General features: G+C 42.6%; 1 protein-coding gene across 1 annotated transcript; it reads right to left on the bottom strand.

Moving 5' to 3' along the window:
- Nucleotides 1-10,336: 10,336 nt before the first annotated feature.
- Nucleotides 10,337-33,881, bottom strand: LOC134586090 (serine/threonine-protein kinase N2-like). Its single transcript, XM_063441600.1, has 16 exons — nt 33,827-33,881; nt 33,484-33,593; nt 32,912-33,055; nt 32,316-32,391; nt 30,947-31,841; nt 30,188-30,311; nt 29,836-29,972; nt 29,644-29,719; nt 29,460-29,551; nt 29,175-29,357; nt 28,898-28,960; nt 28,556-28,632; nt 27,972-28,114; nt 27,226-27,336; nt 10,674-10,751; nt 10,337-10,531 (listed from the first exon to the last, which is right to left on the bottom strand). The coding sequence occupies exons 1-16, from the start codon at nt 33,879-33,881 to the stop codon at nt 10,337-10,339; spliced, it is 2,559 nt and encodes an 852-aa protein (XP_063297670.1).
- Nucleotides 33,882-72,089: the final 38,208 nt, after the last annotated feature.

Raw genomic sequence — 72,089 nt, forward strand, 5'->3', positions numbered from 1 at the left:
TGGAACATCAACCCTGTTACATATCTTAGTATCATCCGCAAAAAGACACACCTTACCATCAAGACCTTCTGCAATATCACTAATAAAAATATTAAAGAGAATGGGTCCAAGTACAGATCCCTGAGGTACCCCACTGGTGACAAGCCCAAGCTTCGAATATACTCCATTGACTACAACCCTCTGTTGCCTGTCACTCAGCCACTGCCTTACCCATTCAACAATATTGGAATCCAAACTCAAATATTGTAGTTTGTTGATAAGCCTTCTATGTGCAACAGTGTCAAAAGCCTTACTGAAATCGAGGTAAGCAATGTCTACTGCACCACCCTGATCTATAATTTTAGTTACCCAATCAAAAAAATCAATAAGATTAGTTCGGCATGATCTCCCTGAAGTAAACCCATGTTGTCTCTGATCTTGAAATCCATGTGTTTTTAGATGTTCAACAATCCTATCCTTTAACATGGTTTCCATCACTTTCCCCACTACTGAAGTTAGGCTTACTGGCCTATAGTTGCCCGACTCCTCCCTATTACCTTTCTTGTGAATGGGCACAACATTCGCTAACTTCCAATCTTCTGGGACTACTCCTGTTATCAATGATTGGTTAAATAAATCTGTTAATGGTTTTGCTAGTACACCACTAAGCTCTTTTAATAGCTTTGGGTGTATTCCATCAGGTCCCATTGACTTATTTGTCTTTACTTTTGACAGTTGAAATAGAACCTCTTCCTCTGTAAACTCACGTGTCATAAATGACTCATTTATCATTTTTCTTAACTGAGGTCCCTTTCCTTCATTTTCATCTGTAAATACCGAACAAAAATATTAATTGAGGCAGTCAGCTAGACCTTTATCCTCATCTACATACCTTCCTTCTAAACGTAGACTTCAAACGTAGACAACCCACGGTATTCAAAATGAGGCATGTTTTTATCCACTTAGTCTCTAACCCTGGTGTGTAAGCGCTTCACTAAATATTGTGGCAATTCAGTGCGTGGCTGAAATACTGTGTGCGAGGTGTAACAGGTATACTAGTGCTTCCCTTTTACACCAAACATCAACAACAAATCACAAAAAATATACCAGTGTTTACACCTCCCTAGTGTAACTCTAATAAATCAGGTAACATTACCAATGATGAACTTGGTTGGAATGTTATCTTGAATTTTAGAAAATACAAAACAACATAGTGTGAACTGTACAATGACATAAAGTGGTAAATAGATACTGAACTCCAACTCACATTCTCCAGAGCCATACCAGGCTCTGTATATCAGGTTCAAAGGTGTCAATATTGGCTAACGATCCCACTGACGCAGGCAGAAGATGCAGATGAGACTCCAGTATGAGTATTAAAAAAAGTATTTATTGTAAAAATATATATAATAAAAATGATATATATATTACACTGCAGGGTACTATGGGGGTGGAACCCAACATGCAAACACTTGTAATAAAACAAACTCAGAGTTCCACTTACCCCTATGTAAAGTAACCCAGAGTGAATGAATATAATTTTATAACATGACAGGAGGCTTCGTATTTGCTTAAGTCTCTCTTTACTAGAACTCCACAGCAGCACAGAAAAACAACCAATCAGAAAAAAGTTAGGTACTATAAAACTCCCCTCCCCATGCATCATTTCCTCTTTCTTTGCTGCTCTGCAGACAGTACAGGTCAGAGTACCACTGCCTCCTGCTTCTAGTGGGTGGCTTTGGGATTTATTTTGACTTATTTATGATTTATATTTATATTATTCAGTTATCATATTGTGTATTTATTTTTATATATTTTATATGTATATACTGTATTTAGTTATATATTATATTATTTTCCTTTTATATATTTTATGTTTATTTCTGTATTTAGTTATTTATTATATATTTTTATAATTATTTTCCTTTTATATATTTAAGGTTTTTAGATTTAGTCATATGTTTCTTGTTTATATATGTATATATACTGTATTTTTATATTTATTATTTATATATTTTACAGTTTGTTTTTTAGTGGCTTTGGGCTTCTGCCCGTTTTTTTCCTCATTGCTCCCCCTGTTTTTGGGGATGTTTCCTTTAGGGGGGTTTCCTGGGGATCCTTTTGGTTTTGCCCCTCTTCCCTTCCCCCCCCCACTCCCTAGCGCCCTCCTATCAGCCCCCGCGGGCTACGGGCGCTCTGCCCGGGGAGGCAGGAGACTAGCCGTTTGGCTGCCTTTTCTGTCTCCCCGAGCTCCAGTGTGAGCATGCCGGCGCCCGGGGTTACTCGCGGGGTTACACACGTGGCCGCCTCGCCGCGGCCGGCTTCTTTGGAGCCACGTGCAGCCGACCGGCGAGAGGGGGGTGCACCTACTCACATCCCCCCCTCCAGCCGGACCGCAGTGTTCTCCTCTCTGGCATTCTGGCTCTGTAACATTATGCATACAGAGCCAGTCTGCCAGTGAGCTCAAGGATAAGCAGAATTAGTTTTTCTGCTAACCAGTTGGTTTTTGTTTCTATTACAAATAGGGAATACCTGCTTATTGCCGAGTAACAAGTGTTATTTGGTGAATAGGCTTATAGTCAGTAGATAAGTGCCTATCCATCTCTGGAGTCAGAGAGGAGACTCCTCTAGCATGCTATGCTCTGTACATGGCATATCTACAAAGCTAAGCAGACCTGGCTATGGCTCAAACTGGTATCGGAGACCAGTCTATGCTGACACTGATTCAATTCCATCAGATTCTGTGACTTGTAGAATTGGACTATTATTTTTGCCCTATTCCTGATGTTATACCATGGGTAATATAACCTTCTGGCAGCATGCTGATGATGCATACTATGGATGTAGAAATCTGACTGGTCTGCATGCCCATGCGCATACCCTATTCCCAGTTACGTATTGCTCACTACGTCACGTTTCTATGGACGCAGTTTTCACTGGAACATTTTCAGTTTATACCTATTACAATTGTGATACCGCTATTGCCTGCTGGGCATTTAGGGACTACTAGTCCCAGTTATATGTTATTAACACAGTATTATGCTGTCTAAAGGGTTGGAGTCTGGGGGCCCTATGTCACAGGATGCTCTGAGGATCTACGATTTGTTGGGAACTCTACCCAACTCAGAGGTCCCCATTACTCATTCAATACCCATTGTAAAGCGCTGCGGAATTGGATTGCGCTATATAAATAACATATTAATAATAATGTCATAATAATAATACACAACCCAGGATTGGCCTGCTATGTCTGTGCCCCATTGATTGGCCTGCTATGTCTGTGCCCATTAGAACGGCCTGCTATGTCTGTGCCCATTAGAACGGCCTGCTGTGTCTGTGCCCATAAGAACGGCCTGCTATGTCTGTGCCCATAAGAACGGCCTGCTATGTCTGTGCCCATAAGAACGGCCTGCTATGTCTGTGCCCATAAGAACGGCCCCATTGATTGGCCTGCTATGTCTGTGCCCATTAGAACGGCCTGCTATGTCTGTGCCTATCAGAACGGCCTGCTGTGTCTGTGCCCATAAGAACGGCCTGCTATGTCTGTGCCCATAAGAACGGCCTGCTATGTCTGTGCCCATAAGAACGGCCTGCTATGTCTGTGCCCATAAGAACGGCCTGCTATGTCTGTGCCCATAAGAACGGCCTGCTGTGTCTGTGCCCATAAGAACGGCCTGCTATGTCTGTGCCCATAAGAACGGCCTGCTATGTCTGTGCCCATAAGAACGGCCTGCTATGTCTGTGCCCATAAGAACGGCCTGCTATGTCTGTGCCCATAAGAACGGCCTGCTGTGTCTGTGCCCATAAGAACGGCCTGCTATGTCTGTGCCCATAAGAACGGCCTGCTATGTCTGTGCCCATAAGAACGGCCTGCTATGTCTGTGCCCATAAGAACGGCCTGCTATGTCTGTGCTCATAAGAACGGCCTGCTATGTCTGTGCCCATAAGAACGGCCTGCTATGTCTGTGCCCATTTAAAGGCCTGCTGTGTCTGTGCCCATTTAAACGGCTTGCTATGTCGGTGCCTATCTGCATGGCCTGCTATGTCGGTGCCTATCTGCATGGCCTGCTATGTCGGTGCCTATCTGCATGGCCTGGTATGTCGGTGCCTATCTGCATGGCCTGCTATGTCGGTGCCTATCCGTATGGCCTGCTATGTCGGTGCCTATCCGTATGGCCTGCTATGTCGGTGCCTATCCGTATGGCCTGCTATGTCGGTGCCTATCCGTATGGCCTGCTATGTCGGTGCCTATCTGTATGGCCTGCTATGTCGGTGCTTATCTGTATGGCCTGCTATGTCGGTGCCTATCTGTATGGCCTGCTATGTCCGTGCCAATTTGCTTGGCCAACTATCCCGTGTCCATTCGTTTGGCCTGCTGGGCCTGTGCCCTTCTGACGGGCCTACTCTATTGGTGCCGAACCCCTTTTAGGCCGCAGACCTGGGGGAATGTCACTGAGGAAATGCCAGTGCCCACCAGTGACAGGGATATTGGCAGGTGTCCAGACAAGCACCTTCGCCATACTACCCAAGAGGACACCTGTGTACGGCCATCTGAATATGGTGGGTAGGGTGAAGGCCCTAAACCTCATGCCTGAAGGACCCGGTTTCTTATCAGGACCCGGTCATACATCTCCAAGGAGGACTTCGCACAGGCAAGGATCGATGCTCAGACACCTACAGGAGAACGCAGTGTTTTCCTTGTCTTTTACATCTACCTCCGTATCTGCTTCCCGGTATCCTTAGAGGTATCGGTAGTTTTTTCCTGCGTTAGGTTAGCTCCTGGCTCTGTTCAGTGGGGCTTACCTGTCTTACCTTCCGGCCTGCTATTTGCCTTCTATCTGAGATAGAATTTACGTATTTTTCTCTTATCTACGTTATTTTTTCGTTTTTCGGGACTTCTTTTTCCTTTCGCTCGGGTCGTCGAGAGGCCTGACTTGACCTCTTCCGACCTCCCGGGCGCTTGTGGATTGCGGAGAACGTCTCCAGCTTTCCTCAGGCTACCAACGGTCATCCTGGACCCCGCGCGCGCGCACGGGATCCGGGCGGTCAGTTGGTAGTTTTCTTTCTCATTGTTGTTTTTCCCTAGATTGCCATCAGCCTTATGCTGATATTAGTATTTTGGTGTACCCTACAATTGGTCACCCTGAGTCTCTTGGGACTCTAGTCTGGACCACAGGAGGGTGCGGCCCTCCGTCATCTCGATCCAGGGATACTTTATTTTCAGGTACAGAGAGCGAACCCCTCTCAGATACAGGACCGGACACTGATTTGTTATTAGAGGGCGCAGCCCTCCCTCAACCTCGGCCAGATATTGTGCTGGATACAGAGGACATGTTTGGAGGACACATTCTCATAGTGAGAACCGGTCACGGAGGTAGACTGGACCGTTTGGTTATTAATGGGCGCGGCCCGCTCAGGCTATCAGCCGGACGCTATCACGTTAATCGATCACATATGTAGAGAGCGCGGCTCTCTCATACACTCGACACTCTACAGTGCCGACCATTTGCTCATCACACAAGACATCGATGACTACATAGAGGGGCGTCCCTCCTGCATTCAATTAGATCTGACGTAGGTGCTACTGATTTCGTTATGGAGGACGGCCTGGTCATGCAAGATATACATATTTAGACTGGATCCCTCTATTTTATCTCCGGTAATGGATCGACTAGATCCGGACCTCTGTACCACACGCGAGAAATACCCACAGAGGTATACAGGGGGAGACTCCCACTTATTTACACACACTCCTGGAGATGGTATGGCTAATGGATGAGCCTCAGGTAGTACGAGAGTACAGGGTTTGGTATATTCTGTACCACATAAGACTGAGAAGTGCTTTCAGTTTTGGATACCCAGACCATTACGAACAAACTGCGCAGACAGTTTCTCTCATATCAAGATGACAGATACGGACACCTTCATGGAGCAGACGGGCGCTGCCTTGCTCGGGTAACAAGACTAGAGAAGGCCTACTACCCAGTCTGAAGGTAAACCGTATGCATGGTTCGCATGGCATGACCGGAAACCCCGGTTGTCTTGAGTTCCCCGGTCATTACGATCTTGGGATAAGATGGCAGTACTGCCCCATCTCCTCGGAGCACATACCTGGTGAACAGGGTTCGCAGATGGTGGGCCTTCCATCTATACTCTATATATTCCTCACGGGAGCCGTCTTGTTTTGGATTCGCACTAACCCACTTTTTCAACTACCGTCAAGGAGACCTACGAGTCTCTATGGAGGTACCTGGTGTGCCCCAACTCCTACACAGACACCAAAGTCGGGTCACGTCCTACCGCTGGAGTACGGCTCAGGATGGTAGCAGACTCAGACAGAGCTGCCGACATTCTCTAACAGGACGACACATGTTTCGGACGGCTGAAGCTGGACCCTTCTTCTTTTTTCACTATATCTGCTCTCTGGAGTCGCCTGTCATGAGCGAAGGGACTTTACGCCTTGCCTGCGCAGTGGAGAACGCGGGAATCCAAGCAAAGAAGGGAGGTACCTTCAATTTGACTTTGACTTCAATTTCAAACTCACATTCCTTGTCCTAGGGTCTACTCCATCCCTTTGAATATCTCTGGGATTCTCTATTCCCAGAATAGTCGACCACCGTTCATCCACACAAGTTCAGTTCGGAACCCTGAATGGACATCCTTTGGGAGTCTTTTCTCTACCGCAGCCGAGGATTACACAGTCCATTTGGAATATTGGAATCACTTAGGATACGGCTGGTTTGACCACACCCTTGCCTGCATACTAACTTATTCTCGGATGAAACATCTCACCGGGTAGGTCAGGAGGGAACGAAAGATCCTACTCGGTTCTATTGTGATATTGGTGGTGGACTTAGGCGCATTCCTTGAGATTGGAGATCTACCTGCAAGGCCACATTGCCGGATGACCCTGGCACGATCGGAGGAGCCACCTTACAGATCAAGAGTTGAGACGTGGTGGCAGTTTTGCTTCTTGCGACCCTAAGTCCGCAAATGACCTTCGACTTTTTACAACTACAGGAAAATGGCTGATAGGTCAGATTGCCAGCCCTTGGACCGACTGCTAGGAAACAGGTCGCAACACCACTTACAATGGATCTATCGGCGTAGGGTGTTTTTTTCCGCGTTTGAGATACTTCGTCGGCTGGCATCTTCATTGATCCGTCTTCTGTCGTTTATCGCAGTTGTTAAGTCCAATTGGGATTGCTCTGATATCTCCTGGAATAGGTACCAGCGACACAAACAGCGTTGGATTGGTGAATTGAGCGTTGAAACAGCAAATACGAAGCCTCCTGTCATGTTATAAAATTGTAGATTATGCTAGCTTTAGTGTACCTATAATCTTAATTTTATTAATGACAGGAGGCGAGTATTTCCCACCCATTCTTATCCCTCCCTTGTTCAATGTTAATAGTTTAGATTATCAGGTACGTATGCAACTCTGCTTGTTGTCTCTGCTACCTGTCACTTGTTTCTTATGTCTGTTTTTCATATGTAGGGTTGGGATATCTCATATTAAGGTAAATTTGGTTGTTACACTGGGTGCCTACATGTTTGGTTCGGAGTACATTTCATTGGCTAACCAACCCTTTCGATTCTGTTTTTCTCTCGTTTCAGTTTACAGTCCATCAACACTATCTGGTTTGACAGCTCTTCTCGGATGGCGGACATTGTCATATTCATTGTATCTAGGACTTCGTTTCTTCCCCATTATTTTTTCTGTTTTTTGTTCTGTTTTATCGCAGCTTGAAAGAGGAAATGATGCATGGGGAGGGGAGTTTTATAGTACCTAACTTTTTTCTGATTGGTTGTTTTTCTGTGCTGCTGTGGAGTTCTAGTAAAGAGAGACTTAAGCAAATACTCGCCTCCTGTCATTAATAAAATTAAGATTATAGGTACACTAAAGCTAGCATAATCTACAATTGAATCATAAAAGACAAATCATATAAATGAATAGCAGACGCGTTTCGGCTGATGGCCTTCTTCCAATGCTTGTCTCTGAGTCCCAATAGGTCTTATTTTATACATCCTATCCTTGCTGTTCACTTGTGTTGAATTTCGTATTCCGGTTTCTTGCGTGACGTCACTTCCACATCCGGCAGATTGGAACGCACGCTGGAACGCGGCTTTCTGGAGGTGGATTCATTGTTGGTTGCGGGTTATTAGTCCCCATAGCAACCGGCCTCCCCAAATGTATTTTTCTACATCTTATGAATTCCCTTATGGTTCTCTCCAAATTTGATTCTTATCTTCACACTGCAGGCTTCAGCAGGATATGAACATAGCAGGAGACACATTCTAAATTAAACAGACTGTGCAAAAAAAATAGGAAGGTTTCTTTTGGCCTTAAATGAACACTTTAGTAGGCGGGATCTAATGCACATGTGCACACATTAATCAATGCCCATATGAAAGCAATGCTTCAGTGCAAAGCATGAGGACAGCATGTTTTATGGAGTCAAACTTTGTGAAAATGCAGAAATAATAGAGGCAGTCTTAACACTGCAATGTAAATGTTGCGGTTTCTTTAAAACTGTTTTACATTGCAGAGGTAAGTGGGACGGGGACACTGCACCAAGACCACTGCATGAGATTGAGTGGTCTGGGTGCCTATAGTGTCCCTTTAAATGTGAAATCATCTTTGAATTCTCATGTTAGCTCTGTAACGGTAACTTGCTGTTAGTTTGTTTTTGAAACCAACCACCAACCTAACAGGATCTTATTTTATGTGAGTTTGGGATAGTTTTTTTTTTTTATTATTTCAAATTCAATTTGGTCTTAAAGGATTTTTTTTCATTTTTAAGGACGCCTATTTCAATGATGGTATCCAGGACATTGTTTGACAACACTGGATCATCTGAGAAATGAGAATGTATTTTTTAACAGCAATAGATAGCTAAACAGTAGGTTAACACAGCCTTAACATTCTTGAAAACAGAAACTAATTTAACTTGAAAACAACCAGAACCATTAAATGATGGAATCATAATCACACTCCTTAAACCATCCTCTGTCTCTTAAACTTAAAGAAAGATCCAATCCCAGAGGTGACATTTCACATGCAAGGGCTAGCTTTCTACAATTTTCATTAATAGAATTGTTATCATTAAAATCCCAATGCTTGTGCTGCATTGTTCCTATTTAATGATTGTATCATATTAGATAGGTATCAAAGAGCAGAATTAATATTATTTAACTTGCTAATACACTCAGCACTGCTGCATTTTGGGAATCCTTCTGCATAGCCAGCTTTACCCTTTCCTAAAGTCATTCATCCAGATCATCTGAAATTGATAAGCACAGATGGAAGTCATCATTGGCAGCATTATCCTTATTGTTGGTCCATGGGCCAAGGCAGGGAAGAGCTATCCACCAGCTTCCTCCTCTTCGACAGCATAGCCACCTACTGCTGTTTCTCTCTGCACATTACATTTTCCAGCCGATGCTGAGCTGTTTGCCAGTCTTCTTTAGCTCCTTTGACTTCTTATCCACATGGTGTAATAAAGTTTACACACACACAACGTCCTCCAGCCTATCATGATAATCAGCTCCTTCTAAATGGACCGCTCAACCTTTCGAACATTGTTTCATGGAGAAGGGGATAGAGCAGCAAGCGGGCATGTTCCAAACCAGTCCTGTCCTCTGACGTCGGCGCTCTCCATGCTGCCTCTTCCAAAAGCTGGTCCATATTCAGCCGAAGACCAAGAATGGACAGGCAGTGGTGATTATAGTGCATTGCTTAGCTCTGAGCGCTGACTCAGCTTCAAGCTCCGGTCACCAAAAGCAGGTCAAACTGTCAAACTGGTATCCAAACATTCTAAACTTATGCTAAATACACCGAGCCAATAAAAATGTAAGTTATCTGCAGAGTCACACACCTTGAACTAGAAAAAAACGTAATAATTTAACTCAATACGGACTGAACCTAGCAGGGCTGCGTGTGATGTTTGTGGGCATAAATCCCATAACAGTTCATACTTTATTTGAAAATGAACCCTAAAAAGACTCTTAGTCCTGGAAACTTGGAGATCTTTAAGACATATAATTACTCACCGAATGCACAATGCACAATGAATGAGGCACTTACAAACATCCTTTCCAAAAAGGTATGTTGCCTTTTACCATCTGCTGAATTTTTTCTATCCTTTCTTCTCTTTTCTATCCACCTCTTTTCTCTATTTAGTTCTTTAAAACAGTTGCTCTTCTGTTGGACACATTTTCCACACATATATACTACATCAATGAAAATAGTAATCAAGCTTTTATTAGAATAAATAATGACAGAATAAATAAAATAAAAAATGACAGATGTTAATATGTTTACTCCCGCCGAGTCCATCCTTTTCTGCCTCAATGTTCAAATCCAATTGGCCACCCAGTCGAAATCTTGGAACAGGTCTTGGTCTTCTAAAGGTGATTCTTCCGGTGGTGTTAGAATGGGGTCCAGTGTTGTAAAAGCTCTGTCGAAATGACTGACGTCCTCTGGTCCGGCAATGGATGGTACAAACGGATGTATGATGTTTTTAGAAAATAACGCACTCCAGTCTAGTCCCTGTTAAAAAATAAAAAAGATTGAAGAAAAATTAGAACAATAAATCAGGTGTGCCACGATATTAACCAGTAAACTAATCATTTAGAATAATGGCCATTATATCTACACATCCATAGATGGAATTTATACAACATGGACATACTTTGAAAAAAGGATGTTTCTTGACAGCACTGGCACCAATCCTGGCTCCTAGACGGGATCTGTAATTTTTATTCATAAGCTGCATAAGGGGGGAGGAGAAAGGAAAATTTATTTAATCTGAAAAATTAAAGAGTTAGAGAATTAAAGGCATTTTCTTCCAGGTCCTGTAAATCTGCCTTTATCAGCTCAGGCTGAATACTTTACTACAGAGCTCAATATACAGTAGGCACCATGTCACAATGGCATCGTGTTTGGTGCCCAGACATTGCTCTGCCCTGATCGATGGCACAAGTCATGCTTACTGCTTGTATTTATTTCATTCCCCAAATATAAGTTCAACTTCTTTTAATCTCTAACTAGATCCATGTGTTTGTGACTGCTTGTCCTATTTTGTTACAGCAAATCACACAGTATTTACAGAGGACCAGCTTTGTTTTCAGAGCCTTACCACTCAAACTGTCCGAGCCCACATTCACACACAGTGTTAGCAGCTACAACAGAGCGGAACAGGCAGGGGCACGCATCGATCGACCCACAGAATGAAACGTGTCTGTTCTATGGAGCAATGTGCATAATTGATAAGAGTAAAATTCTTCATATAAAAAAAAGAAACAATATGATTCACTTTTTTGTAAAATCCTTCCAAACCTCCCCCAATGCCTTGACCCTTTCCGTATACCTTATATGTCACTTTCTAACAACTGACAGAGTTCAAACAAGGTGATGGGTTGTATGATGTAAGACGCTGAGCTGTGATGTCATACATCATTAAAGCCATACGAGCTGTATTATTTAGAAACAGAGCTACATGCAGCATCTTTAATCCTGGAGCTTCCAAAAGCTATAAAGCTGTCACGATACTGGGGAACCCAACACGCTAACACACACTCAGACACACAAACAGAAAGTGTGCAGTACCGGTCCTTAGAGTGGCCAGGCTAAGCACACACAGAATAGTCAGGAGACAAGCCGAGTAAGGGGAACCAGAAAACAGAATAACGAGAAACAAGCCGAGGTCAAAGGGTAGGAGAAAGTCACAAAGTCAGTATAACAAGCCAGAGAGTACGTAACCAGAAAGCACACGTTCAGAATCAATACTATAAAGCAAAGACCACAACAGGGCACAGATAGACAGGAAAGGTAAGTATATAAATCCTTGCCTGAATCCTGATTGGCTAACCACCAGTCAGTATTAACAATCACACGTGGGGGATATCTATACCCCCCACTGTGTTTGTTGCACTGTAGCTTTAACGCCGGGTCACGTGAGTGACCCCGGCGCTTAGATAATAGTGCCGGCTCCCAGCGTGCAGCGTTAGACATGCTGCCGCTGAGAGGAGGAGAGGAGGACGCGAGCGGCGTGTCAAGAGAAGAGGACGCCGCTCGCTTATCGGTAAGGGGAGAGGGGACCGCGGGCGGCGACGGACCGAGGGTGAGTGCTGCGAGAGGATTGCAGCCTCCCCTCACCGCTGCCCGCGGAGCCCTGACATAACCCCCCCCTCGAAGACCGCCCAGAGGGCGGGAAGCCGAAGGCTTCAAAGGAAACCGCGCATGAAAGGAGCGGATCAAAGAGGGCGCGTCCAAGTCAGAGACAGAAACCCACGACCGCTCCTCCGGGCCGTAACCCTTCCAATCAACCAGATACTGCAACCGACCTCGAGAGAAACGAGAATCAAGGAGAGCAGCCACCTCATATACGTCACTAGAGACCGCGCGGGGGGCATCGGAACGCCTGAGAGACCCAGAGAACCGATTACAGAGCAAGGGCTTCAAAAGGGAGGTGTGAAAGGTGTTAGGTATGCGCATGGAAGGGGGCAAGGCCAGGGAGTAAGACACAGGATTCACCCTACGCAACACCTTATAGGGACCAAGGAACTTGGGCGCGAACTTCATCGAGGGAACCTTAAGGCGGAGATTCCTAGAGGACAACCAAACCCTATCACCCGGAGCATAAGAAGGAGCCGCACATCTGCGACGATCAGCAAATCTCTTTTGAGTAGCAGCAGCACGACAAAGAGCAGCATGGACCTGATCCCACATCTTCCGTAAGGAGGCGAGGTGCTCGTCCAAAGCGGGCATTCCCTTGTCGGAGAACACACCGGGAAGGACAGCGGGTTGGAACCCATAAGCCACCATAAAAGGACTTACGCCAGTAGAAGAATGAGACACAGTGTTCCTGGCAAACTCAGCCCAGGGAAGGAGATGGGACCAGTTGTCCTGGTGTGCATTCGTGAAACAGCGTAAATACAACTCCACAGACTGATTTGCTCGTTCGGCAGCTCCATTAGATTGCGAATGATAGGAGGAAGCAAACGATAAGGAGACCCCCAACTCAGCACAAAAGCCTCTCCAAAACCGAGAGACAAACTGAGGGCCCCTGTCAGATACGATATCTTGTGGTATACCATGCAAGCGGAACACTTCTTTGGCAAACACCTGAGCCAACTGAACCGCAGAAGGTAGCTTCTTAAGCGGAATGAAGTGCGCCATTTTGGAGAACCTATCCGTTACAGTCAAAATTACTGTCTGCCCATCAGATGAAGGAAGATCCACAATAAAGTCCATGGATAAGTGTGTCCACGGTTTCTTGGGTACAGATAGGGGCATAAGGAGTCCCAGGGGTTTTACATTAGGGGACTTACACTGTGTACAGACACGGCAAGCCTGCACGTAATCTACCACGTCTTTTTTGAGTGAGGGCCACCAAAACTGTTGGAAAAGACCCTTGTAAGTCTTGGTAACCCCTGGATGACCGGCCGTTTTGGCTGTGTGAAATAAAGTTAACAACTTCTTTCTGTCTTTAACTTTCACTTACAGCTTACCAGTAGGAGTCTCAGAGGGTGCTTGGGATTGGTATGACTTGATACCATCAAGAAAAAGAGACGAGATAACCAAACGGGTAGTAGCTATTATATTAGTTGTGGGTACAATGGGCTCAGGAGTGGAGGTAATAGAATCTACAGGTTCGTACTGGCGGGAGATGGCATCAGCCTTGACATTTCGATAACCAGGCCTGTATGTGATTATGCACTGAAAACGTGAGAGAAATAAAGACCATCTAGCCTGACGAGAGGATAACCTTTTAGCATCTGCGATATAGGATAGATTTTTATGATCAGTTATAACCAGAATCTTGTGTCTAGCCCCGGGTGCCATCAGGCAGGGGGGTGCCACCAGGGCTGGCCAGGCTTGCTATTCTGTGAGCTGTGTGGCTGCACCGGGTGCCGTAGCACCAGGGCGCCGGGCAGCCGACACAGCTCACACGCAGGGGCTGGAAGCAGGAAACCTGCACGGAGATTTGGGGGCGGAGCTAAAACGGCCATGGGGGCGGAGCCAAGCCGGATGCGGGGGCGGAGCTAAATGCAGCCTCATACTGCTGCACACAGAGAGAGGGGAAGCAGGAAGGAGTCCCTGCTTCCCCAACTACAGCACAGGAGGGACTGGATCCACTCCTCCTCCAGCCCAAGCTGACTGTAAGTGAGAGAGTGTGTGCTGTGTGTAACTGTGATTGTGACTGTCTGACTGTGTGTGAGTGTGTAACTGTGATTGTGACTGTCTGACTGTGTGTGAGTGTGTAACTGTGATTGTGACTGTCTTTGACTGTGTGTAACTGTGTGTAACTGTGATTGTGACTGTCTTTGACTGTGTGTGCTGTGTGTAACTGTGATTGTGACTGTCTGACTGTGTGTGAGTGTGTAACTGTGATTGTGACTGTCTTTGACTGTGTGTAACTGTGTGTAACTGTGATTGTGACTGTCTTTGACTGTGTGTGCTGTGTGTAACTGTGATTGTGACTGTCTTTGACTGTGTGTGCTGTGTGTAACTGTGATTGTGACTGTCTTTGACTGTGTGTGCTGTGTGTAACTGTGATTGTGACTGTCTTTGACTGTGTGTGCTGTGTGTAACTGTGATTGTGACTGTCTTTGACTGTGTGTGCTGTGTGTAACTGTGATTGTGACTGTCTTTGACTGTGTGTGAGTGTGTAACTGTGATTGTGACTGTCTTTGACTGTGTGTGAGTGTGTAACTGTGATTGTGACTGTCTTTGACTGTGTGTGCTGTGTGTAACTGTGATTGTGACTGTCTTTGACTGTGTGTGCTGTGTGTAACTGTGATTGTGACTGTCTTTGACTGTGTGTGCTGTGTGTAACTGTGATTGTGACTGTCTTTGACTGTGTGTGAGTGTGTAATTGTGATTGTGACTGTCTTTGACTGTGTGTGAGTGTGTAACTGTGATTGTGACTAGGGATCGACCGATTATCGGTTTTACCGATATAATCGGCCGATATTCGTTATTTTCGGAAATATCGGTATCGGCCAATATAGCTACCGATATTGCCGATAATACTTCCTAGGACCGCCAGGCTCATTACAAGCCCGGCGATCCTGGGGGGGCCGGCAGCAAGCGCTGACTTACCCTCCCAGCAGCTCCTGCAGCTCCATGTCTAAATCTCGCGAGACCCGCGGCTGCAGAGCGTTGCCACGGGTTACCATGGCAACGCTCCGCGCGGCACTAAGGGACGCGAGATTTACACTGGGGAGCTGGAGGAGCTGCTGGGAGGGTAAGTTAGCGCTTGCTGCCAGCCGCCCCACAGTACTTAACAAGCCACCGGACCACCAGGGAATACTATATCCCCCCCTCCCTGGTAAGAAGCAGGTGGGGGGGGGGGACTAAAAGAAACAAAAACAATACAATTTAAATATAAAAAAAAAATTATAATAAACATAAAAAATCCCCCCCTCCATTTTACACAAATTACACACACACACACACACACACACACTCACTGCATGACATACATACACACTACACAAACACACACACACACACTGCATTACATACATACACACTACACAAACACACACACACTGCATAACATACATACACACTACACAAACACACACAAACTGCATTACATACATACACACTACACAACACACACACTGCATTACATACACAAACTACACACACACACTGCATTACATACACAAACTACACACACACAAACTGCATTACATACTGTAACGGATCGCCTGGCACCCCGACTTGGTACCTCCGTTAATGGATGCTCCTAGTGCTTCCTGAGGACTCCAAGCACTCTGGCAGACACCACAATCACCGAATCCGAGAAACCTTTAAATTCTCCCAAGCATATGAATGCTGTAGACCATTGAATAGGAACCATACGAATAGGCTTGTACTCCTAGCAGTCAACTGGAACAGCATGCAATAAGTCCTTCCCCCAATAATGAGACGACACATCACTTTGAGGGTAAAACAGGAACTCTGGACTGGCTCATCCAGCCTGGCTTTTATTTCCAACTCACACATACAGGCCACACCCAGGGGGAGGCATAAAAGAACCAATGACATAGATGTTACCTCCCACACATCCCCTCCCCTTAGTGTGACACATAATCCCATTATGCATACAGTGTAAAATATACTTTTACACAACTTTCATAACTTTAAAACCATACATCACATTCACATAAAAATACATATCCACAATCAATCCATTCAGGGGAACAACATATTAAAAAATGGCATGAATCCGACCAGGGGTTCAAAAGTTACTAAAAGTATCTTTTGTTCCTTTCTAGCTGGCAGAAAAACATCCCCACAATGCACCCTGGTTTCCTCCCTTCTGCCCTGGAGTTAATTGGAGAAGTAATCCAATTACCCAGGACTAAAGGCAGACTCCATTAACCACATGGTTGCAAAACAACATAAAACACTTTAAAATACATAAAGTCACATTTACACATAACACACAGACATTTCACCTATCCCCAGATAGCTGGGATCTGCACGCACAAAACTACCGAATAGCGCGCAGATCCTACTCACACAGTACAATTGCCATGGAGCTAAAGTCTTTCCCATAGTCTTTCATTATATGAATAGGCTCCATGGTATGGCTATCTGGGGTATCACATTCCCATAAAGTCTGGTCCATAGTCCAAAGGCAAGAGGCGGGCAATCAGCCCCCTCCAAGGACACGTGGCGAGGTCGGTTTCGCCACACTTCTCCCCTTTACCCCCCAGACTAACAGGGTATCTGACCTCCTGCCGGTCAGTGCCCTGGTTAGTCCAGCAACCCACCCATGAAGCACAAACAGCAGTACCTCCCACCCACAATAACTGGTTACTACACCTGGGTAGAGGAGAACTTTGTCCAGGTCCAGGTGCCTCACCACGGCTGTGTGGGGGACTGGTAGTCTGCCTTGGTGGGTTGCTGAGTGGGCAGAGACCAGCGGTACTCTGCCCTGGTGCCAGCGCTACCACTGAAGTAGCCTGATTGGAGCCTGGTTGTGGGAGGGGGAGACCGACCGTCTCCCCTCTGGGTACACAGCTCTGCTGCTGGAGACAGACTGTCTCCCCTTTGGCTAAACAGCCCTGTCGTGGGGGGGCAGGACCGACCGTCCCTACCCCCTGTGCTGGAAGTGCAGAGACCACTGTCCCATCTGCACAGGTGTGGGGCTTACAGTCTCCCCCTGGTACATTAAGCTGCCGCTGGGGAGAGGTGGTAACCAGCTCCTCTCCCATTAGAACACTCTGCCGCTGGGGAATGGAGACTGGGCTCTCTATTCCCTGTACATTAATGATCCGCCGCTGGGGAGAGGTGGTAACAATATCCTCTCCCATACATACTTCCCGTCTCTGTGGAGGGAGACCGACTGTCTCTCCTCCCAGCACAGAGTCCTGCTGAGGGGGAAAGGGGGCTGGGCTCTCCATTCCCTGCTGGATACTCTGCCGCTGGGGAATGGAGACTGGGCTCCCAATTCCCAACAAATCACACTGCCGCTGGGGAGGGAGGACGGCCCCTTCAGCTCCCTGTAACTTGGGCGCAGAGACCACGGTCCCATCTGCGCTGGTGTGGGGCTTACTGTCTCCCCTTGGTGTGCTAAGCTGCCGCTGGGGAGAGGGGGTAACAAACTCCTCTCCCTTACACACTTTCAGCCGCTGGGGAGCAGGGCTGACCCTCTGTACTCCCTGTAGGCAGGGCGCAGAGACCACGGTCCCATCTGCGCTGGTGAGGGGCTTACTTTCTCCCCTTGGTGAGCTGTGCTGCCGCTGGGGAGAGGGAATAACAAACTCCTCTCCCTTACACACCTTCAACCGCTGGGGAGAGGGGATAACAGGCTCCTCTCCCTGCACCGTAGACTGCCGCTGAGGAGCAAGAACGGCACCTTCAGCTCCCTGTAACGCACACTGCCGCTGGGGATCTGGGCCGACTGCCCAGCATCCCTGTAGGGCCGGTAGAGAGACCGCAGTCCCATCTCCACCTGCCATCTGTGGGTCTTCCCAGGACCAATCCGTGAGGCCCCTCAACATTTGTGAGTAAGGGCCACCTGCTTCCCCACCTGGCAACTCTGGCTGCTGCTGGGGATCTGGGCCGGCTGCCCAGCATCCCGGTGGAGAGACCTTGGTCCCATCTCTACCTGCCTGTTGTGGTTCCTCACAGGACCAGTCTATGAGGACCCCCACTTCGGGTTCCTCCCGCCGCCTCAGGGAAAGACGGCTAACCTCCTCGGATGCAGCCTCTACTCGGCTGCTGTAACGCTCCTGCTGCTGAGCATACTTCCTCTCTTTCGCCAACCGGAATTCTCGGTCCAGCCTTGTGTTTCGCTCGGCCATGACCTGGTTCCAGATCACTCGGCGTGTCTCCATGGGTATATCATCCCCATACTCGGCCACTCGCTGCCTCACCTCGGCCAGCCAATCATCTCCAGAGCCAGAACCTTCCATACTAGTCTGCTCCCAGGGGCGCTGCACGAGTGCTAGCGTTGCCCTCAATTGGTAAATCCAAACAGTGTCTCTGAGCTGCTTTACCTCGCACTAGGACGCCGTCCCACCGCTGCCACCAATGTAACGGATCGCCTGGCACCCCGACTTGGTACCTCCGTTAATGGATGCTCCTAGTGCTTCCTGAGGACTCCAAGCACTCTGGCAGACACCACAATCACCGAATCCGAGAAACCTTTAAATTCTCCCAAGCATATGAATGCTGTAGACCATTGAATAGGAACCATACGAATAGGCTTGTACTCCTAGCAGTCAACTGGAACAGCATGCAATAAGTCCTTCCCCCAATAATGAGACGACACATCACTTTGAGGGTAAAACAGGAACTCTGGACTGGCTCATCCAGCCTGGCTTTTATTTCCAACTCACACATACAGGCCACACCCAGGGGGAGGCATAAAAGAACCAATGACATAGATGTTACCTCCCACACATCCCCTCCCCTTAGTGTGACACATAATCCCATTATGCATACAGTGTAAAATATACTTTTACACAACTTTCATAACTTTAAAACCATACATCACATTCACATAAAAATACATATCCACAATCAATCCATTCAGGGGAACAACATATTAAAAAATGGCATGAATCCGACCAGGGGTTCAAAAGTTACTAAAAGTATCTTTTGTTCCTTTCTAGCTGGCAGAAAAACATCCCCACAATGCACCCTGGTTTCCTCCCTTCTGCCCTGGAGTTAATTGGAGAAGTAATCCAATTACCCAGGACTAAAGGCAGACCCCATTAACCACATGGTTGCAAAACAACATAAAACACTTTAAAATACATAAAGTCACATTTACACATAACACACAGACATTTCACCTATCCCCAGATAGCTGGGATCTGCACGCACAAAACTACCGAATAGCGCGCAGATCCTACTCACACAGTACAATTGCCATGGAGCTAAAGTCTTTCCCATAGTCTTTCATTATATGAATAGGCTCCATGGTATGGCTATCTGGGGTATCACATTCCCATAAAGTCTGGTCCATAGTCCAAAGGCAAGAGGCGGGCAATCAGCCCCCTCCAAGGACACGTGGCGAGGTCGGTTTCGCCACACATACATACACACACACTGCATTACATACATACATACACACTACACAAACACACACTCCGCATTCACTATACACACACTACACAAACACACACTCTGCATTCACTATACACACACTACACAAACACACACTCTGCATTCACTATACACACACTACACAAACACACACTCTGCATTCACTATACACACACTACACAAACACACACTCTGCATTCACTATACACACTCTGCATTCACTATATATATATATATATATATATATATACACACACACTACACAAACACTCACTGCATTCACTATACACTCTGCATACACTATATATACACACTACACAAATACAAACTGCATCCACTACACACACAGCTCCCCTGTCTAAATACACTTCATCCACTACATGTGGCATGTATATTTTGTGCATTTACCGTTAGAAAGAGTTTATTTTTTCAAAATGGTAAATGTACAGAATATCGGCAAGTTATCGGCTATCGGCATGAAAGTTCACAGCTTATCGGTATCGGTATCGGCTCTAAAAAATCAATATCGGTCGATCCCTAATTGTGACCGTCTTTGATTGTGTGTGTGTGACTGTCTGTGATTATGTTGTGTGTATGTGTGACTGTCTGCCTCTGATTGTGTGTGTGACTGTCTGTGACTGTGTGTGTGTGTGTGCCACTGTGTGTGTGACTGTCTGACTGTGATTGTCTGTGTGACTGTGTGTGACTGTCTGCCTGTGATTGTGTGTGTGTGTGCATGCGTGTGTGTGTGAGTGACTGTCTGTGACTGTGTGTGTGTGTGTGAGTGACTGTCTGTGACTGTGTGTGTGTGTGTGAGTGACTGCCTGTGACTGTGTTGTGTGTATGTGTGACTGTCTGCCTGTGATTGTGGGTGTGACTGTCTGTGAATCTGTGTGTGTATGTGTGACTGTCTGCCTGTGTGATTGCCTGCGTGTTTGACTGTGCCTGTAACTGTGTGTGAGTGACTGTGTCTGACGGTCTTCGCCCTGCAGTGAGCCGGCAGCCAGGATATGATGTCATCGCGGCCTCGGCATCATTACAGGGCGTGCGATGGACCTGTGCAGAAAGAGCACAGAGATCCCAGCAGCAACCACTGACCACCAGGGACTGAGGATCCACTCCAGCCCTTCTAGAGCAAGGTAGGGAGGCAGGGTGGACCTCTTAATGATTAAATGTGTGTATGTATGTAATATTTGTGTGTGTGTATGTGATTGTGGGTCAGTGATTGTGTTTGTGTAAATCTGTGATTATGTGTGATTGTGTGTATCTCTGCGTATGTGTTTAGTAGATAGCTCCCTTATTTCCTGTCCTTAAATATTGCAATCCCACATAAGGATAACAAATAAGGGATTTATCTGCTAAACAACTGAAAATAAGAAAAGGGCATTTTTTTATCCTTTATCTGTTTAGTAGATCATTCCCTGAATTGGTGCCCGTATGTGAGATTTCCATATTTAAATATACCAAATGAGGGTGCTGTTTAGCAGATAGCACCTTATTTGGTGTCCTTAAATATGGCAATCCCACAAAGGATAGCAAATAGAGGAGTTATCTGCTAAACAAAGATTGCAATTAAGAGGTGTCAGCCAGCCCACAACAAGAAATCTGGGTGGCTAATGTGAATAATATGCAAATGTGTAGTCAGATGCCAGCATGCAGAACACAGCATGCTGGCATCAGACAGCCAATGGCAGCATATTACCCCATCCCCTAGTGAGAAGTTTTACTGCTCCCCCTCCCCCTCCTGTTTTGACTGTGGTATCTTATGTGCCCCCCCATATATATTGTTCCTAGAGTCGCCACGATGTCTGCATGTGTGTCAATGTGTATCTGTGTGTGACTGTGTTTTGTGTATATGTATCTGCATGTGTGTATGTCCGTGTATGTGTATATGTGCAGACATCTAACAATCTCGCCAACACTACACACAAATACACTCATGAATTTCAACGTCAACACTACATACACACCCCACCATTATATATAACCATACCACTGCATTCAAATACCACACAACACACAAATGCATGCTTGCATTCAAACGCCAACACTACATACAAACACACCGCTACATTCACTCACATATACTCCATACAAAAACATGCATACATTCAAACACACAAACACTGCTTAGTGCTAAATACATAAAAAAAAAATTGGTTGTTTTTATTTTTAAATTTGGGGGGGGGGGGCAGGGGGGTGCCAAAAATAGGACCCGCCCCGGGTGCCAAATGCTCTAGGTACGCCCCTGTAAATGCCATCACTATAGCTAATAATTCCCTGTTCCCAACGTCGTAATTCTTTTCAGACTCTGACAAGCGTTTTGAAAAGTAACCACAGGGATGGAGGGGTTCGTCATACGATTGTCTTTGTGACAACACTGCTCCTATACCTGATTCAGAGGCGTCTACTTCCAGTACAAAGGGAAGGGAAGGATCAGGATGGTGTAACACAGGGGCAGTGGCAAATGCCTTTTTTAGAGTCTCGAAGGCCACAATAGCATTAGGATTCCAAACCCTGGGGTGTAAACCCTTTTTTGTCAGTTTAGTGATAGGGGAAATAATGGATGAGAAGTTTTTAACAAACTTTCTATAATAATTCGCAAACCCTATAAATCGCTGTATAGCCTTAAGTCCTTGGGGAAGGGGCCAGGACAGTATAGCTTCCAATTTTGAAGGATCCGTACTGAATCCTTGTTCAGAAATAACATAACCCAGAAATTGTACAGAAGTTTGGTCGAATAAGCATTTCTCTAATTTACAATAAAGACCATTCTGCAACAACCTTTTAAGCACCATCCTAACATGAGTATGATGTGTCTCCAAATCCGGAGAATATACCAGTATGTCATCAAGGTAGACTACTGCACAGACATGCAGTAGGTCTCTAAGGACATCGTTTATGAGATCCTGAAATACGGCAGGAGCATTACACAATCCAAAAGGCATGACTAGATACTCGTAATGCCCACTGCGTGTATTGAACGCCGTTTTCCATTCATCGTTCTCCTTGATACGAACAAGGTTATAAGCCCCCCTGAGGTCTAGTTTTGTAAAATATCTAGAACCTTTGACACGATCAAACAACTCCGTAATGAGAGGGATCGGATAGGCATTTTTAATCGTTATATTGTTTAGTGCTCTGTAATCTATACACGGTCTCAAATCGCCCTCCTTTTTCGCCACAAAAAAGAAACCAGCACCAGCCGGAGAGGAGGACCTTCTAATGAAACCTTTATTTAAGGCTTCTTGTATGTACTCCTCCATGACCTGGTTCTCTTTCTCAGAAAGAGGGTAGACCTTACCCCTAGGAGGCATAGTTCCCGGTAATAGGTTTATGGCACAGTCATACTCACGGTGTGGGGGTAGCTTATCTGCCTCCCTTTTCTCAAAAACCAATGCAAGGTCAGCATACACAGAAGGGACAGAAACAGAAAGTGGTTTAGCCGTGGGCACGTTGAGTAAACAAACGGGACGTACCTGACCCATACAGTCTCGTTGACAGGATTCCCCCCAGGAGAGTATGTCTAAACAACCCCAATCCAGTACTGGGTTGTGTTTAACTAACCAGGGAAAACCCAGAACGATGGAAGCAGTAGGAGAGTCAATTATTTGGAAGGTTAACCTTTCCTTGTGTAAAGCACCCACAGACATCACTATATCTTGGGTTTCATGGGTCACCAGAGGCTTCTCAAGTGGTCTACCATCTATGGCCTCAACGGCCAAGGGTGTGGCCTTTCGGATCAAAGTCAGGGCTGCGGTTTTGGCAAAGTTCTCATCCATTAGGTTGTCTGCCGCACCTGAATCGACCAAGGCTTTAGTTGTTATGGTGGTTTTATTGACCAAAAGAGAAACCGTAATAAACGGTCTGGAGATGGATACATGAGGGGACAAAGTCATAACACCCGAGGCCGACCCCTCTCTAGGCCTTAGGTGCTGCAGTTTCCCTGTAATTTAGGGCAGGTATTACAGTGGTGCCCCCTCTTTCCACAATAAAGACATAACCCCTCCCTTCTACGATACATTCTTTCAGCCTCAGTTAACCCTGTAGCACCCAATTGCATGGGTTCTTGGGATGGCTGCCTAGGAGCGGGTAACGCTAGCAATGCAGTACTGGGTAGAGCAGGTAACACCCGTGTATCCAGCCGCCTTTGGCTACGTCTCTCTCTAATGCGGTTATCAATAAGGATTACATAGTCTATAACATCATCTAGAAGGACAGGCAGTTCCCTGGATGCTATTTCATCCAGTATGTAAGCGGCCAAACCCTCCTGAAAGGCTGTTACGAGGGCAGGCCCGGACTGGCCATCGGGCACACCGGGCAAATGCCCGGTGGGCCGCAGTGGCCAGGGGCTGAGGCCGGCAGGGAGGTCACAGGATCTCCCCTGCCGGTCTATGCAGGGCCGGCACTATCCTATCGCCGGCCCTGCAGTAGTCCATGGCGGGCCGGTGGGGAGATCAAAGATCTCCCTCACCGGCCCACCTGCAGTCCAACGCGGCCGCCGGCTGGGGAGGGAGGGAAGGAGCCAGCCTACCAGCAGAGGAACCCGGCGGAGCTCTATCTTGCAGCTCCGCCGGGTTCCTCTCGCGAGATCCGGAGCGTTGCCATGGCAACGACCGGATCGCGCGCGAGTGAACTCTAGCCCGCAGGCTAGAGTTCACTCACCACTGCCGGTACCCCCCTCCCAGATACCACAATGCCGGTCCCCCCCTCCCAGGCTAAAAGGTAAGAAGGGAGGGGGGGGACATAATGCCTTTTATTTTATTTGTTTATTTACCCCCCCCCCCCCACACACACACACAATCCATTCTAACATTTATACACAGCAGCATTCTCACACCCATCACACTCAGCACTGTCACACACATCATACACAGCACTCTCACACACATCACACACAGCACTCTCACACCCATCACACTCAGCACTGTCACACACAGCACACACAGCACTCTCACACCCATCACACACAGCACTCTCACACACCACACTGTCACACACAGCACTCTCACACACATCACACACAGCACTCTCACAAACATCACACATAGCACTCTCACACACATCACACACAGCACTCTCACACCAATCACACTCAGCACTGTCACACACAGCACACACCGCAATGTCACACACAGCACTCTCACACATCATACACAGCACTCTCACACACATCAAACACAGCACTCTCACACACATCATACACAGCACTCTCACACACATCATACACAGCACTCTCACACACATCACACACAGAACTCTCACACACAGCACTCTCACACACACCGCACCGTCACACACCGCACACACAGCACCCCTCACACACACATACTGCACCCCTTACATACACACTACTTCTAAATATATCTATATCTATATATATATATATATATATATATATATATATATATATATACATACATACATACATACGCACACAGCACCCCTCACACACATACTGCACCCCAAACACATTACATTCCAGACACACACTAGATCCCTTACCCAACTCTGGATCATATACACACACTAGATCCCTATATACACTCTGAATCCGTTATAAATACACACTCACTAGATCTCCTATACACATTCTGGGTCCTTCAAACACACACTAGACTATATATATATATATATATATATATATACATACATACACACACACACACACACACACACGCACACACACACACACTCTCTGTATCCCCTATACACACACTAGATTCCTTGTAAGCAAACACATACTACACCCCTAAACACATACTTTCTACAAACACTACATCACCTATACACACACACACACTATAGCCTGTATGCACACACTTGCTATATCCCCTATACACACACATTCTCTACAGCCCCTAGCCACATATGCATCACATTACACCACAAACACAACATGACTAAAACCAACCTTATTACACAATACCACACCACAATCAGCTCACTCTACACACACGCAATACCACAAGCAGGCTCCAAACACATGCACAGTACTCTTTAATGGCATTTTTGTCTCCTGGTATCCATTTATAGTGCAAGCATGTTATTAAATTTGCTTGCGCTGTGCAGAACAAATACAGGGCTTTTTTCTCATGCTAGAGCTCTTCAGCAGAGCTCTCTGCATGGTCTGCCCTGGAAGAGCATTGAACCAACATGCTCACTTTGAGAGGGGGCGTGTTTGTCATTGGTGATGACAAAACACACCTCCTCTGCCCCGCCCCCTTCTTAGTGGGCCGCTGTGATAAAAAATGCCCGGGCCGAATTTTTCTCCCAGTCCGGCCCTGTACGAGGGCGTCGTTATTCCAAACCACTTCAGCTGCTAGAGTGCGGAAGTCGATAGTATAATCCGCTACAGATCTGTTACCCTGTCGAACCCTAAGCAGAGCTTTGCCAGCAGAGGCAACCCTACCGGGTTGATCAAACGTGCGTTTGAATGCTGACAAAAAATCGGCAAAGGACATAGGAGACATATTTTCCCACATGGGGTTTGCCCATGCTAAAGCTCTCCCGGACAGGTGGTTTATCAAAAAGGCAATTTTGGATCTGTTGGTGGGATAGGAACGTGGATTCATTACCAAATGGATGTCAATTTGATTGAGGAAACCACAACACAAAGCTGGGTCACCACTATAGCGCTGTGGCGGTGTCATATGGACTACATGAGCAGGAACGGGTACTGGAGCGGCAATGGGTTCGGGCACAGCAGCAGCCGCCTCCTGGACGGCAGGCTGCAAGTGTGCAGTACGAGCCAGTATGGTCTGTAAAGCCTGAGCAAACTGATCCATACGGTGGTCCAAGCCATCCATTCTAGCCTCCTGATTAACTAGGAGCTGTGGTATGTCAGCAGGTTCCATTATGGCCCTGTTGTAATGTCACGATACTGGGGAACCCAACACGCTAACACACACTCAGACACACAAACAGAAAGTGTGCAGTACCGGTCCTCAGAGTGGCCGGGCTAAGCACACACAGAATAGTCAGGAGACAAGCCGAGTAAGGGGAACCAGAAAACAGAATAACGAGAAACAAGCCGAGGTCAAAGGGTAGGAGAAAGTCACAAAGTCAGTATAACAAGCCAGAGAGTACGTAACCAGAAAGCACACGTTCAGAATCAATACTATAAAGCAAAGACCACAACAGGGCACAGATAGACAGGAAAGGTAAGTATTTAAATCCTAGCCTGAATCCTGATTGGCTAACCACCAATCAGTATTAACAAACACACGTGGGGGATATCTATACCCCCCACTGTGTTTGTTGCACTGTAGCTTTAACGCCGGGTCACGTGAGTGACCCCGGCGCTTAGATAATAGTGCCGGCTCCCAGCGTGCAGCGTTAGACATGCTGCCGCTGGGAGGAGGAGAAGAGGACGCCGCTCGCTTATCGGTAAGGGGAGAGGGGACCGCGGGCGGCGACGGACCGAGGGTGAGTGCTGCGAGAGGATTGCAGCCTCCCCTCACCGCTGCCCGCGGAGCCCTGACAAAAGCCCACCGTCTGCTTATCTCTTACCAGATGTAACTACTAATCTAACAGCTCTCAGACTTCCTTCATCCCAAGGCAGCTCGTCAGCAATCCACTCATCAACAGTGATTGCAAATTCTGACCTCCGCTTACTCAATATGTCAAAATCAGAAATCACTAAACATGCGTTGGCAACTTACACTTTTTATTATTGAAAACGCTTCTACAGACAGGAACTCCGGATAGTCAGGTTCGGTGTTTACAACCTTATACGATATCTCTTTCTCTCGATCTTTACCTTTAAAGGGAAACTGGTAGAAAACATTTTTTTTTTAGATACATATTGTAAGATGCAGAAGTTCATTTTTTTGTTACAAAATAGTGATTATCCTGCTAGAAATTGTCACACACATAAAATAAACACTCAATGATATATACTGCAATGAGAGTCATGAAAAAACAACTTATTGATGTAAACCATTAAACACTGTTGCAAGATGACAATAGTGTTTATAGCACTCACACTCCTGAGAGCCCATAATCTGCTCTGTGTGAACGGCCCACACAGAGAGGGCACACGGTCTTCTCAAACTGTGACAAAGAGAGTGCCCACTGTGCAGGGTTAGCCTGGAATCTACAGTGGGTAATTTCTCTAATGTAAATGGTTTTCCAAAGCAGAAACAATAAATAAAATATTAAGAATTTGAGAAAGTATTAAAGAGATACAATCAGTTTAGATAAAGTGGAGATGGAGGTATTGGGTTATGATATTTAGATAAGCACTATAATGAGCTGAAGGGGTTATGGTGCTCAGCTTGTCCCTTTAACCTTGACCAGTCTATAGTTTGAAATACTATCAGTTTCATCAATAGACTGGATGACATCACACAGGGATTTTTGGTTTCCAAAGAAGGAATCCTACAAATTGGTAATATGCTATACCTACCCTTCCACAAAGCATTGCATAAATTACTACGCCCAGACTCCACCAATCAACAGATCTTGTGTACGGTCTTCTCTCAAATATTTCCGGCGCCATGTATTCCAGTGTGCCACAGAAAGAGTTGGTTCTATCGAGGAATCCCATCCCTCGTAAAAAGAGAGAGTATAAATGTACATCGGTAAAGACACAGATAGATGTTGATTTATTTTGCTGATATACATTATGTTATTTTTTATAATTTCATGTAATTTTTTTTCCAATTGATATTAGAAAATTGCTGCAAGGAGTCAGTGTGTTGTATCTGCAGATTCTCTGTGAAATTACGTACACATTTTTCCATGGTTTTTACGAATCTGTATTATGTTCCAGCATCTACTCTGACTAGTGTTCCAACCTAGCCTCTCACTGGATATGAATTTGGTACAATGGCCCCTTATTTCATTTTACACCAATATTTGATTTCATTCCTTTGTGTTTCATGTATACTTTTATTTCGGTCTGCAGTTGGATGTTATTTGTCTGTGGCTAATGTTAAATTCTGTAACTTTGTGATAAATTACGTTAGCTAAATATAACATTATGTTTACCTTGTTTGCTAAGACCAAAGTCGGTAATTTTGGCGTAACCGTCCTTGTCTACAACAATATTCCGCAATTTAAGATCTCTAGATTAAAATATAGAATTGGAGTTTTTATTATTTTTTACATATCAATAAAGGGTACTTGGATTACATGGTTTTCTTATTTAGAAAAAATAAAAGGTTAGATTTAAGGACGTATATAATTTATGATAAAGTTAACATAATAATATTACTAATTACTGTAATTAAGCCACAGACAATATTTTAATGACAGTACAGTAAATAAGACAGATAACATTTCTGGGGACAATATATGTATGTCCATCTTTAGTTTTTCCTGTACACTTACCTGTGAGCAATCTTGTTCTGATGTAAAAATTCGAGGCCGAGCACACAACAGGCCGCATAAAACCTATAGAAAATAGAATAAGTCTGTTTTATCTTGGGGAAGGAAATTGAGTTTTTGTACCATTGGACAGTTTAATTGCACCAACCTCTGTCACTCTATGCTCAGACATATTTCCTGCATTGTCTTGTGTCTGTCTAGGCTTCACTGAACTTGTAGTCCAACTTAACTTTTGTTTGGAGTTCTAGCTGGGTGATCATAATCCCCAAACTATACTTACATAGCTCTGCTTTCTGTAAAAGATGCCATGTTGTTAATAAGAGTTGACATTAGGTCTCCACCAGCGGCATATTCCATCACAAAGCAGACAAGATCTTCAGTCTGGAAACTTGCAAACAAATTCACAAGGAATGGGTGTCGTGTGCTGCTTATGGTCTGAAAGATGTTCTTCTCATATTTAAGACTTGAAAATACAAACGGAATAACTAAATTAATCACTTTTGCGAACAACAAATAGGACTACCATCCAATATATTTCCATTTTGAGTATTCTCCATCCACTGACCAGTCGATAGAATCAGATGCAATTATCTTTCGTTTTTTCTGGACTTTTAGGGCGAACATGGTGTTTGTACCTTTGTAGTTAACAAGTAGAACCTGAACGTTAAAAATATATATATATTTGTTAGATAACATTTGTTTAGACACCTTTTATTTCTCACTAGAATTGGAATTTACCCGAAACCCACCTTTCCAAAGTGTCCTCTGCCCAGCACAGAGAGACATTGGAAATCATCGAGGCTCAGTTGTACTCCTCGCTGAATGCTGCAAAGAAAATAATTGTTTTTTCATATTTATAGTTACTCATATAGCTCCCATCCTGAAGAAAAAACAAATACCCCAAAACATGCTCCTATAACACACAGTATAAGTTATCATACCGTCGGTCCTGAGACTGTTCCAGATCTTGAAGGACACTGTTTTCCTGATTGGACACTCTGCCATCATGTAGAGGTGTATTACATGGCACTTGGCTTGGATTGTAGTTCCTAGAATAGTCTTGTCCTGCTCCATAATCCTGGAAAAGAAAGTTAAACATTATTAATAACAACGTTCCTTTAGTGCTTGTTGTAATAAGATAATTTAGGATCCAATTTATGTACTAAGCCCATGATTTTATAGAAAACATTCTACACCGAGCTTGCAATTATTCCATGTTCATCAATAATGCAGTTTGTGCTAAAGCGGAACAAAAAAACAAAATAAGCAAGGTAGAAAACATTATATCTTTACCTGAGACAGAATATCTGGGATTATAACATGAAGTCCTGGCTGATCGCTGCAAAAAGATGTACGATATGCAACAGGAGACTCTTCTGGTTCAGATTCAGTGTCCGATGTTTCTACAGGAGAAACGCTTTAAGAAGGAAGAAAACAGTATTTATTTAGATGGCACCTTTTAGATCTTATATGATATCATCAATTCTTTATAGTCAGAGTGTCTTAGTGGAAAATTCTGTAACATCCAGTGCAATGTTAAAGGGATTCCCCTGGAATATCTATCACTAGAGTTGTAGATTGTCATGTTTTATAGGACACGATGACTATGTATTGTGTGAAATCAATTGATTAATTACAGATGGAATCACGAAGTATCTGCCATGATTAATTACTGTATTTCACTCTGGTAACAGGTGAATTCCACATTCTGCTGGGAAGAATTTTCAAGTCCCGTCAGAAAAAATTTAATTCATAAACGTTCTATAAAAATATTTCGCTATGGTAAGCTTACTTGTTACAAACAAACTGTAGACAATGTTAATGATAAGCATGCTGGGAATTGGGCAGAAAAAATGTTTACTGCTCTAACCTCACCCATCTTACTCTCACACGCAAGTTTTTGTGTACATAAAGAATAACTTTAATAAAAGACAAGCTTTATACATAAATAAAATGGAGTAAGGGGTGGTAAAGGGGAGCAAATAAGGAGTTTATGGTAAATGTGTAGCCGTTTTAACAGCATTGATGAGAAAGATGAATATGTGAAAATACCTAATTGACCATGATGACTCTTGGCTCTCAGTGTTAAACACTGGCAATGGAAGAACGTCAATAGCTCCATCCTCTGACACCGATTGGCTGGTCTCTTGTGATTCAGTATTGTCAGTGGGTGGTGATGACTCCACGCTCTCAGTGTCAAATACTGGCAATGGAAGACTGCCAGATATTATATCCTCCTCAGATACTGAGTGGATAGTTTCTTCAGTATCGATATTGACAGCGGGCGGTGATGGAACCACGCTCTCCGTGTCTGATACTGGCAATGGAAGACTACTGAATACTATATCCTTCTCAGATGCTGATTGGATAATCTCTTCAGTATTGGTATCGACAGCGGGCGGTGATGGAACCACGCTCTCCGTGTCTGATACTGGCAATGGAAGACTACTGAATACTATATCCTCCTCAGATGCTGATTGGATAATCTCTTCAGTATTGGTATCGACAGCGGGCGGTGATGGAACCACGCTCTCCGTGTCTGATACTGGCAATGGAAGACTACTGAATACTATATCCTCCTCAGATGCTGATTGGATAATCTCTTCATCATCCGTATCGACAGCAGGCGGTGATAGAACCACGCTCTCAGTGTCCGATACTGGCAATGGAAGACTGCCAGATATTATATCCTCCTCAGAAGCTGATTGGATGGTCTGTTCAGTATCGTTAGCGACAGTAGGCAGTGATTGAACCACGCTCTCAGTGTCCGATACTGGCAATGGAAGAACGTCAGATGTTATATCCTCCTCTGATGTGGACTTGATGGTTTCTTCTGCATCGGTATCGACAGCTGGTGGTGATGGAACCACGCTCTCAGTGTCTGATACTGGCAATGGAAGGACGTCAATAGCTGTATCCTCCTCTGCAGTGGACTGGAAGGTCTCTTCTATAAAAGTAACACAGAACAAAATATAAGTATTGTATATGATCAGTAGTAAATATATTAATTACATTCATAGCATTCCAAAAACAAGAAAAAAAAAGTAACATAATCTCCAAACCTAGAACTTTGTTTCAGCAAAGATGTCCATATTATAATAACCGTAACTCACAATGAATACATTGAAACAATGTTTAGTGTTTAAGAGGACTGGCATCCAATGAAAATAATGAGTTTCAGGTAGGTATAAGTAATGTAATCTGTGTATACTGCATATGGTATAAGATGTACATCCTGCGCTATGGCTGTTATAATGGATGAACATGTATCAGTTTTCTATCACACGGGGGGCTATTACTGGGGTACAAGGGTTCACTTCTTGTCAGTAACCAAATAGTAACCAATTCTGCCTCATAGATGCCTTGAAAGGCCCCTGGGCGGTTTGCTATTTAATGCGAGACATGTTAAACGAACACTTACCTTGTTTTTTGGAGAAGAATTTCTGAATTGTCTGAAGTTTTGGCCTTTTCTGGATGGAAGCATTGGAAAATGTCACCTATTTCAAAACAAAAAACAAAATAGTTAACAGCGGGAAGGAAATGATCATATCCTCATTGTGCCAAACCAACATATAAACACACACAAATGGAAAATAAACAGCTTCAAATCTCTTCCTCTACAGCTAATCACAATAAGCAAAGCCCTTCATTTACTTAAACAGTTTAGCATTTGATACAGTGTCTTTTATCTCAAAAATAGAACATTTCTTAAGATATTATAAGCGGTCATGTAGGTAATATGACGTACATTGAAAGGTTTATTCGCTAAACACTGACGTGTGAATTGAAAACAAAGTTGAGCTAAGTCAAGCTGTGACTATAGCGGAAATATTTTGCAACTCCATTTACACTTCAGTACAAGTTAATATTAAGTCAATAGCCTTTATAGCACTCTTATATTTTTACATTTAGAGAAATATGTTGGATAAATTAATCATCCTTTTATTTTCTGAATAATTAAAACATTTAAATAGGTAAATAACTATAAATTGATGGTGGCCAGAGATTGATACTCACCTTGATGAAAAGGGTGCCCCGTGGCTCCAGCTGTAGGCACAGTTCCTGCTTCCGATTCACCAGGAATTCTTCCAACTTCAGCGTCTTTGTGGCACACAGTGATCTCCGATCGTGCCAATATAAAGATAATTCTAACTCCCGAGACTATGTACACATTAACAAAAAAAAGAAAGAAGAGTTATCTTCTATATCCCTGATTCTATAAAAAAAAAGATAAACAAACCCAATGTATAATAACTCTCTAAATCATAACTGGATGAAGACACATTAAGGTCCTAAAAGGTTTAGAAAAAGAGTTCCAGTTATACTGACTTAGACAACTCTTTACAGGATATGCAGATTTATGGATTAGTATAAATTCTTCCTGGGGCCACCAATGGATGTTGATTAAGAATGTAATATTCCTACTAACACAAAATAAAAACAATAATACAGGCATCCACTTAGCCTGAAAACTATCACCAAGACAATGTTTTGGGGGGTTTTGTTTTCTATTTTTCACTCAAGTCAATATTTTGGAAAAAAAATTCTCTTTCTAGGGTGAATATACTTGAGTTTAATGACATTCGTACCTTATTTAACTCCAGTTTAAATTTCTCATTCCAGGATGGATTAGACACAGTTTTCCAACTGGTTGAACCCACTGGAATATTGTCAATCTTCAGCTGAGCACGGACCTCGTCTGTAAGGAAATTTCAGGAACTCAACTTAAAAGGCTAAGAGTATTTTATTATAAAGAACATTTCTTATTGAGAATGTAATCAACACACAGCAATTGTAAAAATACACCTGGCAATATAAAGTTATTATCTTTAACCAAAGCTCTAGGAGTTTGATTTTATTTGGGGAGTCTATTCTCCTGCACTCCGTAAAAAAGAAATTAAACAAACAACAAATGTGTAGCTGGCCAGGTACTATGGTTGGAATATAAATGAGGGGAGATAAGTGAAACAAAATAATACAAGAACATCGTAACGAAAAACATGTTGAAAATTATATTTTTGTCCTCTGCCTTTTCTATTTGGTGAGTAATGTAGAAGATGGAGTTTGTTTGATGAGTCCCAGTTTAAATGTGGTAAAGTAATTATTATTATCATTTATATATTCCGCAGCACTTTTAAATTTTTTTTATTTGGGGGTCAACCTGCAACCACCCAGTACCGAGATATAATTATTCAGGTTGATTTTCCTTTGAGTGGCTAAGTGGGAGAGCAAAAGTTCGACACCCCAGATATTGAGTGATGTTATTTAGCGTCACTGTGTAAGAAATTGATACGTCATAATTTCTTACAACTGGACACATAATGGGAATTATAAGATAAAAATCACTGTACTGGAAAAGTCAACAGTCTCTTGGGTGTTTTGACTGCAGACATGGTTGTTTCTTCTAATCCGGCTCATTAATGAGAATCTTCCACGACGTGTCCTCCTTCCTGGGAGAACAACTGACGGGTCTTTTAGTCTGCCAGGTACATTCTCCAGAATATTGTGACAGCCCTTTACTCGCACTTTCAGGGTACCTGTCAAACAATCAGAATTAATATTGTTACAATGACTATTACATTTTCACTTGTGTCATCACAGGAATATATTAACTCTCCTCTCACCAAATGTTCACTCAATACATTTCCTACAATAATCAAATATCAGATTCCCAAATGGATTCCACCACCAATTTATCATCTCTGTAAACTGGCATATTTATAGAAAGAAATAGACCTTCATCAACCATGAAATATGCCCCTTATGTTACAAGGAACTTAATGGTTGGTCTAAGTAGCGCACACAGAATATTCAATAATAATGCAGCTTTTACATCTTTATCAGATATAAATCAACCAAGACAGAATTTATAAACAGATAAAAACTCAGTAGCTTCACTTAGTCCCTGCTCGATCCTCAAAGAAGGTTTATGTCACTTGTGCCATTAGAGAAGAAATCTATATTTGTAGATATTTCTAAACACACACAGGAGTAATTCAGAACAGAATGCAACAAGTCCACGCTATAGAAGTTGAAACCACAAGGAACCCACTTCTGGATTAACCTTTAGACTTAAGAGGACACAAAGATTACGCCAAAAAAGTAAAACAGAATTCATGAGAATACAGTAATTTAGAAGATAAAAGAAAAGAAAAAGGAAGGGACTGGAATGGAGCCAGAAGTTGCAGAACCTCCTGATTTGGGGGTTAACCCCGGTATAAATGTACACAAAGAGAAAAGATGGAGGATGCAACTAGGTGCATATATGACTGAAATACAGTTCAGTGAAATATTCGTTTGTTAAAACTTAACATTTAATAGATTGGCCAAAAAGTCCAATTGGTGGACTATGAAGAACAAAATAACCCACAAAAAATGTATAAAAATAGTGCTATACAAAAAAACGACACACAAAGATAAATATAAATAAGTGTAATGACTAAAAAAGCCCACTAGACTGGAACCTTAATGCTTTCTCGTAAAGATACGGGATCTGGAAAACATAGGTAGAAGGTGTCAGAGCTCTATATCTATGGTAACTATTTATATTAATATATTATATATTTAAATATGCTGATGACAGATTATGTGTGTGCTGGTTCGATATTGTTGTCATGTAAAAAAATGTCACCGGTCACCTTTAAATTTGTATTTACGTCATACAGAATTAAGTCTGCTGGAATGTAGGTTGACTAACTGCGTGATCACAGTAGACAGACTTCACAGAGATGCTCTGATACTTCAATGTTATATATATTTGTCTTCTTTCCTTTATTGAAATATCTTTCAGAGGCAAAATAACTTACCCGTTAGTGCTGTGGGCTTGGATATGTCAGAATTGAGGCATAATTCCTCGGTGGTAATACTCTTCCTGGGATGGTTATCAGGAAGTTCTTTCACTAGTTCCTCCATGGAATATTTAAGGAGGTCCAGCTTTTCATTTGCCTGGTTTAATATTGATTGAGCCTGTTAAAAAGAAAAAAATGGAAAAAAGAGTGTGGGCAATACTTGCATTTCATTTATAAATGGTTATAATTCTGTATAGTGCTCAATGTATAACAACTCAGGATTAATAGCTAAAGTCTAGAAAGTAGCAAATCAAAATCTGAACTGCAAATATTTAAACTAAAATTAGTGATTTGGAGAAATTCCAATCTCGGCTTTAGTCACAGTGTGTCTATGTTTATGTCAGTTTTGTAATTCAGATTTTAATTCCCTACAAGTCAGAGTTTATTGTAGCCCCTTGGAGCGACCGCATTTTAGTAGGAAGCGGCCATAGGTGGAGCAGTAACAAGATTGGTAGATTGGGTCTAAGGGGTGGGAGCATATATATAAGGGCAGCCATTTTAGGAATAGGCAATTTTAATGTATTCACCAACGTGTGAGTACGGTTTGTCACTCTGGTGTGTTCAGACTCTGTTTGGTGGGTTTTCCCTTTTTTCTTTTGCAGGATGGCGTCCCTGGAGGAGATGATGCACGGTGTCCGGGCAGGTGCACAGATCCGTGGAGAAGATTGCATCCGGGAGAGGCTGGGAGCGATGCTGGTGGCATCGGCGGAGCCGGAAGGTCGGCTGGGGGCAGGCACATACGGGGGGGCCTCCCCTGTGGTGGGAGCGGGCAATGGAGGGTGCACGGCACCCTAACACATGGCTGGAAGCCAGTGCTCTGGAGGGGGATCTCTTCCAACGCCACCCGGTGTAGATGGCGGAACACAGGGGCAGCATGCTCGGAGGACAGTGGGCATGGTTGGAGGTGATAGAGCGGCTCCTTCCTCAACATGAACTGCATCCGGGGTGCAGGCCCCCACTGGCAGTGTGCCTTGAAGAAGCAGGACAGGTGGTGCCGCAATCAGGGGTTGCGCACCCTGGCGGAAGGCGGGAGCTGGGATTTCTGGTGGTCAGCAGAGCCAGCAAGTGCAGTTGGGGTGGCAGCAGGCCCTTTATAAAGGGAATCAACACAGTAAAAGAGGAGACTATATTTAAAAGAAGAAAAACTACCACAACCAGAGGACATAGTCTAAAATTAGAAAGACAAAGGTTTAAAAATAATATCAGGAAGTATTACTTTACTGAGAGGGTAGTGGATGCATGGAATAGCCTTCCAGCTGAAGTGGTAGAGGTTAACACAGTAAAGGAGTTTAAGCATGCGTGGGATAGGCATAAAGCTATCCTAACTATAAGATAATGCCAGGGACTAATGAAAGTATTTAGAAAACTGGGCAGATGGGCCGAATGGTTCTTATCTGCCGTCACATTCTATGTTTCTATGTTTCTATGTTTAACCCCTGGGGATTCTGTTACTGAGGTGCCGAGGGGTAGGGTACCTTCCCTGATGTCCTGCAGGGGGGCCCTCGGCTGGGGGGCCCCTTGGGAGGTGAGGGCAGGCCCATGACAATGAAGCTGTGTGGGTCCAGGGCCCAGGGTGCAAATCTGGCGGGCGGCTTAGCGGGTCATGCAGGCGCACCTAGGGGGGCATGGTGTTCCCAGGAGATAGCGGGGCATGTCTGGGCTCAGGAAAGAAAGGTGAAAGCAGGCACCCATGAGACGGGCACCGGGGCCCAGGGTGGGACGGAGGATCCATCAGCGATACGGCCTTCCGCTGGACATTCACAGAGGGATGGCAGTGGACCATGGGTCCGTCCGGGGGGAGACACATCCTGGTAGGCCAGGTGACATATCGGATAGCGATAAAGGGGGCAGGTTGGATAGTGAGCGCGGGAAGGTCCAGGAGCAGCAGGAGTTACGGTGCACCCTGCCCAGGAATTTTTGTTCTCATTCTAGGTCACTGAGTGGATCATCTTCCAGGTAGGATGACCCCTCGCTGGACGGACTGCGGATCTCCCCGCTTAGTATTGTGCCCAAAAAAGAACCAGGGAAGTGCCAGATGATCCATCACCTTTCCATACCCACAGGGATCGTCAGTTAACGACGACATAGATAGGGTGCTGTGTTCGGTCTCCTATGCATCATTTGACCAGGTAGTTGAGTTGGTTAGGACTGCCGGGCATCACGCCCGTATGGCAAAGGTGGATGTGGAAGCTGCATTTCTACTGCTGCCGGTTCATCTGGATTGTCATCACTTGCTGGGCTGCAGTTTTGACGGTCAGTTCTTTTGTGGACCTATGTCTCCCGATGTGTTGTTCTATCTTGTGCTCCTACTTCGAGTTCGTTTTTGGAGCGGGTGGTGCGTCAGGAAGCTGGGAGTCGAACGGTGGTCCATTATTTGGACGTCTTTTTGTGCGTGGGTCCTGGGAACTCTTCATTGTGCTTGCATTTGTTGCGTACCATTCAGTGGGTGGCCAGATTGTTTGGGGTCCCTTTGGCAGCGTATAAGACAAAAGGCCCCATGTACTGTATTTGCTTCCTGGGGCAAAGGGTGAATGTTGGTTGCCTGGGAACAAGCTCGAGGGACTTAGGGCTGTGGTGGGGGAAGTGCGTCAGGCCAAGAAGGTCATACTTCGGGCATTGCAATCACTGCTCGGCAAGCTCAACTTTGCTTGCCGGGTGATTCCCACTGGGTGGGTTTTCAGTAACGACCTGGCTCGGGTTTTCAGTAGGGGGCTGGCTCGGGCTATGGCAGTACTGAGGTCACTGCATCACTTTGTATGGGTGACGGCGGCCATGAAGAAGGATTTGGCAGTTTGGGACTTGTTTCTACGGTACTTTAATGACACTGTGTTGTTTCGGGAACCGGCGAAATTGGCGGCTGACTTGGACTTGTTTACAGATGCCTCAGGGAGTGTGGGCTTTAGTGCATACTTCAGGGATAGGTGGTGCGCAGCGTCATGGCTGGCGTTGTGGATGGGGAGACCGCTCAACTTGGCCTTTATTGAACTCCTCCCATTAGTGGTAGCTCTATCGCACAGGGGGCCTCTGCTCAAGGACAAGAAGGTCATGTTTCACATGGACAATAATGGCCATGGTGTATGCAGTCAACAACCTGTCGGCATCCTCGGAGCTGGTGGTACGCCTTCTGCAGCGGCTTATTTTTCTGTGTATGTCTCTCAATATTGTTTTTGCCACGTGGCACGTTCCAGGTTATTTGAACAATGTGGCTTATGCACTCTCTCATTCACAGTGGTCCTGGGCACTGGGGGCACAGGAGGTCAGGAAATTGTAAGATGTAGTTGCTCGGGATAGCTTGCTTGGGGGATTCGTGAGGTCGCCCTTGGCCCCGGGAATGTGGTCTGCTTATTGTAAGGTTTGGGGGTCATGGGAGAGGTCGTTGGGCGAGAGTAAGGGGTCTGCTTTGTAGGGTTCACGTTTGGATGCACTATTATGGTTTACATTTGATTTGCTGAGGAAGGGCTCATTCCTGCGGTTGTGGACAGGCACATGGCGGCATTGGCGTTCTGGTTTAAGTTACATGGGTGGGGGGACCTGACGATACACTTCCTTATAAGACAGGCGCTGAAGGGCCTCTGCAAGGGTTGGAGGGTGCCAGATGCGCGTAGACCAGTGTCCGTTCGCCTTTTGGGAGGGCTGGTTAAGGTTTGTAAAGTGCCAATTGGGAAGATGGGGGGGGCATGCAGTGGAGCAACGTTTCGGTAGTTGGGGATAAGGTGATCATTCATTTGGCCCATTTGAAAACAGATGTGTGTGGAAAGGGTACGAATATAGAATTGCATACTTTCCCAGGATCCCTCTTCTGCCCAGTTGGCGGTGGAAAGATACTTGGGGAAGCGTCCGGCGGGGGAGGAACCCCTTTTTGGTCTACATGGACGGATAATCGCTGTCTAGGTTCCAGCTTTTCCGGGGTTTTTGGCTGGGTCTAGGAGTCTTAGGGTTGTACCCGGAACAGTTTGTAACGCACTTGTTCCATATTGGAGCAGATATGGAGGTGACTCAGTTGGTTTGGTGAGAAATTGGTTAAGAGGATTTCGCTCCTACGTTTGCCTGGGTAAGTTGGTGTGATGGGGCAAGGGGTGCTGGTTCTTGGGTGTGATGCTGACTTTACATTCTTCTTTCCCTAGGTCATGTGGCATGGACCATTGGGCACTCATACATCTTCTGGGCTAAGAGGAGAGCTGCAGTTCATTTTAAGGGTCAGCAGCTGGGCTTTCCTGAGGACCAGTTGGTGTTAAAATGGAGTGGTTACCGAGGGTTCGGATGGAGATCGGTGTGTGAGGAACTGTTTTGTTTGGTGCAGGGAGGTAGATGGCCTGATTTTATTGTCTTACATGCAGGGGTTAATGATTCCACAGAGGGACCTGGTTAGATGGATGAAGCAGGATATCAACGGGATTAGGGATGTGGTACCAGGGGGTCATGGTCATCTGGTCAGAGATTGTACCGCGACTTTGATGGTGGCATGCGAGGAATGCAGCGTAATTGATCACTGGCAATGTAAGGTGAATAGTTTAATGGCTAGCTTTATTCTGAAGCTGGAGGGGTTGTGGTCAGGCACAGGGAACTTGAGAATAGATTGGCTGGGTATTTCCGGCAAGACAACATGCACCTTTCAGAGGTGGGTTGGGATTTGTTGAATCTGGGGTTTCAAGAAGGGCTTAGCCAGGTGCTGTTTTTGCAGGGTGGCGGAGCTCAGAAGTCTTAAGGGGTCAAAGTCTGAGCTTGTGGTGGGGCTGGTAAAGGGAAGAAAATGGGGAAAAGGGATTTTGTTAGAAAAGGAGCAAGGGGTAGGTAAAAAGGAATGGTGAAATGGAATTGGAGTTATAAGTTGGTTATGGTGTTCGGAGATTTTGGGTCCGTAGGTGGCTCAGAACCTCGGAGGAGAGGGGGTATCCGGATATACCCTCACCACTGGGCTGTTAAGAAACTGTTGGCACTTTATTGGCTATGTGTTATATATTATTATATGTTATTTATGGTTAGTCATTGCCCTATTTATAATAAGATCTGCTAAATTAAAAGACGGCAATAGGTGGAGTTCAATTACTTTTATTTATTATTATATGTTATGTTAAATAAAAGCTGTGGACAATTTTCCCCATACACAGACGTGTTGTGTTTTATTAAAGAGGGTGGGGATGGTTTGATAGGTACAGATTCACCTGCCCATATGGCGACACTGCACCTGTCATTAAAAAAACCTGTAAATAACTTAAATGCAGAATGTGTGTATGTATGTTTCTATAGATTAAAGTGGGTATAACGGCAGATCAATGCAGAACATACAACATGTTATTGGCTTTTAATAAAACTAAAGGGAATTAAACAATTGGGAGAATTTTAAAGGGACACTATACGCACACAGACCACTTTAGCTCATTGAAGAGGTGTCCTCCTTAGTCATCTTAGTCCTGCAATGTAAATCATGGCAGTTTTTGAGAAACAGCAATGATTACATTACAGGACTAAGACTCCCTCAATCAGACAGCCAGAAGAGACTTTTGGTTAAAGTGACGTTTGTAGTCTGATGCTGGACGCCCTCACGCTCTGCACTGAAGCAATGCTTTTCCTATGGGGAGGGCCTAATTCACTTGCGGCGCTCGCCATGCATGCGCAGTAGCCACCCCTCCAGATATCGGGTAAGTGTTAACAGGGATTTTGTAACACGGGAAGGAGAAAGGGCGTGAGGTAGGAGGCGGCCAATGGGAACTAGAGTGTATGGAATACAACTTTGTTTGCCTTACACTATAGATTCCCTTTAAATAAAGCATTATAGAGACAGAATAAAATACAGAACAAATGGCCCAACAAAGACTTCAAACAATGAAAATCTCATAAAAGATAATATAAATGTGTAATTTGTATATTATTTATCAAGCAGAATTTGTTGGCGCTTTATAAATAATAATAATAATAATAATAATAATAATAAACCATGGCTACTTGGCTAATGCCAACAAACCCCCAGACAGACATTGAAAGCCCATTATTCGTTCTGGGGATAAAATGGCTAAAAGAATAAACTTTATAACTGACCTCAGCAAGTGGCTTTCCATGATCGAATGCATTGATGGCACGTTTGGCTCCTTCAGCCACGGCACGCTCGATCACAAATCGGTGGCCGAGCTCCTCAATGCGATTCTCCAATGTGCTTATAGCAGGTGTTTCTAGGAGACAAATTACTATATTTTATTATATTAATGGTAAAAAGGATATTGACACGGTAGCTTCAGGTGTCACAGAACTAAACAGGTCATTTCTATAAGGTTTCTCTGCATATTTCTTTATGTATCAGGCACTGTTTCATACACAAACTATTTTAAAGGGACATGTTAGACACCCATCATGGAATAACTCGTCTCATAATGCTTCATTCAAACATTATTGAAAAATAATGTAAGAAATAACATATGAATCATAGATGCTTTCCCTCTGTATCTTACCTTTTCCTGTTTTTTTTCGAGTGTGGAGTGGTCCTTTAATGATGTGTAGTCTGGTAACTTTAATGGGATATGTGATATGGATATGATATATGGTTATACATTTACATATGTACTTAAATGTGTTAGTGGTATCCACATCAGTCCATCCTTGCAAGCACGCTGTCTTGGTGTCATACTTGATTCTGGCCTCGCCTTTGAATCTCACATATAGTATGTTGCCAAATCCTGTAGATTCCATCTTACAAACATAGCCCGCATCCGCCCCTTTCTTACGCAAGATGCTACCAAGGAGCTTGTCCATGCTCTAGTAATTTCCCGCATGGATTATTGTAACCCTCTCCTGATTGGTCTATCTTGCATACCTATCTCTTGCTTTCTCCTATAGGGCAGCACTCGACTCTCTCCTCCAACTCTGCTACACTCTCACCTTATTTGATTGCTATTTCCTGTCCTGTGTTTTATACCCCACATCCTATAGACTGTAAGCTTGTTTGAGCAGGGTCCTCTTCAACCTATTGTTCCTGTAAATTTTCTTGAAATTGTCCTATTTATGGTTAAATCCCCCCTCTCATAATTTTGTAAAGCGCTACGGAATCTGTTGGTGCCATATAAATGGCAATAATAATAATAATAATAATAGCACACACACAAAGTGTTTTAATGTACCTGGATGTTCCCCTGCTCCTTGCTCGATAACATCAATAACTTGCGTTTCGCTGACCTGAAAAGGTAGAAATAAAAAGAATCAGAAACCCACAGGCTCTTTGCCAGAAGAAAAGGCTCACAACGTGTTCGTGTTTCTCAGTGTGTGCTGTCCCTACTAACACCTTGCACCCGGTTACTGTGTGCTGGATTGTATGGGAGGACTCTGGGGGCGGCACCTTGGGTCCTGCCTGCTATGGTAGACCCCGCTTCTATTGATCTGGTGCTGAGTGTCTGTTCCTGTGTCTCAGTGTGTGCTGTCCCTACTAACACCTTGCACCCGCCTACTATGTGCTGGATTGTATGGGAGGACTCTGGGGTCGGCACCTTGGGTCCTGCCTGCTATGGTAGACCCCGCTTCTATTGATCTGGTGCTGAGAGTCTGTTCCGGTGTCTCAGTGTGTGCTGTCCCTACTAACACCTTGCACCCGGTTACTGTGTGCTGGATTGTTTGGGAGGACTCTGGGGTCGGCACCTTGGGTCCTGTCTGCTATGGTAGACCCCGCTTCTATTGATCTGGTGCTGAGTGTCTGTTCCTGTGTCTCGGTGCTGTCTTTCATTCCTGATATATTTATTATATACATATACAGGATATATGTGTGTGTAAACATCCTAATAACAATACTCTATAATACTTCCACATGACATACCAGTAACTGAAATGAATAAAGGGCAAGGAGTTCATACCACGAAAACTGATACAGTAACCATATGCTGTCACTGTGTTTGGGACATTAAATACTGAGCCATGAAAGGGTTAAATATTGAGGAAAGAATAAAATGATAGATCTGTGTGTAACCCCCCAGTGTTCCCCATTAATAATCATATCCAGGGTACCATCTGTATTCTCTTTATATCCCATCCTAGACTACAATGGGGATTTAACATGATAAAACTCTCAGATAATAATATGTAGAACTAGAACCTTATACAGAAAATCAAGTCTTTTACTTACATCACAGCGTACACATGAAAAACACGAGAAAATAGTTCTACTATCTCCCATCTTTAGCTACGTTATCACCACAGCAGCTAAGCAGTGTCTACTGTCTAAGCAGTGTCTACTGACTGAACTGTGCTCAGCAAGGATGATGTCACGGTGATGTCACAGGGAACAATCACACTATCTATAGCTATCTCTGCCTTGCAATATCTACTGACTGAACTGTGCTCAGCAAGGATGATGTCACGGTGATGTCACAGGGAACAATCAGACTATCTAAATCTATCTCTGCCTTGCAATGTCTACTAACTGAACTGTGCTCAGCAAGGATGATGTCAAGGTGATGTCACAAGCAACAATCAGAATTTGACACATCACAGGTCCACCCATCATACTAAAAAATAAATCCATCTATTTATCTATCTCTATCTATCTATATACACACACACATATATAGTTAGAGAGAGAGAGAAATATATTTATTTGCTTACCTACTATTCTAATTATCCAAATGAAAATTGAAAATTGATCCAAATAAAGATTTTTTATTGTTTATTTTTCCGTTTAGAAAAAGGCTATTAGTTCAGATTTTAACAGGAACCGGATAGAAAAAGATATTTTTTTTAACATTACAAATAATAGAGAATTAGTTATTGAAGTAATAAGCCGGAATAACTTTATGTTTTATTTTAATAAACTAAGTTATAAAATAAGGAAGGATCCCTTAATTAAGATAATTTCACCATTAAACCCCAAATGTGTATAAGATAAAAAATGTAAAAACTAATTTTGTAAAATGCTCTAGAAGTGACCAATCTAATGAATATATTGTAAGTGTAGAAATGGGAGGGACGTTGTTGTGTGTTGCATGTGGGGTAAGCTGTGAATAGGGGCTGTACATGGATAGAACCATACTAATCCTTTAGATTGGGCTATCTGCGTTCTCTGAATAAAAGAGCTTTAATGGCTAAATCTCAGCTCAGGGACAGGGCCCTCTTTACCGTTTGCATTGCTCTGTGTATGTTGTACAGCGCTGGGGAATATGCTGGCGCCTTGTAAATGGCAATAATAATTAATCATATATTCCGTACATACTTTCTGTATATGTGGTGTCCTATTTACTTTAGGATTAATATTTCCAAAATGTGTTGTTTTATTATTATTATTATTATTATTATTATTATTATTATGTTATTATTTATATAGCACCAACAAATTCCGCAGCGCTGTACAGTGGGTGGATGAACAGACATGTAGTTGTAACCAGACAAGTTGGACACACAGGAACAGAGGGGTTGAGGGCCCTGCTCTATGAGCTTACATGCTAGAGGGAGTGGGGTAAAGTGACACGAAAGGTAAGGATAGTGACAGGAATCAGTCGGGAGCTATTAACAGTTTAATCTTTATGGAGAAGTGGGTTTATAATGATTATGTTTGAAGAAGTGGAGACTAGGTGAGCATCTAACGGAGGAGGGAAGTGAGTTCCACAGGAACGGTGCAGCCCTGGAGAAGTCTTGAAGGCGAGCATCAGAGGTGGGAGCACGGACAGAAGATAGACGTAAGTCTTCAGCAGAGCGTATTAGTGAGGATAAATAGGTGGGAGCAGCATTAGGAAGAGATTAGAAAGCAAGAACCGGAATTTTAAATTGATCCTATATCTTACAGGAAGCCAATGTAGAGACTGACAGAAGGGTGAGGCATGGGAGGTGCGGGTGGACAGGAAGATGAGCCTCGCCGCTGCATTCATTATAGACTGTAAGGGCACAAGTTGGGAGCACATAAGACCACTGAGAAGCGGATTGCAGTAGTCAAGGCGAGTAAGGACAATGGAATGGATCAGCACCTTAGTCGCATCTTGCGTTAAGTAGGGTCGGATGCGCGCAATGTTTTTGAGATGGAAACGACAGGATTTGGCGATAGACTGAACATGAGGTGTGAAGGAGAGGTCGGAGTCAAAGAGAACACCTAGGCAGTGAGCCTGCGTGGTGGAGCTGATGGTAGCACATTGACTTGGAGGGAGACAGACACAGGAGTAACAACACTTGAGGAAGGAAAGAATAGAATTTCAGTTTTGGTTGAGTTGAGTTGAGTTTAAGGACGTGGTCAGCCATCCAGTTAGGAATAGCAGAGAGGCAGTCAGAGACACTAGTCAAGAGGGACGGGGAGAGATCAGGAGAGGACAGGTAGATTTGCTTGTCATCTGCATAGAAATGATATTGGAAGCCAAAGGAGCTAATGAGTTTACCAAGGGAGGCAGTATAGATGGAGAACAGTAGGGGACCAAGGACTGAACATTGGGGGACACCAACAGAGAGGAGTTGGGGAGAAGAAGCAGAGCAAGAGAAAGAAACACTGAAAGAGCGCTGGGAGAGGTAGGAGGAGCACCAGGAGAGAGCAATATCTTGTAGACCAATATTGCGGAGGATGAGAAGAAGCTGTTGATGATCAACAGTGTCAAAATCCGCAGAAAGGTCAAGGAGAATTAGGATAGAGTAGTCACCATGAGATTTTGCAGAGAGTAGATCATTGGATACTTTGGTCAGTGCCGTTTCCACAGAGTGCTTAGCGCAGAAACCAGACTGGAGGGGGTCTAGCAGAGAGTTAGACTCGAGGAAGTCTGTCAATCTTGAAGGATCTTGGATGCAAAAGGCAGTAGTGAGATAGGATGGTAGTTGGATGGGGAGTTAGGGTCAAGGTTGGGCTTCTTTAGAATTGGGGTTATAGTTGCATGTTTGAAGGGCGATGGAAATATGCCAGAGGAGAGAGAGAGATTGACTTATTTCTTGCAGGACAAATAATAACTTTTGATGAACTTAAGATGACATTACACTTTTCGAAACAAAGATTTTTTAGACTACTTAAATCCTATATTTAAAAAAAGGTTAAAGCTCCCTTGTGAACATGAGAACTTAAAATATTTTGATAAATTTATTAACCTTAAGGACACTAAGAAATTACTCTCTAAAACAAGTCTTCTACTATATAACATGGAAAACGGAACACAGATTTAAAGATACAGATTCCTTTTGGAGAATGGTGCAACTCCATCTTGATGCTTAATAAATATATACACTGCCTGAATTTGAATGAGTTGCACTATAAGATTATAAACAGATGGTATTAAGTCCCAAAAAGGCTAAATTAGATATTTCCTACTCAATCTCCTGAATGTTGGAGATGTGGGACTAAAGAGGTAGATTTCTTATATACATGGTAGGAATGTCCAACCATTAAATAATTATGGCAAGGTGTGGGAGAAAAGAAATAAACACAAATCTTAAAGAAATCAATACCTGAATCTAAAAAAAAAAAAAAAAAAAAAGATATGATTTTGATACTCCATGTGCTGACAGCTATTAAGATAAGTATAGCTAGAAACTGGAAAAGCTTGTTTATACCTGATTGGTGTCTGATCAGACATCAAATAAACCACCAAATAAAGATGGAAAAGTTTATCCTGACAAGCTATAATAAAAAACTAAGATACAGTGGGTTTTGGGATGAAACAATAAACTTAATAAATTTGGTATAACATAAAAGTACATAAATCTAGGGGAAGTCTAAAAGAATAGATTTTGCCTACCCTCCCCCCTCCCAATTCCTTAGGATCAAGAGACAATAATGTGATATCTTTTTTTTTTTTTTGTCTGTGTCCTGCGATTTGGTGTCCTGTGAATAAGACTTAGATAGATTAAGGAAACGTGTTGGATAAATGAGAAAGAACAGCAGCTCTTTTTTTAATGCAGAATATAATGGCATTAGATATTAATAGAGTTGCTGTTTTTAATAGCATGTGTATAAATTAATTTTCTTGTGTGTATTTGTTTTTAATATTTGTGAAAAATATTGTGAAATAAAAATTATATTTAAAACAATCTGATTGCCAAAGAGAATACAAAAGTCACAAATTAGAATAATCATTAGCAATGCGAATGTCAATACACCTTTGTCATAGTGTCATTTAGTTTACGTTTTCGAGCCTGTGAGTATGTGATCTTTTCCCATTTTAGTTTGTTGGATGGAAACTTCCAGTTAATGGACCTGGGAAGAACTCTTTGATTTTGCATAAAGTATGCATAAATGAGGTGCTGTTGAGATAATTACAAAGAACAAATCTTTTCAGATATAGTTAGGCACAGATGGGGATTGAACCCATTATCGAAACCAACACTTTGCCACTTGGCCACTGTGCAAGACCACTGGGAGAGGTAGGAGGAGGGTTAGGAGTAGGGTTAGGGTTACGGTTGGATGAGAGCAGGTTTAGGTTAGGGAAGGGTTAGAGGAAGGGATAGGAGTAGGGTTAGGATAGGGTTAGGAGTAGAGTTCTACCCCTAACCCTAACCCTACTCCTAAACCTAACCCTACCCCAACCATAACCCTAACCCTACCCCTAACCCTACTCTAATTCAACCCTAATACTAACCTTAATCCTAACCCGACCCTAACCCTACTCCTACCCTAACCTCACCCTTACCCCTTAAACATACCCTATTCTTAAACCAACCCTAACGCTACCCTACCCCTAACCTACCCCTAACCTAACCCTACCTCTAACACTACCCCTAACCCTACCCTAACCCTAATCCCTACCCTATCCCTACCCATACCCCTACCCACTAACCTAACCCTACACTTACACGAAGTCCTGAATTCCGAAGTGCCGAGGTGCTGAAGTCCCGAATTTGGGAATGCCGAACCAACATCTGTATACTAACACTAGGAATATGTCTACAGTGTCTCCAGATCTGGCTTATGGAGCTTTAGTTTATGTGTTTGTTGGTTTTATTTGATCTATTCTACGTATTACAATGGTACTTGAGGCACATAACCCATCACACTTAGCCGCTCACATGCTGTAGTGTATATTTCACCATTTTATTTATACCTGTTTTTACATTCTCTCTCACTAAGTTTTTAGCGCTCGGCTCACACACACACATATCCTCTCTGCCAGCTTGTTTGCCCTTTACCCTGACATGCTTAATTTTTGTTTCCTCCATGTATGGGTTTCAATTGTTAGACTTTATGCGTTCTATTCACTAGTTTCTCCTTACCTAGCAACCACGCCTGCTGGGAAGCATGGTTGTTTGCCTAGCAACAACGTTCACAAACGAACGCGTCCTGGTGACACATGGAGTCCGACACCTCTGGGTGGTTCAGTCTGCAGACCGTCTTCTCACTTAATTGGCAAGTTAATTTTGATATTGGCTATATATTTGAGTGGATATTGATAAAGACCCAAATGGTCTTTGGTGTGTATCAGGGATCCTTAGGATAGGTGTCAATCCATATCTGCCAAGTGACCCTATTTAGGGGGAACAGTCCCTATTCTGCTCTGTGTCAGTGTGTATCAGGGTCCCTGAGGACAGGTGTCAATCCATATCTGCCAAGTGACCCTATGTAGGGGGAACAGTCCCTATTCTGCTCTGTGTCAGTGTGTATCAGGGTCTCTGAGGACAGGTGTCAATACATATCTGCCAAGTGACCCTATGTAGGGGGAACAGTCTCTATTCTGCTCTGTGTCAGTGTGTATCAGAGATCCTTAGGATAGGTGTCAATCCATATCTGCCAAGTGACCCTATGTAGGGGGAACAGTCCCTATTCTGCTCTGTGTCAGTGTGTATCAGGGTCTCTGAGGACAGGTGTCAATCCATATGTCAAGGTGTCAATATGTCATATGTCAGGTGTCAATCCATATCCATTGTGATTTAGGAATGTTAGGTGATTTATGGATTAAAACCAGACTCTGCATCAACTGTGTAATTTTCCATGGGAGTTTTGCCATGGATCCCCCTCCGGCATGCCACAGTCCAGGTGTTAGTCCCCTTGAAACAACTTTCCCATCACTATTGTGGCCAGAAAGAGTTCCTGTGGGTTTTAAAATTTGCCTGCCCATTGAAGTCTATGGCGGTTCGCCCGGTTCGCCGGCTTGCGAACGTTTGCGGAAGTTCGAGTTCGCCGTTCGCGAACTGAAAATTTTATGTTCGCGACATCACTATTGGTGTATACAGTCTGCTCTCACCGTAAGTTATTTTCCAAGCGCTCCACCTTTCACTGGGTTTTGTCGTGTATAACACTCAGTAATCTCACCATACTACCTATGCTATTTTATTAATGCACCCATAACTGATAAATAACGTTTCATTGTATGTTTTCTTCTTCCTTAATATTTAGGAATTGATAAGTATGTTAGTGTTTATTTCTTTATTTCTTTTTAAGTCTGTTAATCTTCTGTATCGAATGAACTCTGTAGAATCTTCCATCACAGTTTGCAGGTCAGATGAAAAGTCTCTTTCCAACAGCCGATGTCCAGTTGTCTAAAGTAACGTTTTTCTAATTTATTGTCACAAGGATCTGTCACGCTTTACCTACATGAAAACAAAAAAACATGATCAGCATCAATACAATGGCTTATATTGTGTATACCTCTTTATTATTATACAGTTTAACATTGAATTACATTGACTCCAAAACATTCTCATTTCTTCTAATTAGATCTACCATCTAGTGGTCATTACATTTCTGACATGTGATGTTGTATAATCTTCAAATTTCCTTTATATACATTTTAATTTTCAAAATTCTTTACTAACCATACCCCCTTTTAACCCCTTAAGGATGGCGGGCGTGCTATGCCATCCTTAGGAAACCGTCTCTAAATGCCGGGGGCGGCATAGCACGTCCCTGCCGTCCTATGTACTGACCCGGTCGTCGGCAATCGCGGTATGGGGACTTACCTGGGAGCCCAAGGAGTCCCCCTCCGTCCTCTTTGGCCCCACTTGGCCTCACAATCACATGGATGGCATAGCTGTCCATAGCAATGCCAGCAGGGGGAGTGCCTGTAATGACAGGTACTCCCCCTGCTGCATGTAAAAATAAAAATAAAAGTTTAAAACAGTGTAAAATTAAATAATATATATACTTAGATCATATATATATTTATTATATATATATGATCTAAGTATATATATATATATATACACATAAACACAGAGATACACATACATAGTCTAAGTGTATTTTAATATTAATATATATATAGATATAATGATATATATATATATATATATATATATATATAGCAAAATCCAAATAGGTTATGGTGGGGAAAAATTGTGATTGAAAACCCCTTCCACCTGAAGTCTGTGGATAGTTAATACAATGTTAAACAAAAATCTGCACACCAGTCAAGCCATAAGACTTGCTTTTCCCACAGAAATCCAAAAACTGCAGCGATGTTGCAACCGCAAAGGATTCTGGGTGGGCATATGCAAATTAGTTCAACAAAGAATCACATTTTTGCCTCATTCCATTTTAAACATCATGCTGATGAGTTGCATTAACAACGAAACAGCTGTCCATGAGTGGTTCACTGGTTTTGCATCTTTTCCTAAATTGTGTTCCAAGCAGTTGTATACTGCAAACACAGACTAAAAGGAATCCATGTTTAAAATGGAATGAGGCAAAAATGTGATTCTTTGTTGAACTAATTTGCATATGCCCACCCAGAATCCTTTGCGGTTGCAACATCGCTGCAGTTTTTGGATTTCTGTGGGAAAAGCAAGTCTTATGGCTTGACTGGTGTGCAGATTTTTGTTTAACATTGTATTAACTATATATATATATATATATATATATATATATATATATATATATATATATATATTAATATCAAAGTACACGTACAATGATATTGATTAAATATATATACACACATATATATATAATTATCATTATGTATATATATGTTTATAGATAATAATAAAAATAAATGTAAATACGTTAAAAAATAAAATAAAAAAATAATAAAAAAATAAATAAAAAAAATATATATATATGAAATGTCATTCTAACTGTATTTTAAAATTAATATATATATATATATATATATATATATTGATATCAAAATACACATAGAATGAAATAATATATATATATACCTAAGTATATACGTATATATCACTATATATATATATACCTATATATATATAAAAATAATTTTTAAAAAACGATATATATATATATATATATATATATATATATATATATATACACGATACCAGTAGAGAGCACTCAGGAGTCTTTCAAGGTAAATTTAATCTGTTGCTTTATTGAGCAATTACAAATTCACACAATGTTCCAGTCGACGTTTCAGTATGTAAGACTTTTTTCAAGACAATTGTGTATGTGAGATGGATACCTTATATACAAAAAAATGCAGTGATCCTATTTGGAGGTGAAATGAAACAACGGATCAGAGTGATGTCATTAATGATGTAAACATGTTTGAATTACATAATAAATTGAAGTTAACCCGAGGTGTAACCGGTATGTGAAACATACTCTCGAGTAGATAAGTCAGAAAGTAATAAAAGATAAATAACTATACAAATAAAGTATATACAAATGTTTCAGCCCTAACCAAGGGAACATAGATACATAGTAAATATCGTCATTAGCTAAATATTAACTCTGTTATATAGCAAAATATTGTCAGTGCAATTTTGAAGCATTATACGAAATGGACTACTTCCATCATGGAGTTACGGCAAATAACTGTATTATATTGCTGCATTCTGTAAAACATAGCTCAATCATATATTATCTTCTAGGTAAAAAACAATATAATGAGTTCTTCTCATTTAAACCAGATGGTGATAATGTTTCCAACGTGTTTATCCAGAAAGCCTCACCTCTGAGTAACAGGTTATCACGATCTCCTTCTCTGGGTGAGATGGGTATGTGATCTATTTCCATAAAGCAAAGTGAGGACAGGCTATGTCCCATCTCAAGGAAATGCTGGGCGACTGGAGTGCTCGCAGTGCCTCTCAGTAGTGCTGAACGTATAGTAGACCTGTGACCCCGCGTGCGTTCCCTTAGGTCATTAGATGTCTTGCCCACGTAAGTGAGACTACAGGGGCATATAATTCTATACACAACATGTGTGGTCCTGCACGTAATCCGGTGTTTAATTGTGTACACCTTTCCAGATTTTGGGTGACAGAAGGTTTTATCTGGTATCATAGAATTGCACGCCAGACAGTTCAAACAGCGAACATCCTGCTTTTGTCACTTTCTGTAATGACTGTGTTGTGGACACTATATCTGTGTGCATCAAATAGTCTCTCAGATTTTTCCCTTTTCTGTAACTCATAATGGGATGTTTTTTTTAAATACAGGAGGCAGGGATGAGTCATTGTATAGAACGTGCCATTTTTTTTTAATGGTATCTCTGAGTTTTTGGGACTTTGGATGAAATGCCTGAGGGAAGATGAATCGATCACCGATGTCTTGATGAATCCTGTTTTCTGTAATTGATTCTATTGCCTTTGTGTATGCCACATTCAAAACCGTTTTTGAATATTCTCTTTGTAGGAATTTTTGGAACATGTCCTGAATCTGTATCTCCGCCCGGCTGTCATCTGAGTTATTGCGCAATCCTCTTATTAATTGAGAGATAGGCAGTGACTCGTTTAGTTTTCTAGGATGGAAACTTGTTGAATGCAGAATAGTGTTCCAATCTGTTGATTTAGAAAACAAAGTATAGCCCAAGCGATTGCCTGGGATGAAAATTTGAAGATCCAGGAAATTGATATTAGTCATACTTGACTGGCAAATTAAGTAAAATTAGGTAAATATAACCTCAGATGAACAACAACACGTGAAATATTACACCATGCCATAATGTGTTTAACAAAAAAAAGCCAATATAATAATAATACATTGATAATAAAAATAATGTGATCGCTCATAGAAGAATCGCTAGCAGTTTTTGTTAGATAGAATATCCTGCAATATCCGTAGCAATTTTACAGTAAATCCAATGGATATGCTACCAAAGCAGAGCCCTAGCATTTAGTGGAGCAGTTTAATGGTGCAGGTTGTGTATAAAGAATACCCGTGGCTCCCTTTGGTAATAGAGATGCCAGGACTGTATTGTCACACCTGCATGAAAGGTTCCTTCTAAGAACCTTAACAACATTGTCTGATTGCTTGTGATCTACATAGATACCCAGTCTCTCATTCACTGTTTAGCGGTTTACAAATGCATACATATTTTCAGAAACTGATGCAGTTTTTAGACCTTTCTTATCTTTAAAGGTGGTTTTAAAGGTCCTTGTTGTCCAAAATCCGCCCAAGTTGTGCACTTAGTAAAAATACCTACCTTCTCCCTAGATACCTCTAAGAGATTGGTGTGCGCAGCACCATTCACAAACTAAACATGTCTCTTCATAAACTAATAGCCGCTGAGGTATAAACTGATAGCAGCCAAAGCACAATGAGTGGGACTGGTGGTTGAACTACATATCCCATAAACTTCTGGTGGACAGCAACTCAAGGGGTAACATCATACCCACAGACTAGAATGAGTGGCTCTTGGTTAGGAGAGCATCTTGTTGGTCTTGGAAGTGCTAGCAGCTGTTACTGGTTTGAAGATGGATAAGCAGAAGAATAAGGAACTTTGAATATGAGCGTATCATTTGATATTTGTTTTTTCAGTTTTATATTTTCTAATATATCTGAAGAAAGAAAAAAACAAAAAGAGATAATGGAGATATTATGGAGATTTTTCACACAGAGTGGAGCAGAGGGCAGGCTATATCGACAGAGTAGTAAGAGTATCCTCATGTAACATTATTGGAGTCACACCTTGAATACATGCAGCAAGAAGACAACTTTATCAAATAGTACCTTCCGTTTATCTAAAGAATTACTAAAAGCACCATCACCACTTCACGGATTTGACTTGGTCATGGTGCCTGGAATCTGTATGTGCTGCGTTTTGCCATGAAACACGAAACTTATTGAGTTTAACTCTTTTGATTCCAGCAGTGTAATAAAAGTTTTGATAATTATATAAGAGTGAAGTAAATATTCCCACTTAGTAAAAATGAATAAATAACCAATAATTCGGAGAATAGAAGCAATCCTCCGGTGACATTCTGTTGGCCATTAGTTGATATTTGGACAGCATTAAAATACATTGTTGAGAATTTGAATCATCGTCTATTATTGTCCATTTTCTGTTACTTTTTTCAAACTTTAAACTTCCTAACAAAAAAAAAAAAAAAACACACAACTCTTTTGGTAAAAATGGATAAAGGACCCAAAGCAAAACAAATGCTCCTTAGTGTATGTTATACTGAGTTAATTGGACACAAAGGGAATTTAGAATGTTTTACAGGAATATATATATATTATATAAGGTGTAAAATTATTGACATCACTTCATTTACCCCTTACTAAAAGAATGTGTCTGGAATAAATTATTGAAAATACACGAAGAACACATTTTTTTACCATAAAGCATAATTGGAATTACAACTGATGAGTGACATTTCTTATGGGGAATAAAAGAGGTTGTGATAAGGTAAGCAAATCCTGTTTATAATGCATTTTAATAATAATGTAGAAAAATATTAACTTATTGATGCTAGAAGAAAAAAAGTATAATCAGTGTATTATTGATTGTGTCTGTTTATCTAAAAGGGTGCACACATTGTTACAGAGTTGTTCACTAAAATGAGAATTTTAGGTGAATTTAAAATTTAAGGTAAAACTAGCCGAATTTGAACAAATCTGTAAGTGAGCTAAGCTTTCATTTTTGAAAAATTTGAATTGCACGTTGAATTCTTACTTTAATAATTAACCCTCTAAATGTGTTATATTAATTTCTAGTGATAAGGTTCTGAAACGTAACCAAATCTCAGAACAGCAATCGGCCTTTAAAGATCATACGCTGAATTACACAATAGTATTGCTTTCAGAGACAATCTTGGAAATTAAATAAATCTCGATAGATCCATCCAATCACTATTAGTATTCTTGCTGGTATTATTATATTTAATATCATGTATTTCATTATATCGATAAGAAAATATAGTTTCAAGGGTTTCCTTTTATTTTTTTATAATTCTTTATTTTTGTTGTGCATGCGATTACATACAGACTTGCGATACCACAACAGTTTTGGCAAGTAATTCAAATTACAGATTAGATATAACTTGTTAACTGGTATAGGAAGTACCTGCACAATTTTTTTTATGTAAAATCAAGCTGATCAATGAACAGAATGGTAAAAATGTCAGTGTGGAGTCAACAAAAAGGCGTAAAGTGCCACCCCAGCAAAGAAGGCATGCACAATAACCTATTTTTTTCCACATATGGCGTCAAAGCAGGTGTTGAAGAGGACTATCCATCTCTGGTACTCCATGTCTGCTTGGGAGCACGGAGACCCAGTCGTGGCAGCCATCTTGGGTATGTCGCTTGGGTTCATGCAAGCCAGTGAAAGCCTTCATTGAGTAGACAAGCTTGCCCAGTGGGGACCAGGATATCCCTCACCGGTCCAAAGGGGGCAGGGGGTTGTCACGGGTTCTTTCCACCAGATTGTCTGGCTAAGATCGGGCATGGAGATCGTCCACCTCTCCCGCCTCAGTATCACACCAGGCCACAACCAGCTGGAGGCTTTTGCTTTATAAATTCATGTGCTGCCCGAACTGCCCCAGTTCACCCTAGGTGTTCCCGGCGTTGGTCATGAAAGGTGAGTAGCAGGGTGTTTGCTCCCCCAAAATCGGTAATTTAGCAGGGTTTGTACAAAGCCCGGGCCTTGTGAAACTGACCAGTATGGCGGTCAGGCCCCACCCCAGGGTTTCCTTTTATTTTAAATGTATTTTGTGTTGAACAAAACAGGCAACAAGAGCATTAAGGCATTGCCAAACCTAGGAAATATGACACTGTGTACAGTAACACAGAATGATAAACTGATTTTATCATTAAATAAAAAAAAAAAAAGACTACAAGAACACAATAGAAGAACACCAGATAGGAAGCTGGGGCAGGTGCAGTCAATGTCAAATATTCCAAGAGATACAAAGTTATTTACACAGACTGATTTCGAAAACATGTTTATTGGAGTTTAAAGACACATTACTGGGAGTATTATTGCTGTGGAGCTCTGTTATACTCTCAGACACATTACTGGGAGTATTATTGCTGTGGGGCTCTGTTATACACGCAGACACATTACTGGGAGTATTATTACTGTGGGGCTCTGTTATACACTCAGACACATTACTGGGAGTATTATTGCTGTGGGGCTCTGTTATACACTCAGACACATTACTGGGAGTATTATTGCTGTGGAGCTCTGTTATACACTCAGACACATTACTGGGAGTATTATTAATGTGGAGCTCTGTTATACAATCAGACACATTACTGGGAGTATTATTGCTGTGGAGCTCTGTTATATACTCAGACACATTACTGGGAGTATTATTGCTGTGGAGCTCTGTTATACACTCAGACACATTACTGGGAGTATTATTGCTGTGGGGCTCTGTTATACACTCAGACACATTACTGGGAGTATTATTGCTGTGGAGCTCTGTTATACACTCAGACACATTACTGGGAGTATTATTACTGTGGAGCTCTGTTATACACTCAGACACATTACTGGGAGTATTATTGCTGTGGAGCTCTGTTATACCCTCAGACACATTACTGGGAGTATTATTGCTGTGGAGCTCTGTTATACACTCAGACACATTACTGGGAGTATTATTGCTGTGGGGCTCTGTTATACACTCAGACACATTACTGGGAGTATTATTGCTGTGGAGCTCTGTTATACACTCAGACACATTACTGGGAGTATTATTGCTGTGGAGCTCTGTTATACACTCAGACACATTACTGGGAGTATTATTGCTGTGGGGCTCTGTTATACACTCAGACACATTACTGGGAGTATTATTACTGTGGAGCTCTGTTATACACTCAGACACATTACTGGGAGTATTATTGCTGTGGAGCTCTGTTATACCCTCAGACACATTACTGGGAGTATTATTGCTGTGGAGCTCTGTTATACACTCAGACACATTACTGGGAGTATTATTGCTGTGGGGCTCTGTTATACACTCAGACACATTACTGGGAGTATTATTGCTGTGGAGCTCTGTTATACACTCAGACACATTACTGGGAGTATTATTGCTGTGGAGCTCTGTTATACACTCAGACACATTACTGGGAGTATTATTGCTGTGGAGCTCTGTTATACACCCAGACACATTACTGGGAGTATTATTGCTGTGGAGCTCTGTTATACACTCAGACACATTACTGGGAGTATTATTGCTGTGGAGCTCTGTTATACACTCAGACACATTACTGGGAGTATTATTACTGTGGGGCTCTGTTATACACTCAGACACATTACTGGGAGTAGTATTGCTGTGGAGCTCTGTTATACACTCAGACACATTACTGGGAGTATTATTGCTGTGGAGCTCTGTTATACACTCAGACACATTACTGGGAGTATTATTGCTGTGGAGCTCTGTTATACACCCAGACACATTACTGGGAGTATTATTGCTGTGGAGCTCTGTTATACACTCAGACACATTACTGGGAGTATTATTGCTGTGGAGCTCTGTTATACACCCAGACACATTACTGGGAGTATTATTGCTGTGGAGCTCTGTTATACACTCAGACACATTACTGGGAGTATTATTACTGTGGAGCTCTGTTATACACTCAGATACATTACTGGGAGTATTATTGCTGTGGAGCTCTGTTATACACTCAGACACATTACTGGGAGTATTATTGCTGTGGAGCTCTGTTACACACTCAGACACATTACTGGAGTATTATTACTGTGGAGCTCTGTTATACACTCAGACACATTGCTGGGAGTAGTATTGCTGTGGAGCTCTGTTATACACTCAGATACATTGCTGGGAGTATTATTGCTGTGGAGCTCTGTTATACACTCAGACACATTACTGGGAGTATTATTGCTGTGGAGCTCTGTTATACACTCAGACACATTACTGGGAGTATTATTACTGTGGCGCTCTGTTATACACTCAGACACATTACTGTGAGTATTATTACTGTGGAGCTCTGTTATACACTCAGATACATTACTGGGAGTATTATTGCTGTGGAGCTCTGTTACACACTCAGATACATTACTGGGAGTATTATTGCTGTGGAGTTCTGTTATACACTCAGACACATTACTGGGAGTATTATTGCTGTGGCGCTCTGTTATACACTCAGACACATTACTGGGAGTATTATTGCTGTGGAGCTCTGTTATACACTCAGACACATTACTGGGAGTATTATTGCTGTGGAGCTCTGTTATACACTCAGACACATTACTGGGAGTATTATTACTGTGGGGCTCTGTTATACACTCAGATACATTACTGGGAGTACTATTGCTGTGGAGCTCTGTTATACACTCAGACACATTACTGGGAGTATTATTGCTGTGGAGTTCTGTTATACACTCAGACACATTACTAGGAGTGTTATTACTGTGGCGCTCTGTTATACACTGAGACACATTACTGGGAGTATTATTACTGTGGAGCTCTGTTATACACTCAGACACCTTACTGGGAGTATTATTACTGTGGCGCTCTGTTATACACTTAGACACATTACTGGGAGTATTATTGCAGTGGGGCTCTGTTATACACAGACACATTACTGGGAGTATTATTGCTGTGGAGCTCTGTTATACACTCAGACACATTACTGGGAGTATTATTACTATGGAGCTCTGTTATACACTCAGATACATTACTGGGAGTATTATTGCTGTGGAGCTCTGTTACACACTCAGACACATTACTGGGAGTATTATTGCTCTGGAGCTCTGTTATACACTCAGACACATTACTGGGAGTATTATTGCTGTGGAGCTCTGTTATACACTCAGATACATTACTGGGAGTATTATTACTGTGGCGCTCTGTTATACACTCAGACACATTACTGGGAGTATTATTGCTGTGGAGCTCTGTTATACACTCAGACACATTACTAGGAGTGTTATTACTGTGGCGCTCTGTTATACACTCAGACACATTACTGGGAGTATTATTACTGTGGAGCTCTGATATACACCCAGACACATTACTGGGAGTATTATTGCTGTGGAGCTCTGTTATACACTCAGACACATTACTGGGAGTATTATTACTGTGGAGCTCTGTTACACACTCAGATACATTACTGGGAGTATTATTACTGTGGCGCTCTGTTATACACTCAGACACATTACTGGGAGTATTATTGCAGTGGAGCTCTGTTATACACTCAGACACATTACTGGGAGTATTATTGCTGTGGAGTTCTGTTATACACTCAGACACATTACTGGGAGTATTATTGCTGTGGCGCTCTGTTATACACTCAGACACATTACTGGGAGTATTATTACTGTGGGGCTCTGTTATACACTCAGATACATTACTGGGAGTATTATTACTGTGGAGCTCTGTTATACACTCAGATACATTACTGGGAGTATTATTGCTGTGGAGCTCTGTTATACACTCAGACACATTACTGGGAGTATTATTGCTGTGGAGTTCTGTTATACACTCAGACACATTACTGGGAGTATTATTGCTTTGGAGCTCTGTTATACACTCAGACACATTACTGGGAGTATTATTACTGTGGGGCTCTGTTATACACTCAGATACATTACTGGGAGTATTATTACTGTGGAGCTCTGTTATACACTCAGATACATTACTGGGAGTATTATTGCTGTGGAGCTCTGTTATACACTCAGACACATTACTGGGAGTATTATTGCTGTGGAGTTCTGTTATACACTCAGACACATTACCAGGAGTGTTATTACTGTGGCGCTCTGTTATACACTCAGACACATTACTGGGAGTATTATTACTGTGGAGTTCTGTTATACACTCAGACACCTTACTGGGAGTATTATTACTGTGGCGCTCTGTTATACACTTAGACACATTACTGGGAGTATTATTGCAGTGGGGCTCTGTTATACACAGACACATTACTGGGAGTATTATTGCTGTGGAGCTCTGTTATACACTCAGACACATTACTGGGAGTATTATTGCAGTGGGGCTCTGTTATACACAGACACATTACTGGGAGTATTATTGCTGTGGAGCTCTGTTATACACTCAAACACATTACTGGGAGTATTATTACTGTGGAGCTCTGTTATACACTCAGATACATTGCTGGGAGTATTATTGCTGTGGAGCTCTGTTACACACTCAGACACATTACTGGGAGTATTATTGCTCTGGAGCTCTGTTATACACTCAGACACATTACTGGGAGTATTATTAATGTGGAGCTCTGTTATACAATCAGACACATTACTGGGAGTATTATTGCTGTGGAGCTCTGTTATATACTCAGACACATTACTGGGAGTATTATTGCTGTGGAGCTCTGTTTTACACTCAGACACATTACTGGGAGTATTATTGCTGTGGGGCTCTGTTATACACTCAGACACATTACTGGGAGTATTATTGCTGTGGAGCTCTGTTATACACTCAGACACATTACTGGGAGTATTATTACTGTGGAGCTCTGTTATACACTCAGACACATTACTGGGAGTATTATTGCTGTGGAGCTCTGTTATACCCTCAGACACATTACTGGGAGTATTATTGCTGTGGAGCTCTGTTATACACTCAGACACATTACTGGGAGTATTATTGCTGTGGGGCTCTGTTATACACTCAGACACATTACTGGGAGTATTATTGCTGTGGAGCTCTGTTATACACTCAGACACATTACTGGGAGTATTATTGCTGTGGAGCTCTGTTATACACTCAGACACATTACTGGGAGTATTATTGCTGTGGGGCTCTGTTATACACTCAGACACATTACTGGGAGTATTATTGCTGTGGAGCTCTGTTATACACTCAGACACATTACTGGGAGTATTATTACTGTGGAGCTCTGTTATACACTCAGACACATTACTGGGAGTATTATTGCTGTGGAGCTCTGTTATACCCTCAGACACATTACTGGGAGTATTATTGCTGTGGAGCTCTGTTATACACTCAGACACATTACTGGGAGTATTATTGCTGTGGGGCTCTGTTATACACTCAGACACATTACTGGGAGTATTATTGCTGTGGAGCTCTGTTATACACTCAGACACATTACTGGGAGTATTATTGCTGTGGAGCTCTGTTATACACTCAGACACATTACTGGGAGTATTATTGCTGTGGAGCTCTGTTATACACCCAGACACATTACTGGGAGTATTATTGCTGTGGAGCTCTGTTATACACTCAGACACATTACTGGGAGTATTATTGCTGTGGAGCTCTGTTATACACTCAGACACATTACTGGGAGTATTATTGCTGTGGAGCTCTGTTATACACTCAGACACATTACTGGGAGTATTATTGCTGTGGAGCTCTGTTATACACTCAGACACATTACTGGGAGTATTATTACTGTGGGGCTCTGTTATACACTCAGACACATTACTGGGAGTAGTATTGCTGTGGAGCTCTGTTATACACTCAGACACATTACTGGGAGTATTATTGCTGTGGAGCTCTGTTATACACTCAGACACATTACTGGGAGTATTATTGCTGTGGAGCTCTGTTATACACCCAGACACATTACTGGGAGTATTATTGCTGTGGAGCTCTGTTATACACTCAGACACATTACTGGGAGTATTATTGCTGTGGAGCTCTGTTATACACCCAGACACATTACTGGGAGTATTATTGCTGTGGAGCTCTGTTATACACTCAGACACATTACTGGGAGTATTATTACTGTGGAGCTCTGTTATACACTCAGATACATTACTGGGAGTATTATTGCTGTGGAGCTCTGTTATACACTCAGACACATTACTGGGAGTATTATTGCTGTGGAGCTCTGTTACACACTCAGACACATTACTGGAGTATTATTACTGTGGAGCTCTGTTATACACTCAGACACATTGCTGGGAGTAGTATTGCTGTGGAGCTCTGTTATACACTCAGATACATTACTGGGAGTATTATTGCTGTGGAGCTCTGTTATACACTCAGACACATTACTGGGAGTATTATTGCTGTGGAGCTCTGTTATACACTCAGACACATTACTGGGAGTATTATTACTGTGGCGCTCTGTTATACACTCAGACACATTACTGTGAGTATTATTACTGTGGAGCTCTGTTATACACTCAGATACATTACTGGGAGTATTATTGCTGTGGAGCTCTGTTACACACTCAGATACATTACTGGGAGTATTATTGCTGTGGAGTTCTGTTATACACTCAGACACATTACTGGGAGTATTATTGCTGTGGCGCTCTGTTATACACTCAGACACATTACTGGGAGTATTATTGCTGTGGAGCTCTGTTATACACTCAGACACATTACTGGGAGTTACATAGTTACATAGTTAGATAGCTGAAAAGAGACTTGCGTCCATCAAGTTCAGCCTTCCTCACACCTGTTTTTTGCTGTTGATCCAAAAGAGAAAAAAAAAAAAAAAAAAAAAAAAAAAAACAACCCCAGTTTGAAGCACAATTTTGCAACAAGCTAGGACAAAAAATTCCTTATTGACCCCAGAATGGCAGTCAGATTTATCCTTGAATCAAGCAGTTATTACCCTACATTGAAAGATTATATCCTTGAATATTCTGTCTTTGCAAGTATGCATCTAGTAGCTGTTTGAACATCTGTATGGACTCTGATAAAACCACTTCTTCAGGCAGAGAATTCCACATCCTGATTGTTCTTACAGTAAAAAAACCTTTCCTTTGCCTTAGACGAAATCTTCTTTCTTCCAGTCTAAACGCATGGCCTCGTGTCCTATGTAAAGTCCGGTTTGTGAATAGATTTCCACACAATGGTTTGTATTGGCCCCGAATATATTTGTATAATGTTATCATATCCCCTCTCAGGCGACGTTTTTCTAAACTAAATAGGTTTAAATTTGTTAACCTTTCTTCATAGCTGATATGTTCCATTCCTTTTATTAATTTTGTAGCCCGCCTCTGCACTTTTTCTAGTGCCATGATATCCTTCTTTAGAACAGGTGCCCAAAATTGCACAGCATATTCAATATGTGGTCTTACCAGTGATTTATAGAGAGGCAAAATGATATTCTCGTCCCGAGAATGAATGCCCTTTTTCATGCATGACAATACCTTACTGGCCTTGGCCACTGCTGATTGACATTGCACATTGTTGCATAGCTTGTTGTCTATAACAATTCCCAAGTCCTTTTCGTGTGTTGTTATCCCTAATTCGCTTCCATTAAGGGTATACGTTGCTTGTGTATTCTTTACGCCGAAGTGCATAACTTTGCATTTTTCAACATTAAATTTCATCTGCCATTTGAGTGCCCAGTCCTCCAGTCTATCTAAATCCTTCTGCAGCAAAGTAATATCTTGCTCACATTGTATTATTTTACAAAGTTTTGTGTCATCTGCAAACACTGAAACATGACTTTCAATGCTGTCTTCAAGATCATTTATAAAAATGTTAAATAGAAGGGGTCCCAGAACAGACCCCTGAGGGACACCACTTGCCACCTCTGTCCAGCTTGAAAATTTACCATTAACGACAACTCTTTGTATTCTGTTTTTAAGCCAATGTTCTACCCAAGAACAAGCATTTTCATCGAGACCGATTTCCTTGAGTTTGAACACTAATCTTTTGTGTGGAACTGTATCAAATGCCTTGGCAAAATCCAAATAGATCACATCCACTGCAAAACCCTGATCTATACTTCTACTTACTTCTTCGTAGAACGCAATCAAGTTAGTTTGACATGACCTGTGCTTCATAAAACCGTGCTGATTTTTGCTGATAACCATATTCTTCTCAAGGAATTCTTGAATATTATCCCTTAATAACCTTTCAAATATTTTACCAGCCACAGAAGTTAAGCTCACAGGTCTATAATTTCCAGGCAAGGATTTTGAACCCTTTTTGAATATAGGAACCACATCTGCCTTCCTCCAATCCTCCGGAACACTTCCTGAAAGAAAAGAATCTTGAAAGATTAAAGACAGAGGTTCACTTATTTCTACACTTAGTTCCTTAAGTACACGTGGATGGATACCGTCAGGCCCTGGAGCTTTGTTTATATTAACTTTCTTTAGTTGCTGCAGCACATTGTCTTGAGTTAACCAATTACAATTATTCTGCAAGTTTTTAGTAGCAATCATTTGCACATCTATTGCCATGGGTTCTTCTTTAATATATACGGAGGAGAAATAGTTATTTAGAATTCCTGCCTTTTCTTGGTCTTCATTAACTAACACCCCTGTTTCAGTTTTAAGTGTACCTATACTTTCATTTTTGGGTTTTTTGGAATTTATGTACTTAAAAAATGCTTTGGGGTTGGTTTTGCTCTCTTTAGCTATCATTTTTTCATTTTGAAGTTTAGCAAGTTTAATTGCCTTTTTGCACGCATTATTTGCTTTCTTATATCTTTTATAAGATGCATCTGATTTGTCTGATTTAAATGCTTTAAATGCCCTTTTCTTATTTTTAATCTCTTGTTTTACTTCTCTACTAAGCCACATTGGTTTTAATTTGTTTCTTTTATACTTATTTCCCAATGGTACATACTGAGAAATGTACCTTTCTAATATTTGTTGGAAGATGATCCATTTATCCTCAGTGTTCTTTTCACTAAAGAGTTTATGCCAGTCAATATATTGTAAAGCTTCCCTTATCTTATTGAAATTGGCCTTTTTAAAATTATATGTTTTAGTATACCCCATGTGCTTTTGTTTTTTTGAGTTTATTTCAAAGGACACTATATTGTGATCACTATTTCCCAAGTGCTCACCTACTTGAATGTTGGTCAAAAGATCAACGTTGTTTGTTAACACCAGGTCCAGACAAGCGTCCATTCTAGTTGGTGCTTGTACAAGTTGTGACATGAAGTTGTCATTTAACAAGTTTAAAAACCTAATTCCCTTTGCTGAGCTACTAGTCCCTATGTCCCAATTTATGTCTGGGTAATTAAAATCTCCAATAATTAAAGTGTTACCAAGATTTGCAGCTTTCTCAATTTGCTCAAACAGCTGTTGTTCCTCGTCAATATTAACATTAGGTGGTTTATAACATATCCCAACCAATAGTTGGTTTCCCTTCTTTTCCCCCAAGCAGATATTTACCCATAAAGCTTCCACATTTTCCTCATCGCATTCAATTTGCTTAAGATTTGGCTTTAAATCATGGTTGACATACAAACATACCCCACCACCCTTCTTGTTTTTCCAGAGTATTATTGCTGTGGAGCTCTGTTATACACTCAGACACATTACTGGGAGTATTATTACTGTGGGGCTCTGTTATACACTCAGATACATTACTGGGAGTACTATTGCTGTGGAGCTCTGTTATACACTCAGACACATTACTGGGAGTATTATTGCTGTGGAGTTCTGTTATACACTCAGACACATTACTAGGAGTGTTATTACTGTGGCGCTCTGTTATACACTGAGACACATTACTGGGAGTATTATTACTGTGGAGCTCTGTTATACACTCAGACACCTTACTGGGAGTATTATTACTGTGGCGCTCTGTTATACACTTAGACACATTACTGGGAGTATTATTGCAGTGGGGCTCTGTTATACACAGACACATTACTGGGAGTATTATTGCTGTGGAGCTCTGTTATACACTCAGACACATTACTGGGAGTATTATTACTATGGAGCTCTGTTATACACTCAGATACATTACTGGGAGTATTATTGCTGTGGAGCTCTGTTACACACTCAGACACATTACTGGGAGTATTATTGCTCTGGAGCTCTGTTATACACTCAGACACATTACTGGGAGTATTATTGCTGTGGAGCTCTGTTATACACTCAGATACATTACTGGGAGTATTATTACTGTGGCGCTCTGTTATACACTCAGACACATTACTGGGAGTATTATTGCTGTGGAGCTCTGTTATACACTCAGACACATTACTAGGAGTGTTATTACTGTGGCGCTCTGTTATACACTCAGACACATTACTGGGAGTATTATTACTGTGGAGCTCTGATATACACCCAGACACATTACTGGGAGTATTATTGCTGTGGAGCTCTGTTATACACTCAGACACATTACTGGGAGTATTATTACTGTGGAGCTCTGTTACACACTCAGATACATTACTGGGAGTATTATTACTGTGGCGCTCTGTTATACACTCAGACACATTACTGGGAGTATTATTGCAGTGGAGCTCTGTTATACACTCAGACACATTACTGGGAGTATTATTGCTGTGGAGTTCTGTTATACACTCAGACACATTACTGGGAGTATTATTGCTGTGGCGCTCTGTTATACACTCAGACACATTACTGGGAGTATTATTACTGTGGGGCTCTGTTATACACTCAGATACATTACTGGGAGTATTATTACTGTGGAGCTCTGTTATACACTCAGATACATTACTGGGAGTATTATTGCTGTGGAGCTCTGTTATACACTCAGACACATTACTGGGAGTATTATTGCTGTGGAGTTCTGTTATACACTCAGACACATTACTGGGAGTATTATTGCTGTGGAGCTCTGTTATACACTCAGACACATTACTGGGAGTATTATTACTGTGGGGCTCTGTTATACACTCAGATACATTACTGGGAGTATTATTACTGTGGAGCTCTGTTATACACTCAGATACATTACTGGGAGTATTATTGCTGTGGAGCTCTGTTATACACTCAGACACATTACTGGGAGTATTATTGCTGTGGAGTTCTGTTATACACTCAGACACATTACCAGGAGTGTTATTACTGTGGCGCTCTGTTATACACTCAGACACATTACTGGGAGTATTATTACTGTGGAGTTCTGTTATACACTCAGACACCTTACTGGGAGTATTATTACTGTGGCGCTCTGTTATACACTTAGACACATTACTGGGAGTATTATTGCAGTGGGGCTCTGTTATACACAGACACATTACTGGGAGTATTATTGCTGTGGAGCTCTGTTATACACTCAAACACATTACTGGGAGTATTATTACTGTGGAGCTCTGTTATACACTCAGATACATTGCTGGGAGTATTATTGCTGTGGAGCTCTGTTACACACTCAGACACATTACTGGGAGTATTATTGCTCTGGAGCTCTGTTATACACTCAGACACATTACTGGGAGTATTATTGCTGTGGAGCTCTGTTATACACTCAGATACATTACTGGGAGTATTATTACTGTGGCGCTCTGTTATACACTCAGACACATTACTGGGAGTATTATTGCTGTGGAGCTCTGTTATACACTCAGACACTTTACTAGGAGTGTTATTACTGTGGCGCTCTGTTATACACTCAGACACATTACTGGGAGTATTATTACTGTGGAGCTCTGTTATACACTCAGACACATTACTGGGAGTATTATTCCTGTGGCGCTCTGTTATACACTTAGACACATTACTGGGATTATTATTGCTGTGGAGCTCTGTTATACACTCAGACACATTACTGGGAGTATTATTACTGTGGAGCTCTGTTATACACTCAGACACATTACTGGGAGTATTATTGCTGTGGAGCTCTGTTATACACTCAGGCACATTACTTGGAGTATTATTACTGTGGAGCTCTGTTATACACTCAGACACATTACTGGGAGTGTTATTGCTGTGGGGCTCTGTTATACACTCAGACACATTACTGGGAGTATTATTGCTGTGGGGCTCTGTTATACACTCAGAAACATTACTGGGAGTATTATTACTGTGGAGCTCTGTTATACACTCAGACACATTTCTGGGAGTATTATTGCTGTGGAGCTCTGTTATACACTCAGACACATTACTGGGAGTAATATAGCTTTGGAGCTCTGTTATACACTCAGACACATTACTGGGAGTATTATTGCTGTGGAGCTCTGTTATACACTCAGGCACATTACTGGGAGTATTATTGCCGTGGAGCGCTGTTATACACTCAGGCACACCAACAATATGGAGCTCATAGAGAAGAGGGACATTAGGATAGAAAAGAGGGACAGAGGGATTTGTGACGGAAATAGGAACTGTGCCTTCTAAATAGGGATACTTGGGAGGTGCGGTTAAAACATGACATACCAGTACTAGAAGGTACTAGGTGACGTAGATTGAAGCAGTATTCTACTATTTGAGGGGAGCACAAGGACCAATTCAACTTCCAAGGCAGTTGGTAATGAGACAGTATGAAAACTGTTTCTGTTATACAGACAAATTGACATAATATATATATATCAATACTATATATAAATAGTCTGGGCTAATTCAACAAATAGTTTTTCTCCAACTTATGAATAGATTTAACCTTTTACATCCAGTCGGTCAGGGTAGGAAAACAAAGACATCAAAGTTGAAAGGTACATAGTTATTGATCTCTTGCACAATTATTAATGAAAGTGAGAATTCAAAGTGAACTTCAAATTTTATCTCAAAATAGCAGAACTAAAATCATTTTCAGATATGCTTTCCATTCAGCTACTCTGGCCATAAAGTTAATTTAATTTAATTTGAATTTACTTTAAATTCTCACTTTAGTAAATTATGCTGTCGGTGTTGGTATGTGAGTATGTTGGAGAAAATGCCATAGCTGGGGAGGTGACTGGTGGCGGTCTTGTCATTATAAACACATAGTTCAGGACCTGTGTCCAAAATAAAGTGATATCAGGACACAATGTATGTGAATTACTGAACTTCTACCTACCTGTCAGCAGTCTCTGGATAGAGAACATGGAGATCATTGACAAGTGGATAGTGATGTCCCGAATTGTTCGCTGGCGAATAGTTCCTGGCGAACATCGCTTGTTCGCGTTCGCCACGGATGGCGAACACATGCGCTGTTTGGTCCGCCCCTGGCATATACTGTGCCCACTTGCCCAGTGCCACCACTCACTCACTGGTGTCCCAATAGCTTGCATTTAACAAAAACAAAACTTTTTTGACTGTATTATAATAGCAGTCAGTTTCCTTCACTAGTGTGCGTTTCAGGGCCTGCCCAGTGCCACCACTCACTCACTGGTGTCACAATAGCTTGCATTTAACAAAAAAAAAACTTTTTGGACTGTAATATAATAGCAGTCAGTTTCCTTCACTAGTGTGCATTTCAGGGCCTGCCAGGGCACAGTGTCACACCAGTGCAACTCATATCTGGTGTCACAGTAGTGTAGATTTAAAAAAAAAAAAAATTTGACTGTAGTAGATTGAATAGCAGTTAGTTGTCTCCAGCGTGTGTGTCAGGCTCACAGCGTATACTGTGCCCACTTGCCCAGTGCCACCACTCACTCACTGGTGTCCCAATAGCTTGCATTTAACAAAAACAAAACTTTTTTGACTGTAATATAATAGCAGTCAGTTTCCTTCACTAGTATGCGTTTCAGGGCCTGCCCAGTGCCACCACTCACTCACTGGTGTCCCAATAGCTTGCATTTAAAAAAAACTAAAAAATTTTTGACTGTAATATAATAGCAGTCAGTTTACTTCACTAGTGTGCGTTTCAGGGCCTGCCCAGTGCCACCACTCACTCACTGGTGTCCCAATAGCTTGCATTTAAAAAAAACACTAAACTTTTTTTACTGTAATATAATAGCAGTCAGTTTCCTTCACTAGTGTGCGTTTCAGGGCCTGCCCAGTGCCACCACTCACTCACTGGTGTCACAATAGCTTGCATTTAAAAAAACAAAACTTTTCCTCCTCCAGCTTAGCTTCGGGCACCTCTCAAGTTACCACTCGCCCGCCTGCCGCCACCACCAACACTAGCACCACAGTCACTTCACTTGGTATGTTAGAGGAGTTATTTACACATCAGTTGGAAGAAATGAGTGATGCGCAACCATTATTGCCAGAGGATGTAGATAACAGGGATATTTCTCAGTCAAGCAGCATTACACACGTACGGTGTGATGATGATGATGATGATGATGTTGTACCCACTGCTGCTTCCTTTGCTGAGTTGTCAGTTACATGTGAAGCGGTTGATGATGACGATGCGTCCGTGGATGTCACGTGGGTGCCCGCTAGAAGAGAAGAAGAACAGGGGGAAAGTTCAGATTGGGAGACAGAGAGGAGGAGGAGGAGACGAGTTGGAAGCAAGGGGAGGTCGTTGCAAGGGGCTAGTGGCACAGTCAGACAGCATGCATCGGCACCCGGGGTCAGCCAGACAGCATGCCAATCAACGCGTGCTGTTGCCACCACCAGAATGCCGTCATTGCAGAGCTCAGCAGTGTGGCAGTTTTTTTGTGTGTCTGCCTCTGACAACAGCGATGCCATTTGCAACCTGTGCCAAAAGAAACTGAGTCGTGGGAAGTGCAACACCCACCTAGGTACAACTGCTTTGCGAAGGCACATGATCGCACATCACAAACGCCTATGGGATCAACACATGAGTACAAACAGCACACAAACTCAAAGCTGCCATCCTCCTCCTGGTCCAGCATCTTCAGCCACGTTAACCACAGCTGTCCTCCTTTCCCCCTCTCAACCATCCGCCCCTCCGTCTCTCGCCTTGAGCAGTTCCTGCTCATCTGCCCACAGTCAGGTGTCTGTCAAGGACATGTTTGAGCGTAAGAAGCCAATGTCACAAAGTCACCCCCTTGCCCGGCGTCTGACGGCTGGCTTGACTGACCTCTTAGCCCGCCAGCTTTTACCATACAAGTTGGTGGAGTCTGAGGCATTCAAAAAATTTGTAGCTATTGGGACACCGCAGTGGAAGGTACCCGGCCGAAATTTCTTTCCAAAAAAAGGCAATCCCCAACCTGTACTCGATTGTGCAAAAGGAAGTAATGGCATGTCTGGCACACAGTGTTGGGGCAAGGGTCTATCTGACCACTGATACCTGGTCTGCACAGCATGGTCAGGGCAGGTATATCACCTACACTGCACATTGGGTAAACCTGCTGACGGCTGCCAAGCATGGAATGCCTGTCTCTGCAGAGGAGTTGGTGACACCGCCATGACTTGCAGGAAGGCCTGCTGCCACCTCCTCTACTCCTCCTACTCCATCCTCTTCCATAACCTCCTCGGCTGAGTCCTCTTCTGCTGCTTCGTCTTGCTCCACATCAACGGCACCCCCCCAGATCCCCAGGTACTATTCCACATTCCGGATACGGCAGTGTCACGCCGTCTTGGGTTTGACTTGCTTGAAAGCAGAGAGTCACACCGGACAAGCACTCCTGTCTGCCCTGAACGCACAGGTGGAAAAGGGGCTGACTCCGCAGCAACTGGATATCGGCAAAGTGGTTTGTGACAACAGAAAAAAATTGTTAGCGGCATTGAAGTTGGGCAAGTTGACACATGTGCCGTGCATGGCACATGTGTGTAATCTGATCGTACAACGCTTTGTGCATAAGTACACAGGCTTACAGGACG

This window comes from Pelobates fuscus, chromosome 2 (genome assembly GCF_036172605.1).
Source record: "Pelobates fuscus isolate aPelFus1 chromosome 2, aPelFus1.pri, whole genome shotgun sequence".
In the NCBI taxonomy this organism is placed as follows: Eukaryota; Metazoa; Chordata; class Amphibia; order Anura; family Pelobatidae; genus Pelobates; species Pelobates fuscus.

What these genes read in the sequence shown, in the direction of transcription:
- LOC134586090 (XM_063441600.1), bottom strand. Translation starts at nt 33,881, where the DNA reads ATGTTCTTGTATTATTTTGTTTCACTTATCTCCCCTCATTTATATTCC. An exon ending in TCATTTATATTCCAACCATA is followed by an intron (nt 33,594 to 33,826) that starts GTACCTGGCCAG and finishes ATTTCCTTACAG; the next exon opens with ACGAGGTCCGTGCTCAGCTG. An exon ending in TCCCAGATATTCTGTCTCAG is followed by an intron (nt 29,973 to 30,187) that starts GTAAAGATATAA and finishes TTTCTTTTCCAG; the next exon opens with GATTATGGAGCAGGACAAGA.